This window comes from Gossypium hirsutum, chromosome A12 (genome assembly GCF_007990345.1).
Source record: "Gossypium hirsutum isolate 1008001.06 chromosome A12, Gossypium_hirsutum_v2.1, whole genome shotgun sequence".
NCBI lineage: Eukaryota > Viridiplantae > Streptophyta > Magnoliopsida > Malvales > Malvaceae > Gossypium > Gossypium hirsutum.
The window spans coordinates 2,673,966-2,746,054 of record NC_053435.1 but is presented as its reverse complement, the minus strand read 5'-3'; the positions used below and the strand labels follow the sequence as shown (position 1 = coordinate 2,746,054).

Sequence of the window (72,089 nt, the reverse complement as noted above, 5' to 3'; positions counted from 1 at the left end):
CCTTGCCCTAGTAATAGAAAGATAACAGTAGCCGATGTTTCTGTGATCACAGTGGCTGGTCAGGGTGATATTGTTATAAACAAAACCCTTACTCTTAAAAATGTCCTTCATGTTCCAAAACTATTTACCAATCTTCTATCCATCCAAAGAATTACCAAAGACTCTAACTGTAGTGTGGTTTTCTATCACAATCGATGTCTTTTTCAGGAACAGAATACGAGGAGGATGATTGGACATGCTAAGGAAGTAAATGGCCTATATTATCTTGAGGAATCCAATGGAGAAGTTAGTGCTCTGAATTCCTCACCATTATCTTTCATATCTGAATCTATTAAAACCAATAAAAACCAAATTTGGCTCCATCACCTCGGCCTTGGTCATCCATCGTTTAGAGTCCTTAAAATTATGTTTCCTTCATTGTTCAAAGGATTAACTGTTGAAAAATTCCATTGTGATGTCTGTGAACTTGCAAAACATAAACGTACCTCTTTTCCGATAAGCAATAAAAGAACATCCGCTCATTTTACTCTTATTTATAGTGATGTTTGGGGACCATCTACTATTTCAAATATTTCTGGGACTCGGTGGTTTGTATCCTTTATTGATGATTGTACCCGTGTGTCTTGGATATTTCTTTTAAAACAGAAATCTGATGTAAGGTCTGTCTTTCCAATCTTTTACAACATGATCAAAACACAATTTGGAGGTGAAATAAAAAGGTTTAGGTCAGACAATGCCAAGGACTATTTCAATCAGTTTCTCTCACCATATTTCCAAGAAAGAGGCATTATACATGAGTCATCTTGTGTTAGCACACCTCAACAAAATGGTGTTGCCGAAAGAAAAAATGGTCACATTTTAGCTATTACAAGAGCCCTCTTGTTCCAAAAAATGTCCCTAAACAATACTGGGGGGAGGCTGTTTTAACTGCTACTCATATGATAAATAGATTACCTACAAAAGTCCTTTAATCTCAAAGTCCTATGCAAGTTCTAGCAAAATTCTTTCCTGATTTTAGTACTTCAAGTAACCTTCCTCCCAAAATATTTGGTTGTGTTGCCTTTGTACATGTACATTCTCAAAATAGAGGAAAATTTGATCCACGAGCTGTCAAGTGTGTCTTTCTCAGTTATTCTTCCACTCAAAAGGGGTACAAATGCTATCATCCAGCCACAAAAATTTTTTTATGTATCAGCGGATGTTACTTTTGCAGAACAAGAGAACTTCTTTACTCGTCCTTATCTTCAGGGGGAGATCTTATTCACAGAAGATAAGGACAGAGAATTCTTTCTTCTTGACATTCCAGCTACTGTCCAGCAACCAAACACTCACATTCCAGCTCCTATCCAGCAACCAAACACTCACATTCCAGCTCCCGTCTAGCAACCAAACACTCGTTTGTAATATGTTATTGTAATATGTAAAAATCGGTTAGGCTTAGAATAAGGATTAAATTGCACGAGTTTCATTTTTTGAGCCTAGGGACAAAATTAAAATTAATTAAAAGTATATGAGCAAAATGGTAATTTTACTTAAGATGTAAATTGTATTAAATTGATGTTAAATTCATTCGTATAGATCTGGATGAATCCAATACGAAGTTAAATCGAGGAAAGAGAAAGTAGCGGATTAGTAACTTTTGTGTGCAAGAACATTGTCGAGATATGTTCGTGTAACTAAATTGAGAATTTATATGTGTTAATTGAATTGTATGTATGTGTTTGTATAATTGCCATGTATAAGAAATTTATCACATATCTGACAATGCAGAAAAATAAAGAGAAATCTTGATAATTCCACTTTAGTCTTAGCTTTATTAAGTAAATTTTGCAATTTTCCAATTTTGCCCTTAATTCTCCTTATTTTCTTGCTGATTTCATGCCATTGCCGTCCAGCCCAAAGAAACCTTGGGTCTATTTTCCTTTTAAACCCTCTTTCTTTTATCATTTAAGCTATTTAATCATTTCCCACAATTTTACATTTAATACAATTTAGTCCTTTTTGTTCAATTAACTATTAGAACTTTAAAATTTCTTGATGAAACTTTAATACTAACTTATTAACACTCCATAAATATTTATAAAAATATTTATGGCTCGATTTAAAATTCTCGAGGTCTCGATACCTCGTTTTCGATTCTAATTATTTTAATATTTATTTTTAGTACACTATTCAGTACTTCAAAATTTTTCCTAACTTCACATTTAACTTATACTCACTAAATTAATAATATTTCCTATTTATTTGTCTGATTTAGTGATCTCGAATCACTGTTCCGACACCACTGAAAATTAGGCTGTTACATATTACAAATAAAAAAGTGATTTTACGCCATTGATTGTTGGCTAAGTTATGTATATGAGTTGAATATAAGGTATAAGTTGGTTTGAAGTGAAAATGAGAACATTTTAGGTTATAAATGTGATTGAGCTCGAAATCTTGTAAGCTGATGTTGTTATTGGAATTTTATAGGTATATTTAAATTAAATAATAGATGTTTATGATAAGAGTATATGATTCAAATTGAGTGGTGCATGTGAGCAAGGTGATAAATTGGAAGATGAATTCATGATATATATATATATTGGGTTGAGTTTGGAAATTTACCATTTGAAGCGATATATATATGTGTGTGGATTTGGCTTAAAGCTTTTTGTATTTGATGTTGTTTTGAATACCATGATAGGTGAGATTGTTTCACATTGAATAATGTTTTTCGTAAGTGATTAAGTTAAATGTTTACATTGTATGAGTTTACTAAGTTTTTTATAATACTTACTGTGTTACTACTTTTATGTAGATTTTAGACGTCTGGAACGTGTCGATCGAATCAGCGATAAGCACACACCTACCATCTCCCGATTCGGTAGACTTTTGATGTTTTGAAATTAGTTCCTTGTAGCATGTACATAGGTTGAATGAACTTATGCTAGTTAAAATGTGTTTTGGTATAATAGCCTTGTATATATTTATTCTTATACTTGTGAAATTGTTAAATGGTGTTAGTTTATGACAAAGTGTAGCTATGAAAGTTATGAAATTGGCAAGTTTGGATGAGATTATTCATATGTAATAATAGTGATATGCAATGGTTATAATATAATTTACATTTGGTTTGAGATTAGTGAATTGTTGGTGCCAACAAGGGCTTATTGGTTGCTTGTTTGAATGATTAGGTAAATTGATGTTTTTGTCTTGAAATGTGCATATTTTGGAGTAGGTTTGAATGGTGTTAAATGACATTATAATTCATTTGGCATAAATGGTTAGATCAAATATCCTCGAATTAAATTAGTTAGATCAAATATCGGCTTAAAAAAATAATTTTAAAATAAGAAAATTAAAAATTTGTACAGATTAATTAAATTGATTTAAAAATTAATTGAATTATTTGTGGTATTTTTTAAAGTATATATTTATATAAATTTTAATTAATAATTTTTAAAAAGTAAAAGTACTATAAAAGTCCTTGTAATATGTGTTAGATTTCATTCTGCTCTATTTACTTAAAAAAATTAATAGATTAATTCTTGTACGTTAGATAAAAAAAATAATCATTTTATTAAAAAATTATTTTTTTTACTATTAAAAATTAATTCTTACACTTTAGTAACCATAACATTTTATTTTTATTTTTAAAATTTCAAAATAATTTTGAAGCAAAGACTTGTGTATAAGTACAAAAAGGTTGGAATTGTGAGAGGTTATTAGTAAAAGAATGGTGTTGACTAATAACATGTTTGCTTTAAAATCTTATGGTGTGTATTTTAATTCTAAGTTTGTACTTTATATTTGTTGAGTCCAAATTCAATGTCCTTGTGGTTTGGGTAGCTACCTAGTTCATCACATGACTATTTTTTTATTTATTAATTAAATCAATAATTTGAATGGCAAAACCAAAAAGTTTCAAATCTAGAAGCATGTCGTTGTCAATATATATAGATTTTTTTTTTTAAATATTTATTTCACAACGGACTATTTTTTAAATATAATATTTTATAAGTAAAAGTTATAAATATATTTATTTGTGTTCCCAACTTTTTTGAATTTGTGTTATTTTACTCTTATAATTCACTTAAATGCTCTAAATATATTATATTAAATAGGTGAAAAAGGTTGTATATCGTATTTTATAAAAAAAATTGTTGAAAATAAATAAGATTTTTGGTTGAAGTTAAAATGTTTAAAGTTTAAATTTCAATTTATTTTTAATAAATTTTATATTATAAAAATATTATCATAATAAAAAGAGGTTTTTAGTCTTTTGAAATTGTCAAAAATGGCATAGAGGCTTTTTTACCCAAATATTATAAAATAAAATAAAAAATATAAAGATAGTATCCCATCCCGATTAATTATGGAAATGGGTTGTTTAGGTGGCTGGAGAGTGATGCGGAGGCGATAGAGGCTTTGGTGCCGCCTATCACAGCAACTCTCGGGTTGTGTTGAGTTATAGAGGTTATTTTGGTGCTGTCTACTAGCTACCTTCTATCAATATAATAATAATAATAATATTTTTTTGGTTAAATGATTTTTGTCACTATCAAACAAAAAATAGTGCTATTTCTGCGTCACCTTCCACCCCTAAACAATTCATTCCCGTAATTAATTGAAGTGGAATACCATTTTCGAATTTTTTTGTTTTATTTTATAATATTTGGATAATAAAGCCAGGTGTATATATCATCCATATTGTTTGATCATCTTCGGAATTAGTGATTGCTGTTTCTAAAAATGTTACCTGAGTTGTTTCTTAGAAATGCAGTGAAAATAGTCTAAATTAATATAATAAAAAAGATTTAAGATACGAAAATTTATGAAGATATATTTAAAAAAAATAAACTGATAATAATGAATAAATTAAAAGAAAAAGAAGAAACATTATTGAAAAAAGGGAAATAGGGAATGGAGGGATGTGAGAGGTCACATTCTTTTTTCTTTTTCATCGGTTACATTCTTTCCATTCTCCCTATAGGCGTAGGTTGGTTTGTAAATATTGCAAGTTTATAAACAATGGGAAAGGAAACCCCCCTTCAACTCTAAAAGCTCCTATACTTCTCACTCTCTGGCCCTCCATGAATGAACTTCACCACTCTTTTTCTCTTTTGTAATCACTTTTTCCCCCCTCATTCCCTTTGTTTCTTCCTCTCCGAATCAACGAAACAAACTCTCTTTTCCGTGAAAACTCTGATAAAAAATGGAGAAAAAGCAAGGTTTCTTCTCTGGTCTTAAACAAGAAGTAGTTAGGGGGCTTTCCCCTTCGCGCTCGAGGTCCAGCAGCCCTGCGAGAGCTCGTTCACCCTTTGCCACCCTGCTGCGGAGGAAGAAAAACAACCACAACAACTACGATGGCGCTTACGTGGCGCAACCGGAGTCCTTAATCTTGAGATCCGGGAGTCTAAGGCCTGTTGGGGAAGCGTTAGCGCCGCTCATGGAAGGTCCGGATCCGGATGGAGGCGAAGTCGGGGATTCGAAGCGGGTTGGGTCGGGGCTAGGACAATGGGTTAAAGGTCAGTTGTCGAGGACCCCATCGGTTGCCTCGATGAGTTATAGAAGGTCTGATCTGAGGCTTTTGCTTGGTGTCATGGGTGCTCCTTTGGCTCCCGTTCATGTTAGCTCCACTGACCCTCTGCCGCTTTTGAGCATCAAAGACACTCCCATTGTTAGTCCCCTTTTCCCTCTCTCTCTGGCATTGCTTCATTTCCTCATAAAAAGAAAAAAAGAAAATAAAAGAATTTATGGCTCTTCTTTTTTGGTGATGGTTTGACTGAGACTGGTTTGCAGAAAGGGGAAGTTAGGTTGGAATTTAAATTACCGACAATAGTATACTCCGGGTTGGTGTTGTTGGAGTGTTTAAGAAGTTCTTTAGGGTGCTCGTTAATTTAGATTTTGGACTAACTCTAATTTGCGTAGATACGTTAATTGGTATTAATCAATATAGAATTTGTTTGTATCGTTAATGCTTACTCATGTTCTAATATTTCCTTTAAGCTTCTTCTACGGGTGATAGACCACGTAAACTAATCTCGATCTGGTGATTCAAACTGTTCTTTTTAGCAAGAATCTGAAGGATAAAATCCATGTAGAAATATAGTATAATTTTCTTGGCTCCGACTAGATGCTTTTAAGCCATAAAAGTAGAAACAGTGTGTTTAATGGCTGTTGGGATTTTGGCAGTGTTTTGTTTGTGCAAATACAGGGACTGAAAGCTACATGTGGGTGAAGTTTCTCATTTAATCAGATGTTAAGCTTTCTAGTGCTACGATTCTGAGGCTTTAGTAATGTTTCGTGTTAAATTTGGTATGGTGCAGGAAACTTCCTCTGCTCAGTACATATTGCAGCAGTACACAGCTGCTTCCGGTGGGCAGAAGCTGCAAAACTCCATTCGGAATGCGTACGCAATGGGAAAGTTAAAAATGGTAGCTTGTGAATATGAAACCCCCACGACTACTGTTAAGAACCGAAATGTCTCTAAATGTGCAGAGTCTGGTGGGTTTGTACTCTGGCAAATGAATCCAGACATGTGGTATGTTGAACTTGCGGTCGGGGGTAGCAAGGTTCATGCTGGCTGTAACGGGAAGCTTGTTTGGAGGCACACACCTTGGCTTGGAGCACACACAGCCAAGGGGCCTGTTAGACCCTTGCGTCGTGCACTTCAGGTGAGTTTTTATCTGCTTATTTAACTGCATAATATTGGCTGTTGAGTTATAGTTTTAGCATTGTTCTTTTTCTGATTTTCTCTTTGGGATTATTACTCCTGCTTCAGGGTCTTGATCCTAGAACTACAGCTAGTATGTTTGCTGATGCAAGATGCATAGGAGAGAAAAAGATAAATGGTGAGGATTGCTTCATTCTCAAGCTTTGTACTGATCCTCAGACACTGAAGGCAAGAAGTGAGGGCCCTGCAGAGATTATCAGGCATGTTCTATTTGGTTACTTTAGTCAAAAGACTGGGCTTCTTGTTCAAATGGAAGATTCACATCTGACTCGCATCCAATCTAATGGTGGTGACGCTGTTTATTGGGAAACGACAATCAATTCGTTTCTTGAAGATTACCGGTCTGTTGAAGGTATAATGATAGCACACTCTGGGCGTTCTGTTGTTACACTTTTCAGGTTTGGAGAAGTTGCAATGAGCCACACGAAAACAAAGATGGAAGAAGCATGGACGATTGAAGAGGTTGCATTTAACGTACCAGGCCTTTCTGTTGATTGTTTTATCCCCCCAGGTGATTTGAGATCCGGATCCATCAGTGAAACCAGTGAACTCTCTCAGGATGAAAGAGGAAAAAGTGCGATTGCATTAGCAGCACACCGTGCCAAAGTTGCTGCCCTACAAAAGGCACAAGATGGCAATGCAGACAGCATGATTTGGAGGATGGAAGCCTGATGGAGTGCATGGCAATTGTTCATATTGGTAGCTAGTGCAGACTGGTTGACTAACCCATTAGATGTTACAAGGTAGAAGTCATTTTTTTGGACTTTGGTTTATATGCCTCTATTAATCAGTAAATAGAGTATAATCATTCTCGGGTTCGAACTTCCAATGGACCTGCATGAATCTTTATATACTCTTAAAGCAGAATCCAACTATGGAGTTGGAGCTTGGTTTTCCAGTTAGGGATAGAGCTAATGGAGGTTTGATTTTTAGTTACCTTCCTCGCTTCATGGTAGATGGTAAAGCACTCCCATTAACCTTTCTATAGTTTTACTAACTCTAATGATTGATGAATATAATGTGGCGCAGCATAAAGGATACTGCTGTCGATTAGCATGAGTTTGAGAGCAAATGTCCAGTTTTTACTTTTTAATGTTACTGTTTCTTGATCTGTGATTCCTTTTTGCGATGGGTTTGACCTAAAGGCTATTCTGGGGGTTTAGGAATGGAAAGAGATTTTGATGTTGATGTGGGTGATAAAAAGGTATGGTAAATGAGATATTAGCTGGAACTAACTATTTTTCTTACCATATGTAATCAATGATCTGAGTTGGGGTTGGATGTGTGATTTCATTTGTCCATCGCTGCTGAATGCTAAATGTATAGGCAGAAAGATCATGTTCTTCTGAATAATGTTATACCATCATCATCTTTGAATGAAGCGTTGACTGTTGCTTTATTTGAATTTTGAATGGTCTAAGATTATTATATTAAACTAATATTGTCTTAACGTCTCCTTTTCACCCATGTTATGCATATTTAATGTTTTAAACCTTGAGATGAGCACCACCTAGGCTAGTTTTATATATTGTTTAAAGTGAGTGGGTCTTAGCCATTAGCCAGCTCTAATGCACCCATCCCTATGTGTGTGAACTTCCTTTTAAGTCCATGGTGCCTGACAGCAAGCATCCGGGGTCGTCTTTTGAAAGTTCACCACCATTGTGTGCCTCTTTTTTTCCCCTTGACCATCATGTTTACTGGTGGGGCCACCATTACTTTAAAATAATCCATTTCATTCCGACAAGTAAAAATATACATTATGTTATAAGGTAAAGTGATCATCGGAGCCCAAGTCATGAATCAGCAGAGGCCAATGGTGGGGTTAGCTTGTGTATGAAAATATCTATCATTAAAACTTGGCACGAGGTGAAAAAGCTCAACTAGTTTCCCGCCCCAAACCCCATGTGATTTCCTTTCCTCCATCTTTTCCTTTTTTTCATTTCACAAGTAGCATCTTTTTCTTTTACATGCTTTTGCAGATTTTGTCTTTCGGCCTTTCAACATCTTTAATTTTAATTTTGTTGCTGTTTTTTCTTGTAATCTCATTTTAATCTTAAATTCTCTCACTTGGGAAAGGAATGTTCCACCTCATCATGATGTTTCACAAACCTCAAATGCTCATTCACTAAAGTGGAAAGTGCATAAACAAAGGGAACACCCTAAACAAAACCCTAAGAGAGATTTCATAAATCAAATCAAAATCCAATTTACATTAATCAAGCAATTGCATATATATATGCTAAAATCACGTGATAGTGCAATCCCAACAACCCTAACCTCCTCCTTTTCAATGCAATAACTCTTGATTCCATCAATTCTCATCAACATACCAGTTTTCCATTTAAAATAACGACCACATATATATGTATTTAGACAAACCCACTATTTTGTATAAAGTGTGATATATTAAAATTTAAGCATTAATATTGTATACTATGAATATTTAGTTTCACATCTCTTCTTTTGAAAATCATCTTCTTATTGAGACTTATAAGGAGATTGTAACTTAAAGATAATTAAAAAACTAATTTTATTAAAGGCAATTAACATCAATCATCCAAATTCAAAGCACATGCATATGAAAAATTAGTTAAAGAAAAGCACAGCTTATAATGTAAAAACCCCTCTAATCTAATCGCTTTCCATTAACTAGTGTTCCAAAGGAGAAATGCTGCAACAAACAGGCCATCAATGGCGCTCAATTATTAAAATAAACAACCATAATTACCTCATTGATGTAGACAATTCAACCAGTAATTAGTTACAACAGCCAGCAAATAAATCATCACTAATTGGGTTGGAATACCGTAATTAATTAATTAATTAGCTTGCATATTGAATGTTAATAGCAACAATTTCTATAGGAGAAGGAAAAAGTGAAATTTTAACAAATATTTCTCATTATAACATTTATCAGAGATGATTTATTACCATACCCAATCAAATTAAAGTTGGATATGTAACTTGTATAGTGTTAACTAGACAACATCATTTTAGTAAGGAATATATTCACCTGCTGAGTTTGTATTTTCTATATTTATTGCCTTCATATAATTGTTAAGAGTGAGATCTAAAGTAGGGGAGAGTTTTATTTTATTTTTAATGGGGTTAGGCAAACTTAACTTATTTTTGAGTTATATTATTTATAAGGGTGTTTTTATTTATTTTTTTAAATACTCAATAAATAATATATTAATCATAGAATCCTGTTGAAAACTTTGGAACCCTAAAAAAAATGAAAAGCATGGAATCCCGTGATTAACGTGGATCTAAAACAAATAATTATGAAAATACGTAGAAGAAAGTGAAGGGAAGAAGCAGGAATTTGTGTAATAAATAGGGCGAGCACTTCAAAAACACACGTATGCGATCATAACTTTGACGAAATTATAAATGGAGGAGAAAGTGTCGGCAACGCACATATATTTACGAGAGGGACATTAATGGGAATGGTGGTGGAGCAATGGTGCAGTACAGTGCCCTCCATACTTTGTTTTAGCATTAATGTTTCTCCATGCCCACACCAAGTATCTCACTGCTCTTAACTGGATACCTGTGTACGTGTGTCTGATTTCTTTCTTTTTTGGTTCAAAGTGTTATTATTATTATTTATATTTTAAGATATTTTGTAGAGCTTCATCACATACAATACAATTATAATTATTTATGAGTTTTGTGTGCAATAGTAAAATACATCATATTCTCAAAAAAGATATAAATTTAAATATAAAGACGACATTATTAAAAAAAATATACACAAATTCACAAAAAGATCGATCTTTATAGACTCTAAAACAAAGGAAAAAAAATAATGGTTAGAGAACTTGCTCTTAGTCTAGGAGTCTAATTTAAATAAACACAACTTCATAGGAGCTCCAAATATCTCATAGAAAGGAAAAAAAAAAAAAGAAGTAAAAAGACGTCTCTAGTCTTTCTTAAAATTTAATTGAACAAATTGATTCCTAAGATCTCTCGAATTTCTCTCAATCTTGAAATTAAGCAAATTGGTCTCTCTAAAAAAAATCGAAGCAATTTAACTTCTATCAATTTCAAAAGTTAGCAACTAAAGATAATTCATCATGGTGTTAATATATTTTTTCAATTGTACATAGTTTGTATTGGTATAACAACAAATTTAGCCCTTGATGTTTAAATGTTTTTGTCAATTTGACATTGATTACAAAATCTTCAACAAATCTAGCTTCAACATTTACACAAATATTGCATCCTAAATTTGTTAAATTATGACCATATTGATAGAATATCTAAACTTTGAAAACTAAATTTATTATTATACCAATCAAAATTACTTACAATTAACGAAAAATATTAACATTTAAATTAAATGTCTTTAATTACTAAATTTCGAAATTCATATAAATTAAATTAAATTAATTTTGTTAATTGCTTTTAATATGAAAAAATATTTTTTCTACAAAATTATAAAATGATTTATAAAAAAAATTATATTCAAAACTACATTAATCTTCGATTTAACACCTGTTTTATTAATTAAAAAAAACCCTTTTTATATTTAAATATAAATTTGTTGACTACTTGCATCAATTTCATATGTATATTAGTAGCTCTACACATGCCTTTCTGCAAGGAAACAAACTTGGTATTGTGTAAACTGCTGAAACAAGAAATAGATGCAATTCATTTTAAGGGAATCACTTAAATGGAAATATTCTAAAATTTGCCCAAATTGTTAACCTACTAACATTGCCCGTCAAAAACTAACTTGATTGATGCTGTTAATAGCAACCACATAAATTTTAGGGTAAATATATTATCTTGTTTTTATATTTGATTTCTATGCTCAATATTTTGTTTGGTATCTTAGTTTTTTTTTTTAAATCGTGTTTATTTTTGATTTTAATGTTTAATTTTGATACCTAAACTAAACAATATCACATGGTCCAATAAACATTTGAAATGTGTTCTCTAGTAAAAAAGGAAAAAAAAAATATAAGTAGTTAATCGGGACAAAAGAAAAACTCGAGTACGAGATTGAATATTAAAATCAAACTCAAATACTTGCATGACAAGAAAAACCCAAGTATTAGTTTAAAAAATTTAGAGTATCAAATTGAATACTAAAGTCAAACTTAAGTACCAAATTAAACATTCAAATCAAATATAAGTACCAAACAGTATATTAAACTCAAAACTTATTAAAGTATTACTTTTCAATTTTTTAATATCTAACTTTTTTGAATAATTTTAATTTGAAATTATTCAATATGAAAATTTTAAACTCTATTTAATATATATTAAAAAATAAAAATTATATATAATAATATTTAATTAATAATTTATCAAATATTAATTATAAAAATAAACCGTAAAATAAATATGAAAAATATAATCAGTGATGTATAAAATTTGCATGTTACGAAGTTGAGAACAATTTCTTAATTGGATCCGTAAATAACAAATAAGCTCCAATTCAGCCCGGCCTAAAAGACCCAAAGCCATTGCGGCAGCGGGCTTAGTCGAGCCGCACGATCATTTCACATAACTAACAGCAGCCAATTTCAAGCCTTTACTCTAACAAATGGTTGAATTTTATTTATAAAAATAATATGAAAATAGTTGGGTTATAGTGTAAATTTACCATCATATTATAAATGAATATTAAAAATTATTATTATATTTTATTTTCGTTATATATTGAAAAATATGAGTAAATTTGTCATTCAATTATTATGTGATTGAATTTTATTAAAATTTTCCATTGTTGTTTTTTAATCGAATTTTTACCTCTCAATATTAATTTTGATTATTTAAAAATATAATCTGATAAGAAAAATTATTTTTAAATATTTTATTTTAATAATTAACAACAAAGTTTAAAACATAAATAAATTCAATTTCAAATTCAAATTCAAAAATAAAAATATAAAAAAATAAAAAAATAAATTTATTTTTATAAAATAACTATTTTTATTTAAATTTAATAGTATATTCATTAACTTATCATTGTTAAATATTAAAATAAAATGTAATAAATATTTTTATTAAATTTTATCTTTTCAAATTATTTTAAATTAAATTTGAATAGTTAAGTTCAATAAAAATTTGCCATAATTTGCATCCGGTAACATACCAGCAAGAGTCTCTCATTGTTCTCATATATTGACAATTTTGACATGATCCAAGCAAATTTTAGTTTTGTCTCCTAAATTTTCAAACCTCTTGGGAATCTGTCTTGTATTGATTGTAGTACTATTCATCTTTGTTTAAATAGGATTAGATTGAGAATCAATCAAGAGGTTTGATTTGAAAAATGACCTTGAATCGATTAAATTGAAAATCAACACAAGCTAATTGAATTGAAATTCTGACTAATTCAACTATCAATTCAATTTAGAAAACATTATATTGTATGTGGCTTGTAGGTGATCCCTCAATTGCTTGTAAACCTTCTTTCTATGAGTGAAAGTTCCATTTTGACAAAAAAAAATGCGAGTAGTAGCCTTGGGATCCTTGTTTCTAGCTTATCATGTGTGATTCTTTTCAAATTTATTTTGATTTAAGCACTCATTCTATATGAATTGAGTTGGAATTTATTCTTATTTAGGTATGTATGTAATGGTTAATTCAAATTGTAGTTACATAAATCTATTAATTGTAATTATAATTGTAATTGTAATAGTAAATTTTAAAATAAGTTAATATTTAGCACGTTGATATTGTATATTTTTTATTAAAAATTTATCATGTGTCTCTTTTTTTTATATATTTATTTTTCTCAATGCTTTATTATACCATTATGGGGCACTTGTCATCGCCCTAGCCCTACTTGTGGAGTCTAAAAACTCAAGTGGCAATGTACCGGCTAAATTAGCCATATATGTCAATTTTTTTTAATTGGCCTTTCAGACTTTAGTTTTTTTTAAATTAGGGAAATAGGTCGTTTTTTGAGAGAGTGCGTGAAAGCGTGTCTAGTTGGGATACTTCTTTTTTTTTTTGTATTTCATTTGTATTTGCCACCGTCTACTAACATTCATATATTGGAAAAATTGCTACTTTAAGCACTACTTCAAGTACCAGTTACAATTTCTCTGGCGGTTGAACTTTTACCATTTTTACAATTTAGTCCATGTGCCTTAATTATTCACTAGTTTGATAAGTGTACTTATCCAATGTTACATATTTCATATAAAATTTTATATATAGAAAATTACGTATAATTTACATTAGAATTTTAAAAAAAGACAAATATGAGTTACAACAAAAATATAAAAAAATTGATCATTTTTTTATTTATGTCATTTATATTTACATCACAATAAGTAAATGAAAAATACATCATCGGTGTCGTCGGGCCGAATGTGTGCCACAGGACGGTGGTTGATTGGGGCGTGTAGGATTTCTACCTATAACTAGTGGTGTCAGCTCCTCCTTTTGATCATGATCATTGTAGTCATCTTCATCTCTACCATCGTCTTTATTTTTGTCTCCACCATCGACTTCATCTTCGTCTCCGTTGCACTCCTTCGTGCTTGAATGCGATGCCGTCCCAGCCTCCCATCGTCTGTCTTCCACTCAATGGAAAGGTGGTTGCACTGATGACCCACCTCGATAAAATAATGACGCATGGGTGTTTGTGACACTATCGGTGAATAACCATACGATGTCGCAAAACCTGGATACGTCAATATTGATGTGGGTATTGATATTGGCATTGATGTCAACATCGGTGTCGGTACATGTGTCGGCATCTATGCTAGTAATTGCGTCGGCATCGAGGTGTAGTATACTAGGGACGAAGGTGTAGATGCAAGGTGCTACAATGGTGCATAGTGTGGTGCAAAATGCGGTGCTTGTGAATAAAACATGGGGTTAGCGAAATGAATAGGAACAAATTGAGATGTGGTGCAGACATTGGTGGCATTTGTTGGGATAGAATCGTGGACGAAACCATCGCGCCACCTCCTCTAGACCTACACTACTAGGGTGATCGTCGTGGCCTCTTTTAACGAAGTTGCCTACTTTTCACCTCCACTGATAGTAGATATGGATTGTCAGTAACTCTGAACCAAAGCATGTACTCCAAACAGGCTGTTGTGTCCGATGAGAAAAAAGGGTTCACGAATGGGTAAGAATTTCATTATACAATCCCAAATGTTGATGAACTCCTTTTGGTAATCTCGCCAATTTTCGTCGGTGTTCCCCCACAAATCAAGGTTGTGCAGTATTTCCATGTCTCGCAGTGGCAGTAAAAGTTTTTGCCTCCACTAGAACTGCCGCATCACTCAATCCGATTTGTGCATTTCCATCACACATACACTATCAATGAAACCTTCGCGTCCCACATACTCCAAATAGCAAAAAATTTGGGCGGGACACATTCAATGATATCCGGATTGATGTATGGCATCCATTCATTCAAATTGCAGCACACAATTATAAATTCAGTTATGTATGAAATTTTAAATTTCAAACCATTGCATAATTATTATAGCTTTGAAAAAAAATCAATAACTAACCTTGGCTTCCGAGCGTTGATGTAACAACTCATTTTCAATGGTGTCGAAAATAATGGTTTTGATACCACAAATCAAACTAATGAGTCTGTAATTATTATTGTTAAATTCATACAAGTCAAATATAGTTTTATATTGAATTTTGAATTTTATAATTTAATAATTTTAGCTCTTTGAACAAATGTTTAAAAACAAATTGTTTGTTCCGAAAGTTAAGTGGTTTCAGAAAATGAGGTTCGAGACCTCATTTTTGTATATCGAGTCTGTAAGTATTTACAGAGTTATTATATTGGTATGTGAAAGTTCAGTTCAGGAATTTTAATTTTTGGTTAGTTAATTAAGTAAAAAGGGTTAAATCGTAAAAGATGTAAAACTCGATCACTATTTAATTTTATTAGTTAAATAACTCAATCAATAAATGTGCAGGGGTTTATGATGTAATTTGACCATAATTAAGTATATTAGATGGTTGGTGGAGATTTTTAGTTGAAATTAAATTAGTAAAATGTAAATTAAGTAAAGTAATTAAGAATATAAAAATGAAAATTATTATCTTCCACTTAGCATTTTTTCCACCAAAATAAGAGAAACAAAAGCTTGATAAGCCATTTTTGATAGCTTAAGGTTCGTCCAACATTAGATTCATGCATGTAAGTGTATTTTTATCCCTTTTTTTTTATAATTTTTATGTTTTTGTGATCATTACAATTAGGTTCAATTCATCGGTACCTTCTTTTTTGAAACTGTTAAAGATTTTAAAACTTACCATTGATGAATATTTTATGCTATTGATAGAAAGTGGTAAATTTGGAAGCTATAAAATATTTAAGGATTATTTTATAAAGTGATTTTTATTAATTTTGATCATAATAACTAAATTGTTAATATCATGAAATTAATATGTAATTTTCATGATTTTTTATAATAGGTGGCTGTAATTGAATGTATTTGAAATTGGTTTAAAGTTTAAATTCCAAATTTGAAAGTTATGATAAGTTTGATTCTAAGGACTAAATTGAATAAAATGTAAAAGTTTAAGGAAATTGTGTAAAATGAAATTAAAATATTATAAACATGAATTTGAGTATTATTATGAGATTGGTATTGATATTTTGAATCTTAACTATTATATAGATTAAGTTGTTGACTTAGACAAAAAATAGAAAATTGTCGAATAGTCCCTCATATCTAAAGTGTTACCATTTTGTTAGGTAAGTTCATATGACTTACGTGATTTCAAATTGTTGTTAAATTATGTTAATTATTTATATATATAAGCTATTGTAAGTTGGAATCGAACTATTTGGTAATGAATTGGATTGAATTGATTTGTGATACAATTCTGATGGACATAGTAAAAGTCTCATATACAAGATTTCAGATTGGTTTCCGACTGAACCGAGATCCAACATTTGTTGCGAACTTAGATATACATTAAACAGATTTAGCCTAGACTAGTAATCTGTTGTTGTTTTAAAGGTTTAATCTAGATTGATAACCTTACATGTATTTATGGCCCTAATCAATTTATTTTCTATGTTGTCAAAGGTTTAGCCCGGATGGGTAACTTGACACATATATTTTTATATGCGATTAGCTCGGATGATCATAAGATATTATTTGCACTCGTATATTGAGTTTCTTTTATAAAGTTCTATTCAAAGATAAATAGTGTGCATTTGTGATGTTAATGTGGATGAAATATGAACTTTGGATATCTGTATGTACATTACTTATTGACCCGGAATTGTTGAACTAACATTACTTATTGACCCGGAATTGTTGAACTATGTCATGATAAAGAAAATATTTTGAATAGGTATATGCATTTAACTATTAAATGAGTAAGTTATTAAATTGAATTGTATGAACTTATTAAGTATTTTACATACTTACTTTTGTTATTATGTTAAGTAGATTTTAGACATTCTGAACGTGTCGGTCGAATCAACAAGAGCTCACACCTATTATATCTGACTCGGTAGATTTTTAATGTTTGAACATCTGGTTACTTGTGGCATGTATATAGGATGCCTACTTTGCAAATTAATGATCATGCTTTAGTACTTTGGTTATGAATAAGATTATAAGTAACATTGATATATTAAATGCTTGGTACGTAGTTGACATTTAGTAAGTTGATGATGTTAGCCAATATTTGAATGACATTAGGTGTAAGTTTAGGTAATAACATGACTTGATATTGAATGTTGGTAATTGTTGATTTTTGCAGTGAATGACTTGAATGGTATAAAATGGTTAAAGACATGGTTTAGGAAGGTATGCTTAAATTATGAAAATAAATTATTATGTTTTAGATCACTGGTTGAACTTGACTTAATGATATCTTAGTTAAAGTAATGATGATTGTATAAGTATGTTTAGGCATGAGAAATCTTGGCATGAATGGTAATGAATGATTGTTGTTTCATTATTGAATTGTGGTGCCGAATGAGGCATATTGGTTAGGCTTAGATTAAATGTTAAATTAGCATGTTTTAACATGTTATAATGAGGTTTGAATTGGTATAAATAGATGTAAATGGTACATGTCGATTTCTAAGAAAGAATGGACGGCATTGCTTGAGTTTGAAGGTGTTTTAAGTACACACGGCCTGTCACACAACTGTGTATGACACGGCCATATGTTCTATTTAATTTTGGTGATTTTAGGTCCACATGACACCAATTAGTTACACAGTCTAGAGACACGACTGTGTGTCCCCTCCTATACGGTTTAGCCATACGACCATGTCCATACACTACACGGTTTCTGCCCTGTCACACGGCCTAGACACAAGGTTGTCTGACCCATGTTTTCACTTTTTACCTATATTTTTGTAAAAGTTTCAATTTAATCTAGAATTGTTCCTGGTTTGTTTTAAATGTTTCGTAAGCTCAAATTAGGTCTTAATATAATTGAATAGTATGAAAATGATTGTAATTTATTATGAAATGATCTTTTTGTCTATGTTTGATTGATTGATGAATAGTGTTAACATTTTATAGTGGTAATATCTTATAACTCGGGTCGAATGACCGGACCAGGTATAGGATGTTACATGTTGTAAGTTTGATTAATACTCGATTTTGATTGTAATACATGTTTAATATGGAATTAACTTGAATATATTTTTTATTAAACATCATTGAATAAATTGTATATGAATGTTCTAGTTTACTGTTGTAGCATCCTGTAACTCGGATTCAACAACTGGACCAGGTATGGGGTGTTACAATTGATCTAACAGTAGCTAGATATCTTTGAGCTGCTTCAGTAGTCCTACATAACTCGACCCATGGTTTCACCTATTCAAGCGATATGTTAATTCAAACATATAATAAATAAAAAAACATTTAATATTAACTACATATTATTATCAAATGATTTTTACCTTGTTACACCCCATTACCCGAGACCGTCGCCGGAGTCGAGTACGAGGCGTTAACAGACTTAAATTATCACTTAAACAATTTCAAACAATTTACTTTACCTTTCGTAATAAACTGCCCATCTGCGTCACAGTCGCTAAAAAATTCATATCTTGAGTTACAAAACTCAAAATTAAAATATGTAAATTTTTCCTAAAACTAGACTCACATATATATTTAATAATTTTTTTCCAGAATTTTTGGTTCGGCCAATTAGTACAGTTTATTAGTTAAAGTTTCCCCTGTTTTAGTGTTCGACTGCTCTAACCTCTTTTCACTTCTAATCACTTTTATCTCTGTAAAGAATTCAGATGACTATTTTGTTTGTTTCTTTTAAAAGTAGACTTAATAAGGAATCTATGCATATAAAGTATGACTCCTAATTATTTTTGTATAATTTTTAGTGAATTTCTAAAGTCAAAATAGGGGATTCAGAAATGGCTCTGACCCTATTCCACCAAAACTCAAATTTATCATAAAATACAACTCATTTACCATATGAAAATATACTCAATAAGCTTCAATTTTATATTTTATTCACCATCTAATTCTGTCTCTACTATTTTTAGTGATTTTTCAAACTCACGTCTTTACTGCTGTATGATATTGTTTTATAGAAAATTTCACCTTTTTATGAATTTCCATGGATTAGATAGCACAATAAGCATTGTAACACCCCCTAATTCCAAACCGTCGCCAAAATAGGGTTATGAGGCGTTACCAAACATATTGGTAAATTTACAAACAATTCATGAATAAACAACAAATATAATAAAATTAAATCGTTATGTTTCTTTTATGAACCCTCGAGGCCTAAATCACGTATTATAAATGAATAGGGACTTATTCAAGTACTCCGGAAATTTTTTTCGTAATATAATTATTATTGTTTTAAAAAAAATTAAATATAACCCGTCTAGAAACATCTAACCTTCCCTGCAATTTCAAATTTGCAACCAACTCAACACAACAACAACTCAACAAATAAAATCTTCATCCAAATCACATTCGTTTCATAACAATATCATTAATTCTTATTTTATCTAACATTATATCCATTCATACTTTCAAGTAGTATTTAAACATCTTAGTTAATTTCCATTCATATCATATATCAACTTATATTAACTTAACTAATATGTTAATGAGTTGATACAAAACATAGTCATATAAGCTCCTATACATGGCATATAAACCATTTAAAGTATTTATAACAAAATCTACCGAAAAATCGAGATAGTGTGACTTGAGCATGATGATCCGATCCTTTGACCCTCCCGTTAATCTACAAAGAGCAATAAACATTACAAGTAAGCTGACTATAGCTTAGTAAGTTCGTCGGCTTTAGCTATAAATCTTACCAAATATTAGTTTTCCAAAATTCAAATCATATGGACATTTCTAGTAAGTTACTTTCATCCTGTAAGTCATAATCTCATTTTAAAAATAATTTACTTAATTAAGCTCAATAATAATAATGATAACATTACATACATTTCTTTTTCCATACGTTACAATTACGACTTACGAACTTGTCCATTTAAGGAACGACTTACGGATTTGAGTACATCGTGATCTGAAGCCAGAAGGCTAACTGAAGCACATAAGTGCTAAACAGAAGCCCGAAGGCTAACTGAAGCTCATTAGAGCTAAACTGAAACCCTAAAAGGGTTAACTGAAACTCATATGAGTTAACGGAAGCTCGTAAGAGCTAAACAGAAAGTAAATACGAGAATTCACAACAAATGCTGAATCTCGGTTTACTTGGGTAATTTACCGTCAATTCATCTTTTTCACTGAACGATCGTACTCATTTCCTGCGTTCCGTTCCTTCGAAATACTCAATTCAATTTCGTAACTTTTGTACATGATTTAATTATTTTCAACAATTAACATACATAAATATTAATCACCATTCATAAAATAACATTGAAATTTAATAATTTAACCATACAAACTTACCCGGAACAAATTGCAGTAGTTGTAGAGATTTCTGGAACTATTCCGGAATTTTATCTTTTCCTTATTTATCCTCGATTTCTTGATCTATAATATAAAAATTTTCACCTATCAGTATTGACTTCACATTCATTCTATTTCACATCCTTAATGTTTATAACCTGCTTATAAGTAACATTATCTGCAATTTCACTATTTACCATTTATATTCAATGCTGTCCATCCGTGTCATAGTCACTAAATTATTTTTATCTTGAGCTACAGAACTCCAAATTAGGATCCACTAATTTTCCCTGAAACTATACTCACATATCTTCTTATCATAAAATTTTCAGAATTTTTGGTTTATTCAATAAGTACAGTTTATTCTTTAAAGTCACATTTGTTCTGCTGTCTGACAGTTCCAACCCTTCTTCACTAAAAATTAATTATCTCGTACAGAATTCAGATGATGTTATCATTTATTTCTCTTGAAAATAGACTTATTCACGATTCTATACATATAAATTTAAGCCCCTAATTATTTTTATTCAATTTTTTATGATTTTTCAAAGTCAGAACAGGGGAACCCGAATTCATTCTGACCTTATCTTACAAAATTCATTATATCTCATGATTTACAAATCTTTTGCTTACACCGTTTCTTCTATAAGAAACTAGACTCAATAAGCTTTAAATTCATATTTTGTTCATCTTCTAATTCGATTTATACAATTTATGGTTATTTTTCAAAGTTAGTCTATTGCTGCTGTCCAAAATTGTTTTAGTGCAAGCTGTTTGTTACCATTTTTCCCCTAAGCTTTTAATAAATAATGATTTCGTCCCTACTCAATTAGCCTCTCAATTGAGCTGATTTTTCTCAATTAATACTTTACCTAGACAATATAAGTTATTTCACAACTATTAAAATTTAGAATTTCCACATAAAACCTTAACTTCAAATCTTTTACAATTAGGTCCCAAACATTCACTTTCCATTCAATTCTTTCAATAAAATCAGCATATAAACAATTTAAAGCTCTAATTCCATGCTAAATCATCATATACTTCCAGCACATATTCATAGAAACTTCCAATTTCTTTCATAGAATCAAAAACTAATGAATTCAACAAGTGGACCTAGTTGTAAAAGTCATAAAAACACAAAAATTTCAAGAAATAATCAAGAATTGAACTTACTTGCAGTAAAAATATGAAAAACAAGCTTACGAAAACCCTTCTATGGTGTTTTTGCTGATGAGAATGCAGAAAAATAAACAGAAATCTAGATAATTCCACTTTAGTCCTAGCTTTATTAAGTAAATTTTGCAATATTCCAAATTTGCCGTTAATTCATCAATTTTCCTATTGATTTCATGCCCCTTGCCGTCCAGCCCAAATAGACCTTGAGTCTATTTTCCTTTTAAACCCTCTTTCTTTTATCATTTAAACTATTTAATCATTTCCCATAATTTTACATTTGTTACAATTTAGTCCTTTTAATTTAATTAACTATCGAAACTTTAAAATTTCTTGAAGAAACTTTAATATTAACTTATTAACACTCCATAAATATTTATAAAAATATTTATGGCTCGTTTTAAAATTTTCAAACTCTCGATACTTCGTTTTCGATTCTAATTTTTTAAATGTTTATTTCTAGTACACTATTCGCTCTTTCAAAAATTTTCCTAACTTCACATTTAACTTATATTCACTAAATTAATAATATTTTCCACTCATTTGTCGGATTTAGTGATCTCAAATCACTGTTCCGACACCACTGAAGCTATTACAAGCATATATAACACTAAATATGATTTTTGATTAGTCATTCCAATGGCTAATCATTACCAAGCATTTCCTTACCACTCAATAGCCATATCATAAGATTATATACACAAATGATTATAATGCTATACATGCCATACTCAAAATATACAAGCCACTATACCAAAATGGTCCACAGATAGTGTGAGCGAACCTTCGACCGTTCCCGATTTCCGAGCTGGCTTGTCAAAACTACAAAGAATGGAAATGAGGGAGTAAGCATAAATGCTTAGTAAGTTCAGATGTAAATAGCTAGTAACATAATCATGCAATCCAACATAAAACATCATTTGTATAAATATCTCCAAGACATTCATGTTACATTTGCATTTACTATCTTACCACGATTTCATCATACCAAGTTCTCAACTCGAGTGTTTAAGCGCATACCTGTCCAATTTTCTCATTCACCACACTTACGAACATGTCACCTTCGTCTTAAGTATTCTTCTTATCCACTTAAGATTCACCCATTGAACACATCGGAATATAATTTGGATACACGAATGGCATGCACATAAGTGCCATACCCGCAGCTAGACAAGCTCAATAGCCTGCGGAAATTATGTAGCCAAGCTACCATGTAACCCGTCCATAAGCGAACTCGGACTCAACTCAACGAGCTCGGACGTTCGCATCCATAAGTGAACTCGGACTCGACTCAACGAGTTCGGATGCCTAGTTACATCTCACGAACTCGGACTCAACTTAACGAGCTCGGAACTTAAATATGCTAGTGACATGTCACTTATATCCTAATCTATTCCCAAGGTTCAAACGGGATTTTTCTCAATCACACATCTTTGCTGTCTTCCACGGAATGTCGGAACCGATACTTGGTAGCATTTCATATTTATCAAGTAACTCACATAATTTGCATATTACTAAACAATAATCCACAAAGCATAATATTTCATGATAATAATCATCATATCATATAAATAACATTAAATTACTTAAAATGACAATTATGTTACTACATTTACACATGAACTTACCTCGGTACAAAATGTTAGAAATCGAGCCTATTCCTCGTAAACTTTTTTTCCCTCCATCACAACTCGAATCTTGTTTCTCTTGATCTAGAATGCCAAATTAATTTATTCAATATACACATTCATCAAAACAACGGGCTCGGATAAAATTACCATTTTACCCCTAGCTTTTCAATTATTTACAATTGAGTCTTTAAGTTTGTACAATGAGTTACATGCATTTCCCATGACATCTAGGCATAGCCGAATTTCCTAGTGTCTATAACAGCCCAAATTTCACAGTAAAAATTAGATTTTTACCATCAATTTTACCCTTTTACAATTAAGTCCCTTTTTAGGTGTTTTCACATAAAACTACTAGGTAAAAGTTGTTAAACACACATCAAACCATCATATTCCTTCATTATTCATCAAAATACAATTATGTCACACATGGGTAAATTTTCATACATGCATCCTAGCTCAAAATATTGCTAGAAAATGATAGAGCATGCTTTCTAGATTTTAAAATTGAAAAGAGCATTAAAAATGGGCATGGAAATCACTTACAATCAAGGCTTAAAAATGTTGAAACCTTAGCTATGGTGACAAGCAAAATTTGGCAGCCCTTATGGAGAAGATGATTCCATTTTTGTGTTATTTTTCCCTTTTTAATGACTATATTTACCAAATGACAAAAATGCCCTTAATGCCTTTCTTTGTAATTTTTCATGTACAAGCCCATTTTTGTCCAAAATTTTAGAACTTGGTTAAATTGCTATTTAATACCTCCTAATTAATATTCCAAAGCAATTTTAGACTAAAAACGTCTAGATGCAAGTTTTCCAACTTATTTAATTTAGTCCCTAATTTCAAATTAAGCACTTTATGCATAGAATTTATTCACGAAATTTTCACAAAATCATGCAATCATATCATAGATCTAAAAATAATTATGAAATAATTATTTCTATCTCGGATTTGTGGTCTCGAAACCACTATTTTGATTAGGCCCTAATTCGAGATATTACATACCTTGTCACCAGTTGGAACGTATAAGGGTCATTCACTCGGGGACATAGAAATGGTAGATTTCCATGACTGCAATAGGAGCAGACAACCACTGATTGACATCTTAACCAGTTCCGTCACCCGAAACAACTTCTGGTACAAAGTGGCCAACACGGTTGATCCCTAACTTAGTCGTCTACATTCTTTGAAGTTAACTAGGTGTAGTATCCACCTTATGTGTGCCAAATTTTGAGATTTATCAGGCATTAGAATGCCTTTAATTAACCTCAAGATGAATGTTTGGGCGTATTGTTCTTTGACGATGTCGGACGCATCCTTAGAAAGTTCTTTGAAATTATTCTCCAGCCACTTCATATCTATCCAACCACCTTGAAACTTGTTTGGCACCTTCCCCAAAAATGCCTTGCAAAGGTCCTATTTACTAGAAACCATCACTGACCCCGTAACGATTGGTCCATCCACCGGTAAACCGAGTTATAAAGCTACGTCCTTGAGTGTGATTGTACACTCTCTGCATGGAAGATGGAAATTGTGTATCTCGGGCCTCCATCTTTCCACCAACATGCTGATGAGTGTAGGATTGAGTTTGCAGCTCTCGAGCATATGAAACACATGCAAGAATCTTGCATCTTGTAAGTAACCACGAATTTTGGTGTTTAGGCTCTTTGACAAATTATGTATGGACCACTCAAAAGTACGATCATCCGCTTATTTATATCGACAAAATAAAATATTTTAAAATTTTAAATTTAACTTAATTGAAAATAACAAAATTTATACTTTCTCCTCACCATTATTGCTTGAGCTGTAAAAATGTGCTTGTTGTCGAAACAAATTAGAGAGCTTGCCATTCATGAAAATTTAATCGAAATTAATATACGAAATAATTAAATAAAACTATAATATTTTTAAACAAGTGTATAGGTAATTTTCGAATGAAAATTGAGAGAATTGAGAGTTTAGAGAGAATAGAGAGAGTTGAATTTGAGTGAAAAGTATGAAAAATTACCTGATATTTATAGGAAAAAAAATTACTGTTGGTCTTTTAAGAAATTTTATCGCTGTCAACGTTTAAAAGGCTGTTGGGAAAATGACTGTTGGAGTAAAGCGCACCCAGCTAGACATGCTTTTACAATCTCTCTAAAAAAATGACCTATTTCCCTCATTTTCAAAAAAAAAAAATCTAAAAGGCCATTTAAAAAAAAAAAGGCATATATAGCTAATTTAGCCCAATGTACCAAATATTTTCCCTTTTAAAAACAACCTTTCATATAACACTTTCTGAAATAATTATATTTAAAAAAAAGGTGGATATCAAGGTGAATCTAAAAAAAAATTAGGGCTTGAAATATAATTATAAAAATTTGAGAGGTCAAAACATAATTCTATCGTTTATTAATTTATAATTTTGTCATTTTAAAGGGATTTTTTTTTTCATTTGTAGGAGACCAAAATACAATTTATTATATATTAACTTATAATTTTATTATTTTAAAAAAAAATAAATAGGAAAATTTAATTTTTCGGAGCTATTATCCTTATCTACCCTTAAATTCGCTTGAGATATTATAAACATTTTTTAAAATGATAGTGTGAATAATATATTGATTTTTATGTAATCTTTAGAAAAATAATTTTTGTATAAGTGATAGAATTATTTCTATATTTAAAAAATTTAACATCTTTGATTTTTATATTTTTATAATTAAAATTAATGTCATTTAATTTGTGATATCACATCAATAAGGATGTATTTATGTAATTGGAGTTAATATTACTAAACAATTAAGTACTAATTAAATTGAAGAATTATCATATCACCAAATTTTTAATACAAGTTTTATATTAAAAAAAATTTATTTAATATAAACCCACTCTTTTAAGAATTTGAATTTAAATTTGAGCACAACATTTAAGTTTTAACCTTACCAATACAATTAAAATTCCATGCCTTGATTCAGTAGTTAGGGTATTCGAGTTGCACTAATCGCATTACTGTTAAGATTTTTTTTTATCTTATAATTCACCAAAAATAAATCTAATTAACGAAATTATTTAAATAATTATTAGATTTAAAAATCATTACTTAAATATATTTTTATGTTATTTCTATATTTTCACCCATATGGTTAGGGGTGAGTATTTGATCGAATTAAGTCAAAAATTTTGAGTTAGTCGAGTTGACGAATCCTATTTTAACAACCGAACTCAATTTAAATTTTTTTTGAATCGGATCGAATAGAGTTAAGTCGAGTTAACAAATCTTATTATTTACACTCAATGTTGCGTTTACATAAACCGATTATTTAACTAGTAAATGAAGTGCAAAATTATTTAACTACATAAATAATATAATGATTTTGCATTTTAACTTAATCAGTAAATATTTATTAAAATAACGTAATTTTACCTTTTAACTTAATAGTTTTGACTTTTAACTTAAAAAAGTAAACATTTATAAAAATGCGTAGTTTTACTTTTTTTATACTTATTTTTTTATTTGAATTAATCCAAATAACTTGATTAACTCAAATAATTTAAATTATTTAATTTAAAATTTAAAAAATTTATCAAATTTTTTAAATCGAATCGGATTTTAGTGAGCAACATATATGGTATATCCTTCCATGGATATATATTCTTGTAGAAAAACCCAAAATTCAAAATAAACAAGAGGATAACGCAAAACCCTCCTTCCAGACATCTTCTGCTTCTTCCTCCAAACAATCTCCAAGGAAACGAAAATGGCTGCCTCTTCTGCTTTTCTTTCTACTTTTATTTCTCCCCAAACGGTCTCCTTCTCACCCAAATCCTTCTCTTCTCTTAGCCTCCTTCCTCCAACTAACGTGCGCACGGTACGCACTGTGACCCTAGCCACCGGTTCACAGCCCGCCACCGGCCCCCGGACGCCACGCGGCATCATGAAGCCACGTCGTGTAACGCCTGAGATGCAGGATGTCGTAGGAGTCCCTGAAATTCCCCGAACTCAAGCCCTTAAGCAGATTTGGGCTTACATTAAAGAGCACAATCTTCAGGTCTGTTGTCTCTGTTTTTTTTTCCTCTTTAAAGTATTTATATTATATCCTAAAACGGGTTTCCGTGTTCGGTTGTCGTGAGGTGTGAATATCTAAGGGTTTTGGATGGGTTTTACATGTTTATCTCTATACCTTGTGGTTGTGAATGTATAAATTCTTTTATGGTGAATGTATAATTTCCCACTGGTAAATATATGTCCACATTCTTTTGGATAAAATTTTATGATTTCTGTTTCATATATGTATAGTAGTTTGAATTCAGGGTGGCTCTATAGGGTTCTTGCTCTCATTTGGATAATGTATCTGCCTTGAACATTTAGGATTTTGAAACTGTGGGGTTTCTAAATGAGTTTCTATATGTGAAGTTAACGAACATAACTCAGCAATTTCATTGTTATGATTTAACTTGACTAGGTTCTTTTGTTTAAGGGTAACATTACGGTCGATGCCGGTGCATGTTCGGGATATTTATTTTGTTGGCAAAAGGCGTCCAGTTAGTCCTCTAGGATCAAAGGGAAGCTTTGAAGCCTAGGAATTAATGCCTCGACCGAGTTAATATTGTTGGCTGCCTTTGGGGCATTCATCATAATGACATGTTAAAAGTTATGCAATGTCTTTTATGTGCTTCTGAAATTCTGATTACTGCCAAGAATCGTTTGTGAGAAGCTGATTGCTCAAAAACCATTTTTTCTGCTTGATAAAATGTTTTGGGTAGGTACATTTGCGAGACATTTGAATTTGTTATCGAGCTTATGTCTTACTAGACAGCTATGTGAATGATGCATGAAACTTGGGTTTCCAACGAAATGAACTAGTCTTTCTGAAATTTAGTTACCTTCATTTTGCTTTGCCCTCTGTGTTTGCTCTGAATAATACCAACATGGTAACCTCTAACCATTTGTATAGGACCCTGAAAACAAGAAGATTATAAACTGTGATGAGAAGCTGAAGAAGATATTTGGTGGGAAAGATCGCATTGGATTTCTTGAAATTGCTGGGTTGATTAGTCCTCACTTTCTTTGATGAATCCTAGCGAGAGAGAGTGTTGGTTTGGAGAATAGGTAGGTAAAAACTTCAGTTGGATGATCCTCTCTTTGAAGAAAATAATGCTTTTTTGTTTTCAATTTTAGCAGTGCTACTTGGTTACACAAGTACCTTTTTAAGGGTTTTGTTTTATTTCCACATTCCCTAATATGTAGACTGTTTTTATGAAAATATTATTAGTGCCTTCAATGTTTAGTATGCATTATGATCATTCCTCTTATCACTTGATTGATTTACATAATGGCTGTTGTGGAAAAAATGCTTACATGGCTTAGATGGAATGTTGTTGAGGTGATGGAAGAATTTATATAATAATTTCTCCATGTTACTAGTATTTACAAAATTTTAATTTTATCACTTCTACTAAAAATTTATTTTAATAATTTTTTATATACATTAAATTTATTAAATAATTTTTTTCACTTTTATCATTTTTATATTTATATTTTTGTTCGTTGACTTAGAATAATAAGTTAACTACTCAATATTTATGAGAATTTTTTGAAGTAAGTTGTCACTCTATCTATAATTCAATTGTTAAATAAGTATTTTATAAATTTATTTTTAATGTTGAATTTTTCTTTCACCGATATGATAATATTTTGATATTTTGATCAAGCGTCAAATAATGTTACCTAATATGATGCTATTTTAACGAGCTATAGAAAAATGACAATATAAACTAGAAAGCAATTGAAGTGTATTTAATATTTTAATCACATTTATTTACCTATTTAATTTTATTTTTATTCACAATTTAAACTAATTTAAATTTATTTTTACTCACAATTTAAACTAATTTATATATATATTTTTTAAGAAAAGACGCATTACAACAAACTAAATTAAGCCAAAAGCATTGCTATCTATATCAAACTCTAGTAGATGTAAGAGCTCCTCAAGAACCTCCTCAAAAACTGAACATTATGGTCCTTGTCAGACACCATTTTAATTAGCAAATCCACAACTCTATTATCTTCCCTTGAAACATGTCTAATTTTCCATTATCCAATTGAATGAAGCAATTGAAGAATCTTCTTAACTAAGGTTGAAGACGAATATATCAGATGGTTGTCTTGAATGATTTTGACCACTTCTAAGTTATCAGTTTGGATCAATATTCTATTCAGACCTTATTTTTGTACAATATTTAAGTCATCTATATCTCCCAGAGCTCTGCTTCAAACATTGAACAAACCCCCAAATAATGATTATAATCAAATATCCACTCTTCATTCAGTTTCTACAATTCACCTCTGGCAGAAGCTATGTTACAAATCAAGTTTATCGCCCCATCAGTATTCAAAAGGCAACAATTACTTGACAATGAAATATGTGAATCAATTCCCTGCTGACTAATTGAAGTTTTCTTATGCGCCAAGGTATACTGTTTTGCCTAAGTAATTGATGATTTAACTATTTCAAAGGTGTTCCAAGACTCTAAATTTCTATTTTTTCTAATTCGCCAAACAAGCAGCCCAAAAAGAGTGGCCCAACTAACTTCCACATTAGACATCCATAGGTTACCACTTAAATTATATTCCATTCAGTTAAGTTTTTGGAGAAAAACTTGTATTGTTGGCTAAAAGACACAACCTGAAGCCAAACCTCTTTTGTAGCTGGACAATCTCTGAACACTTGTAAAATATCTTCCTTTTCATACTGACATAACAAGCAAGAGCGATTATGACCAATTCTCCTCCTTAATCTTTCCTTGTTAGTTGTAAATCATGTGTTCCATTTTTTATTGGATGTTATTTGTACATATTAGAGCTTTAAATATATGGTGTCCACACATATACATGTGCGCTAAAATTTCTAAGTTCTATTATTTTCTTATTTTGTTTATGTTGTATTGTGTTTATCATATGTTTTAATTATTTTTTTTGACATTTTATTTGTTAGAACTTATTGTGGTAACAACATAATAATGTTGTCCTTTTTTAGTGCAGCTGAAAAATCAACACACTCTCCCTCAATATTGAAGAAAGGTGTATTGTCCCTTTTGGTTATTGTTAAAGAACTGGCACCTCCTTAAGATTTTATCCTCGACTCTAAAAAAGACAAAAGACATCTCTTAAGTCTTAAGTTGCTAAAAAGCAAAGTCGTGGCTTCGATCCACGAGACCTATATATCATGGAGGTTATGGGTTTAATTCATGTCTTGCGCTATTCAGTGCCATAGATTCCCACCATACATCAAATCTTCAATAGTGTGCTTTCTAATTTACAAAGGCCTTGCTCTTGAATGACCTAAGAATTATCCTTAAAAAAAGTTAGGGGTAAAAAAACTCAAAAAGGATGTGTAAGTTCTTTAACATCACAAAAAGAATATATAATATCGAAAATTTAAATGATAACCTGAAAATTTCTAAGTAAAGAAGAAATAAAAACTGAAAATTGATACCTTTGACAATTTGATGAAATATTGATCGATGAAAGCGAGATACATTGAAGAGTTTGTGGAGTTTTCTCTGGAGTTAAGTGCAGGAATAAGGAAATGCTATATTATTTTCAATTTTTTTTATTTTTAATAGTTTTCATAACTTCTGAAATTTATAATTTTTATTTATTATTTTAAATATTTTTTATAATTTTTAAATTATTTGTTGATATGACTTATTGACAAAATAATGTCATGTGAGCAATAAATGGTTGAAGATTAATTTGCTCTAAATAAAAGAGTAAAAGTCAAATTGAATAAAAATGTAGAGGTCAAAGACTAAAATGTTACGAAAATTCTTTGGATATTGGAGTAACTATGTCATTGGAATCTCCAACATATTGTAAGAGAAAGAGAATGGAATTGCAAACAAGATAATCAAGCTTAAAAAGGATAGGGAACTTGAGTTGCGGTTAATTGATAAGGGTTATGTTTTGAATTTTCTCAATGTTTGATTTTTAAGTTGTAATTTTCTTTTTTCACACACAAAAAAAATTAAAATGTTACTATGTCTTTTATATATAAAACAATAAAATAAACATTTAACAAGGCGGCTATTAGTTTGTTTTTTTTATTAGAGGAGGGATTACATATTTTTATTTTAAATTAACTTTTTATATTCTGAATTTAGTTTTTAATTTATACAAAATTTTAAATCTTTAATCGAGTTAGTTTCACTCTTACTATTTTTTAAATGAATTTAATTGAAAAATTACCAAAAACTCCATTCCTTGAAAGTGTTTTTATATTTTTATATAAAACTTATAAAAAATACAGAATTTAAACCTAACACACTTTAATTTTTAAATATTTCAACTAAAGACTATTTGTTTTAATAAATTTTAATAAATATTTTTCTCTAAAATGTAAAACGCTACTCATAATAAATAACAAAAGTTTCCTCATAATTGGTTAAGATTAGACACTTCACATTTCTCAGTTCTGACGGTATCATTGTTAACACAAAGTATACAGAGGAAAAGGAAACCCGAAAAAAAAAATGAAGTACTCAATTGGTAAGTAGGAAGGAACTACAATTTATAGTATGGTTCGTCTACAGTAAGGGGAGTCTCCACAACTTCTAACCCAAGGATGTAAGCAAGTCAAGTGAAACCTATGTCCACACACCAGCCTTGTAAGCACATTTTCGTCCCTGAACCTCTCCAGACATATACTGCAATCCCTTGATTCCCTTCCCCCATCCACCTCTTCGCCCCTGAATACCTCCAGCGGTAAACTGTCCACGGCCTCCTGCGTAAGACCAGGAGGCTTTTTGTTCTTTTCTTCTGTTTGAGAGGTTTGGTCGGTGAAAGAGGAACTCCTACCTGACAACCCTGTAGAAATTTCACTTCCCGAGTCCCCTGCATCAACCTCCGTGAAATATTCACACAGTAAGTACTCCCTTATGTCGTAAGGGTTAGGTGGACCTCTGCCGTCCCTCCTAAACAAAGCCAAACAACAAACCAAAAATAATTTTCCTTTTTTTAGAAAAAAGAAAAGCTATAATATTAAGGAACAAACCATGATGAATAAAACAGAAGTTCATAGTTAAATGCAAGACAGAACATAAGAATGTCCATTACTGAATGCCATACACGATATGAAACAAAATAAAGGTTAAATTGGTCCGCATGATTCACTCAAGCAATCAATTCAATTGTAGTTAGGAAACGAGAAATACTAGTTCACTGTTCATGGGAATTGGAAACAAAAATGGGCTGCATGGTCATAGACACAGTGGTTAATGATGTTAGTAGTAGTACCGGTAATATATTACTGTGGCACTACAGCATGGGAAACTCCAGTGCTGGGACTCTGACAGTATTTGTAAGGCGAAGTGGACAGCACCACCAACAACAGTGGGCCATGAAATTATGGCACTACTGATAAATGGGGAGTGACAAAAGCAATATCTGCTTTTAATGTATTAGCAGAAGTGGGACTCAATGTAATGACGTATTTTTCGAGCATAAAAACACGGATTTAATCCATTCAAATAAATAAATAAATAAAATGCTAGTGACTGAATTCAGCATAATGCTTGTAAGAAGAAAAATTCTTGAGAAACATGATGATTAAGACAATTCCACTAAAGCATCTAGACTCTGGATGTCAATAGCAGAGACAGCTGTTGAAAGTTGATTTCACCAATAAAAACCTACCTCACTGACTGAATTATAACATCATAGGGCATGGAAAAATAAAAAACAGTATGCACATCTATCAAACTAAAATCTCTTCACTAACTGGCTATCATATGATGCATAACCTCTTTTCTTCTAATGCCTAACAAAGACAGCAACATCGTTATTTGGATTCGCCAAAATGTGCATCACAATCAGCCATATGAAACTGAAGCTTTCTAGAGATTAAGATACAGATCGATAGTAGAATCTGCTTCTTTTGATTATTTCGCAACACTCAACAGATCCATAAAATCAAAGTACAAAAGCAAAACCTTTAATTGAATTCAGATAAAGTTCCATGAATATCCACATAATCCATTTATATTATCTTAAAACTCAACAAGTTAATAGATATGACATGCTGTCCTTCAAAAATTGACATAGAATTATAGGAAATCGTCGTTAGACTAAGAATGGCTGGTATAGGCCTGGTCCAATTAGCATAGGATGATACGAAACCATAACATTGGTGGGTTCACCATCATGAATTACAGTGGTTTCCATTTGAGGTCACACATCATGCAAAATTATAATATTCAAGATAAATATGACATGATTCAGTAGCTATACTTGATCATTCACTTTGATAAGAAAGTACAAGGAAAATAATCCCAGGATAACCAATTCAAACATTAGGAGTAGCAAAGTTGCAGAGAGCTATGATGACCAACCTGTTTGCAGAAACAGACACGCCTCTTAGTCTCTCAAGAAGCCTTGCTCTAGCAAGCAGCACAGCTTCAGGAAGCCTCTCATTCGAATGCAAACTTTGCCTATTTGAACTACTTACACTCTCTGCATTTACACCATTTATTGATACAAACCGGCTAGAACCTTGATCAGACTGCATCGATGCACGCTCCTAAAAAGCCAAATCGAGTACAGAAATAGATACTCAAAATATTCAACATCGTTAAAGAAGGTAAGCTAAAACCAAACATAAGAAATCCAGATACTAAAACTCAATTGTAAGAGAGTTTTTTTTTTAGCTTAGGCTCAGATAAATTATCAAAGCATACTTTACATTATATGATTATACTTTTCAGTAACTCCATTGATAAATTTGGCTAACTTATTTTCAAATCCGAATTCAACACTGAAACATAAAACAGGCATAGAATAAAAAAAAAATCATTTCTATTTTCTCAGCAATCAAATTAAAAACAACTACTAAGTACTAACAAACAAGAAATGGAAATGGAGAAATTGAGCATACAGAGAGGGAGTAGGAACGTGAGGTGGAGTGGCGCACGTGTGGGGAGAGACGGAGATGTTGACAGCCGTCCAGGTCATGCCTGTGATTGTGATATCGGCGATTGTAATTCCGATCAATTGAAGAGTCGATCCCTGGATCGGGATCGGGTCGAGCTACTCTCGACCTTCGAGTGTAGAACAACTCCGAAGCACTCGTCATTCACCTAAAACCTCAAATGACTTTTTGCTCCGAATTTACCAATCAAATTTCCCTTTTAACAGAGAATAATTAAATAGATATACATCCGGCGATAATCTTGGATTAAGAAAAAGGAAGAGAAGTGGACTGGCACGAAGGGAAACGGATAACCTTAGCTTCAGCCTTCCCTTCCAGCACGCAGACTATACATAATAAAGTGAAAAAAGTAAATATAATTTTTTCAGATCAGTTGTTTTTGGAGTAAATAAATGAAGGATGAGTTTTTATTTATTTATGATATAATTAGTGTAGGTGGGATGGAGAAGTCGGTTTAATACCACCGGTTTTGTATGAAATGAATGCGTAGTTACGATAGGAAATTGGATTTATATAAGCGGGGCGGGGGGCGTCTTCCGTGAGCAAACGAACAGTTATAATACGGTTTTAGTGAATGAAGAAGCTGTGAACTAACTTCGTCACCGCAGCCGGTGCTGTCAAAATCTTCACGTTATTTTGGGTTGACTGTTGACTATTGACTATTTATTACAAACTCTTTTCTTTTTGGACTTTTTTTCCTGGTAAAACTATAAAACAATTTCATACCTAAAATAAAAAGTTTATAATTTAAATATCCGCATTCAATCATTTTTGTCACTCACGTTAAAATCATAAATAATAAGTTGACGTATTTTTCTTTTAAATTTTGATTTTTCACATAATTAAAGTAAAATCCATGTCATTTTTATTCACTAAAAAATTATCGTTTTAAACCCTAAGCCTTAAAAGAATTATGTAATAAATTGTCATTTTAGTCCAAAATAAAAGGAATTTGTCTCATGGCTCTTCATTTCTCACTTTTTGTGCTTGCTTTGCTACCATCTCCATCAATTCCTTCAATTTGTTGCAAACACCCATCAAATTCAATGGCAAAACGTTGAAAGCGATGGCGACAATCCTAATAAGCACTCGGTATTGAGTAGTCACCATCTTCGACTTCATTAAAGTCCATACCCTTACTCATTCTCGCGAGCAATCCTCCAATAAGAAGCAAATTTTCTGGTAAGTAAGATGAAGTGCAATACTCCTAAAATTATTGTACTATAAAAGCGATAATAAATTGAGATTATGAATAATTGATTTTTCAATAAAGTAAAATAAGGAAATGAAAGTGATAAAAGAGAAGGTTGAGGAGTATCAAATAAAGTTAAATTGAAAAGTATGTTGTGGTATACTAAATAAGGATTAAATCATAAAGATGTAGAAAGTTTTGAGGTTCAAGAATAATTATTCAAAATTAAGAGGTTAAGGTATAAAAATGAGAAATTTGAAGGCCTAAAATTGAAAATAACTCAATTTCTTATGGCATGAAATTGATGTGCAAGGACCAAATTGAATAACTGAAGAAGTATGAGGGACTAAATTTCAATTTTACCAAAAGCGAGTAGTGATTAAAGGATGAAATTTTAAATAAATATGAAGGATAAAATGGTCATTTCTTAAATTAGATAATTATGATAAAATATCATGGTTGTTGGAAAATGTGGACCATTGAATAAAATTGAAAATTAAGAAATCTTGGCCATTAGAATGAAATTATGACATAAAGATATTTTATATTATAATATTATAATATATTTACATGGAAATATGAATAAAAGTCTTCATGCTTCCGACGCCTCTTATATATACATACAAAGGGATTTTCATTTCATTACAATTTGGTCCTTTACCATGAAATCCTATTTTTTTCCCAAATTCCTTGAAAATTTCCATAGCCACCCAAAAGGAGAAGTGAAGTAGAGACAATATAGAGAGAATATCATCGTGGACGAAAGAAATTGGAAGTGCAAGTGGAGAAAGTTCTGGAAAATGTGAAGAGATTATAAAGAATAGGTAAGTACTTCAAGAATTTTACTTTATTTAATTTTAATCTATGTGTAGAGAATGTTAAATAGTTGAATTAATTATGAATATGTAAATATTATGTATGAAATTAAATTAGTACATTGAAGTAGAAGAAAAAGGACTAAGTTGTAAAATAAACAAAATAAAATATGTGGAATGGAATGTTGAAAGGAGAATATAAATGAAGTGTGATGATATAGTGATTTCATAAAAAGTGAATATGTGATGAAATTTCCAAATTACATTGAATTTATGATAATAGAACTAAATTATAAAGAGTGTAAAAGTTTGTATTTTAAATAAAGTAGGAGGATAAAAGGTTAAAATGAAGTGTTAAATGTTATTGAATTGATGTTAGGGTAAAATTATAGTAAATAATGAATTTTCATGATTTTAGGGATTAAATTGTAAACTTATGAAATTTATAATTGAAATAAGAGAAGTTATGATAAAACTATATGTTGATGATAAGTGAATTTCAAGGATTAAATTGAACAATAATTAAAATTTTAATGATTATGCATATCTAAATGAAAGTTAATACAAAGAACCATGAAAGAGTAAAAATTAGCATTAAAATAGTTTCTAGACATCAACAGTGGTTCAACTTTGAAAATTCACCAAAAATTGTGAAAATTGGATTAGAGGTTGAATCAAATATAAAATTAAAGCTTATTAGGCTAGTTTTTCATAGAAGAAACGATGTAAGTAATAAAATTGTAGATTATGAGATATAATAAATTTTGTAAGATAATGTCAAAATGTTTTCAAATTCCCCTATTCTAACTTTAAAAAATTATTATAAATTGTAAAAAAAAAATTTAGAAGATGAAATTTATATTCCTAAAATATTAATGAGCCTATTTTCAAAGTAAACAAACGAAAACATAATATGAGACTTGTACTAAAAGATATTTAATTTTTAGTGAAGAAGGGTCAAAGCTATCTAGCAGCACAACAAGGAAATATTTGAAGAAAAATTGTATTAATTAGCTTATGTATAAATTCTAAAATTTTTATGATATAAATCTCATCGAGTCTAGTTTCAAACACAATAATTGGATCTTAATTTCGAATTCTACAGACCGAGATATAAGTAAATTAGTGATTATCACTCAAATGGATAACCTTGATCAAAATATGTGTGTAACTAGAGAAACCTTAATTAATGTTACAAGGTTACATATAAGCATGATATGTTAAGAGCCAAAGATTCATATATAGAGAGAGAGAGAGAGAGAAAAATATAAACATTAAGGAAGTGGAATAAAGAGGAGGATGGGGGAAAAATGAGAGAAGACTGATATTGTTAAGAAGTTACAAATAATGAATTTGCTAATACATAAGAGAAGTTCAAATACATTGTTAAGTTACTAAGTGATTTATGTTTGTAAAATAAATTAAGGTAGTCCTAACTGATAAATTGAGTGGTATCTGTTGACAATAATTATGGTATGTAAAAAGAGTAAACTATATTTGTAAGTGTAAGTCCTCTAATGGACTTATTTGTAAAACTTCAATAATTGTGTTAATTTTAATAACTTTGCTATCTTTAATTAAATATCATATTCTATTATGTGGACTTGAGATTATAAATGGGTAAAATGTGAATGATTGTGAAATGAGTTGAATTAATTGAATATCATATTTTATTATGTGGACTTGGAAAAAGGATGTTAAAAACTTGAAATATCGTAAAACATGGAAAATAGGATTCTAGTCGTGATGATGGAGGAACCACATCGCAACGATATAAGTCAATTTGTGACATCGTGATGAGGAACCTCTGGCGTCACCTTGAAATTTTGAGAACCTTTCACTTTAGTCTTTGTTCCTCTTTATACTATTTTAAAAGCGACAATAAGACTCATAAATGATACTAAGGCATATCAAAAGCTTAAATCGATCAAATTAATGAAGTAACTATTTAGAACAAAATGAATTTGATGGTCGTTGCTTCGATAACAAATATAGCATTCTGATGCCTTGACCCAATGATCGAGTTAGGTATAGGAGTGTTACATGAAGCTTGAAGAAGCAAAGAACGACCAACTCAGGAAGAACTAAAAACCTAGATCGCGAGCAATCCTCACCCCACACACATCAACAACCATCAAACCACAAATAAAAAAAAAAGCAAATAAAAAAAAACCTCAAACCTAAACCTGCAATAAAAGGAAGAATGAAAAATAATCAAGCAAAAGACAGAGAGCAAGAAGTAGAGAAAAAATCAAAGAATAAAAAAGGAAAAAAAAGAATAGAGAGGAGAACTCATCTTTTAGGGCTTCTCGATTATTTAGGAATAAAAGCTTCGTTCAACAATCCGAACAGTGAAGCTAGAGAAGTGGTTGGGAAGAATAACATATCTTGAGCTTGTGGCAATCCAATGGTAGACGCCGACAGATTGGAGTTTTTAACTTCGAACCTTTGCTTGGGGTTTTGTAGGTTTTGGTCACTTTTTGAGAAAATCTAAGTCGAATGATGGATAGAGGGTGTGGAGACTTGTTGTTTGGCAGTGGTTTTGTGCCCATTGGAGCATCGGCGGTGGAGCTCTTAGACCTGTGATAGCTAGGGTTAGAAGAAGGAAAAGAAAACAGAAATAGAGAGAAATGAAAAGAAAAAAGAAGAGGAAAATGAAAATAAATAAATAAAAAAGAAATAAAAGAATAAAAGAAACCATGTTAGATTTTTGTTTGATATTTTAAGAGGAGTGACCAAAATGATCTATCTAACCTAGGTGTTTAAATTGTAAACTTTTTTATTTTGAGTGAAAAAATTGATCTTTTTTATAATTGGGGTGACTATTTATATAATTTATCTTTTTTTTTTCTGAATTAATAAAATCCAAAAGGATTTAGTATGCCACAATAGAAAATTAACCAAATTATAAGACAATGGCATAGCTGCGTGCTTCAACCCTAAAAAATAATTAGATGAAAGCATATTACAAAGAATATTAAGTTAAACGTATTTAGTTGATAGATATTAATTACATCGTAATTTTTTATGTTATGTTTGATAGAATGAAAACTTATCGCTTGTTAATAAAATTTTTAAACAATTTAAATGAGATTAATAAAATAACATATAATTTTATTTTTAAAAAAGATATTCTAAAGTTAAAATACTATATTATGGTGAAAGTAACTAGCATGTCCCTCTATTATAGAGATCGAATTACATTAGTCTCTCTACTATTAAATAAGCTAATTTAGTCTTTGTACTATAAAAAAGAATTAAATAAGGTCAAAGTTTATTAGAGTTAACCTTTATCATTTAAAAAATATCATTTATAATTTAACAAAGATAATTTTTTTAAACTTAAATCACGTATTTTGACAAAAAAAAACTTTAAATCTTCGTGTTTGAAAAATCATAGGATAATTGAATTTAAACATGATTATTTATAATTACTTAAAAAATTACCTAAATTCTCAATGTAAGTAAGATTCACTAATTATAATAATCAACAAAACATATTAAACATATACAAATGATTTTCCAAATTCAATCATTTAATTGGTTTTCCAAATTCAGTTACACCCTAAGATAAAGGTTGGATGATTAGTAAAAAAAATTTAAATTAATAGAACACTATTAATTTAAAAAATCAACAAAATGACAGTAAAATTATCATGGAAACTTTTATACTAGAAGTTAGATTATATTTTATCTTTTTTACTATAAAAAAGTGGGCAAATTAATCCATGTAGTTAAATCAAATAGTAAGTTAGTCTTTTATATTAACAATAAGAGAAATAAATAAAATTTTTAACATAAAATAATTTGTTATTTGATCTAACGTAGATGAATTAATTTATTTATTTTCTTAATAAAAAAGCTAAAATATAATTCGATTCCTAATATAGAGTCTCTATGATATTTTTAATGTATAATAATTTTCTTAACTGAAAAAATTAAAATAAATTTAAATTGATTATCAATTTTATGAAATGATAATAGATAGTAGTAATTGAATAAATCGATTTTAAAATTTGTTCTTTTTAAACACAAACTAGATTCACATGTAATAGACTGCACATGACTGTAGAAAATAAAATCTCTCCCGGGTATGACCGTTGATCTGTAACGGCTAGTTTTTTTTTTTTTTTTTTTTTTGCATTAAGCAATCTTACTATTATTTTTGACAATTAACACTAAAAACAATAATCAGAAAACACTCATCCCAATTCATTTTCTCAAACTCCAAACACTTGATTGAAATCACAGTTCTTTCTCGTTTCTTCTTCAATATTCTAGCAACCTTCATTAAAATCTTTGCAATTTCTTGGTCGCCGATTCACTAGAAAAAAGAAAATGAATCTTGGTTGCTTAGAGGATTGCATGTTTGTGTCAGACAAGAAAAGCCCGAAGATTGTTGTTGATTCTCAGATCAAAGAAGTGGAGGCTACCAATGAGCCTTTGGCGTCATCTTCTTCCAGAATCGGGAAGGTGAAGAGAACAAAAAAATCTGTTTCAGTTTCAAAATTTATGGTTGTTGTTACATAGAATTTGCCTTATTTCTCTGGAATTTCAGTTGCGTATATTGTTTAGTGTTAAACTTTAAAAAATAGGGTTTTCTGCGACTGATGAAATTAAAACCCTCAAACCCCTAGTTGGTGGTTATCTTTGGTAACGGATTTGTAAAGCTTAATTCAATTGCTGAATTTCAATTTATGATGCTAATATCTAGTAGAATTTATTCTGAACGGCATTTTTGGGGGATTTTGGGCAAAGGGAGGGGGGTTGAGAATGCGAATCATGCTGAAATGAAATGAATTATTATTTAATAACTGATCTGTAGTTTGCAGTTAATTGGTCTCTACAATGAATTTATTGAGTTTAAAACAGAGGAAAAAGACAATATTAATATGTCTTTTAGCTGCTCTGACATGGGATTTTTCTTAATTGAGATTTTTCTGGTAGACCAATTGAAGAATGTGTTCTAAGCCTTAATATGCTATACCTGAATGATTTATACTTGAAAAATGCTTTGATGTTTGTCAACTTACCTTTCTTAAAATGTTGAAAATAGAGGAGTGCCCATACTAGATGTATCTATCTGCAACTTAGCATTGTTTTCATTTCGTTTTATAAGCCTGCTTTTGTGAATGGTGCAGAATAAATCATCCAAAGATACCAGCCCTTCAGCATTGAATGCTCTAAACAAATTTACATCTCAAATAAAGAAGCCTCCACACCGGAAGAATTCTCCTTTGAATTGGTTCCCCCGGAAAAAAATTGATTCTTATTTGAAAAGGAAAATAAAGATGCTGCAGGTTGTATACTCTCTCTATTTAAGTGTGTGTTGTATTAATCTATTGATTGTATCTTTTCTTTTCGTTTTTGAACAAATGCTAATATAGGAGCTGTATTTCAGGAAGTAGATGGCATGAATTTAACTCTCGATGAGACCCTGGAAGATTCAAATCCTCATTACTGTAGAGTTTTGAGAGAGAAAATGGCAGCAAGAGAGGCTGCACACAGGGCAATTGAGGCTCGTAAAGCAGCACTGGTGGAAGCATCTTGGTGTAGAATACTCCAAGCAGCTAGGTAGGCTTTTGCTTGCATATAGTACATGATATGTGGAATGTGTTCTTTCCAGTCAACTTATTTGTGAAACCTTGTAGGATCCGTAGCAAAGAAGCAGATGAACTGCTGCTGAAAGCTGAGAAAACTGCAGCAGAGGCTTTTGAATCAGCAACAGCTTTGGGAGTGATAATGTATGACATTCCTAACTGCCCCAAGAGTACTTGTCAGATTGAAGCATCTACAATAAATAAAGCAGGTTCTACGACTCATACTATTAGAGCATCTTTTGAAACGGCATTCGAGGTAGATAAACAAGTGGCTGCGGCCGTAAAGACTGCATTCCTGAGGCTCGCATCTTGTCCCTCTTTTGATAAAGATGAATTTAAAGACCTTCTAAGGAAAATCAATGAGAATCCAGATACAGGTGATAACAATCTAGAGTCAACGGAGTTCTCTTCAGATTGTCAATCATCAGAGCCAGCATCAGAACTTGAGACATTGACTCAAAAAGATGATTTTAAGTCTGAAGATGGAAACTGCAAGATGTCAGCTTCGGAGACTAGACAGAAGAAAATTAAGAGGAGGCAATCTCTTGAAAAGTTTAACCCGGAAAAGCTTGTTGAAATTATGCTTGAGAGGCTTAAATGTTTACAAGAGGATGAACTCTCATCACTTGCTACAATAGTTGCAACCTGTGGTTTAAATGCTGCATTGGAAGAAGTAGAATACACTAAGCTTCATAATCCATCCTCCGTTGATGATCATTCCTCTGCTTCAGCTCTTAATTTTGCTCGAAGAGCATCTTCATTTGGAGCAGGAACAGTAAGAAAAACTAACCAAACTGGACAAGTTGACTCGGAACTACCCAGTCTGGACAAGTTTTTGGTTACGCACATGACCAAGCTTGAACGAGAGGTACAAGAAGCCAGGAGCAGAAGAGAAGGGTCTAAAGATGAAAGTGGGCATACAATTCTGAAGCAGTCTTCAAATTCTGAGGAAGAGATTCAGGAGAAGGAAAAACAATTCGAAGAGAATTCTGGAATGGACCATAAAAAGTCAGATGCAGATACTTCTGTTGAGGCCATCCATGACTTGGGAAGTATATTGGTTAAGCACTCGTCAAAACTTGAAAAGGAAATTCAAGAGGCAAAAAGGAATTGTGGTAACAAATATGAGCTAAATGGCAAGAAAAGGGGAGGAATGTCAAATGGGGTGCCTAGTCATAAGAATGGTGATATTCTGGAAGTACCTAGTCTGGATAAGTTTCTGGTGAAGCATGTCTCAAGACTAGAAAGAGAAGTTGAGGAAGCAAAGAGCAGAAGAAAAAATGATATGGTTGAGAAAGGCAAGGTGGCTAACGGAGAAGTGTTTGAAAAAGAAAATATCAACTTGAATAAGGAAGTAAATAGAACTGAAAGTGAAGATAGCCTGGATAAAATCCTGGTGAAACCAGTTTCTAGGCTGGAGAGGGAAAAGATGCAAGCCTTGTCATCTGGAAGCAATTATGGAAACCCTAGCAGCCATAAAAAACAAGGAGGTATCACAGATTGTGAGAGCTTGGACAAAGTTTTAGTGAAGCATGTTTCTAGACTAGAGAAAGAGAAATTGAGGTTCAATGCAAATAAAGAAATGGTGAAGGTAAAGAGGGGGGGAGGTGTAAACACGCCACAAGTGGATGATCAGGGTAGTCTGGATCAAATTTTGGTTAAACACAAATCAAAATTAGAGAAAGAGAAGATGACAAGTTCTGAGCAAGCAAGCGAGCAAATTAGATTATCTGTATCTCGTAGAGAAGCAAGGGAGAGAGAGTTGCAAGAAGCATGGGGCGGCTTAAGCTTAGAAAACTCCATTAAGCAACAGGTGGCGGATGATCAGGGTAGTCTGGACCAAATTTTAGTTAAACACAAATCAAAATTAGAAAAAGAGAAGATGGCTACTTCTGAGCAACCAAGTGAGCAGATTAGATTCTCTGTATCTCGTAGACAAGCAAGGGAGAGAGAGTTGCAAGAAGCATGGGGCGGCTTAAGCTTAGAAAACTCCATTAAGCAACAGGTGGCGGATGATCAGGGTAGTCTGGACCAAATTTTAGTTAAACACAAATCAAAATTAGAAAAAGAGAAGATGGCTACTTCTGAGCAACCAAGTGAGCAGATTAGATTCTCTGTATCTCGTAGACAAGCAAGGGAGAGAGAGTTGCAAGAAGCATGGGGCGGTTTAAGCTTAGGAAACTCCATTAAGCAACAGGTGGCGGATGATCGGGGTAGTCTGGACCAAATTTTGGTTAAACACAAATCAAAATTAGAGAAAGAGAAGATGGCTACTTCTGAGCAACCAAGTGAGCAGATTAGATTCTCTCTATCTCGTAGAGAAGCAAGGGAGAGAGAGTTGCAAGAAGCATGGGGAGGCCTAGGCTTAGGAAACTCCATTAAGCCACATTTATCCAGACTCGAACGAGACAAGGCAAGCTCTCTCTCAACGACTTAGATCAATACTTTTTGTCTAGTTTTCCTGAAGTTTTTGACGTTTTAATTGATCTGTTTGGCTCTTTCTTATTCAGGCTGCTTGGAGAAAAGCTGAAGAGGAGGAAAGGATGCTAGCCATGGAGTAGTAGTAGAGCCTGGCCATATCTAATTTTTTTCTGGTTTCTGCGTAAATTTGTACAAGAAAAACATTGAGTTGAAATGTTTATCCTTAATTTATTTGTATAAATTTTCTTTAATTCTTTTTATTGCCTATCTCTCATGGGAATGCAATACAAATCTAACTTTCCTATGATACTATCTCTTTTTTCCCATTTTCCTTCTTTCCAAGCAGGTGCTTAACAATTTCTAGCCTCCTATCTTCTGGCCTCAGTTACATTACTTTATTCACATCTAAAGGCCAGGACCATCCAGGTAGTATCTTTGCATGCTCTGGTTTCAATTTACTTGTTTTGTGTGATCTGTTTGTTTTGTTGAATGACTTATGATTATTTTGTTTCATCATATATTTAGACCAGAACTGGGGACTGTGTATGCAGCTTTCTTGGCTTTTTTTTATAAAAATATACTTAAAATTTTGATTAACTATAAAAATATCTATTTTTCTGATTAAATACGTAAATAATCAAAGAGAATAGTGCCACCAACATGCCACGTCAGCCACTTGAATAAAAAATCTATATAAACACAAGGTAAATATTGCTATTTCTCAATAATTGGGGCTTTAAAAAATAATCTTTTTTCGGTGAAGCCATTGAGAATAGCGTTATCATTTTTTTCACATGTCACACTTTTTTTTTAATTTAAAAAATATGTTATTTTATTGGGTGGCCCCATTTAAAATGGAGCCACTATACCATTTTTTAATTTTTTTAAATTTAAATATAAAAATAATATTTTATTTTATGGAACCATTTTTTGTTGGCGTGACCAGATTGTTATATATAATCCTCAATGACAGATCAATATGAGGTGAAGGAATTTTTTTTTTACTTATATTTTGTTAGAGGATAAATGGGAAAGAGATGGGGAGCTTTTTTTGTATCTATTTGTATTTTTGTTTATTTAGTAAAATTTTTAATTTGAAGGTATATTTCATTTAACGATAATTCGGTGGAGCTCCGACACCGGTAAATTTAATGGTTATTTTTGGATGCCAGTTATTTATTCAGTAACGGGTTCAAATTGGTTATATAAGTGTTTCCATTGATTGTGGTAGGACGATAACGATTTCAAATTGGTTATGCAGCCAACAAGTGGATTATTTGGGATTCCTTGAGTCAATCTGATGTTTGAAGGTTTTAAGGAATCCCAAATTGAATCGCACGAGTGAGATCATCAATATTGGCAACATTCGAGTTACAATTTAATAGCAGTGAGAAACTTGTTCGGTCGACTTGCTCGTGTTGCAGTTAAACATAGTATTTTTCAATTTTTAAGACACAATGTTGTCGGTCTTGAATAAAATCGTTTAATTATGTTTTATTAGTACTGAGAAAGTTGCTCGTATTATAAAATTATATATTGTAAGTTTAGTGAAATTATTTTAGAATGTTGCAAATGCAAAATTATATTTTGTAAAATATAATTTGCGAATTATGTAAATTATGTAAACTGGTTATTTGAAATATTGGTAAAATATAATTTTACATTGTAGTACATTTATTTCAAGCTTTTTTATATAAATAATCCTAAAATATTAATTAATTATGAAAATGACTAGACCTGATCATGGGTTAGGTTACTCGGCCCGATCCAAAGGCCTTCCGAAAAATTGGAGGGTTTGAGCAAAAATATAAGTTCGAAAAATGGGATTGGAAAAAAATGAAGTTCGTTTTCTAAACAGGTCGGGCTTCGGGTAAGATTTTTATTTTTAGCTTTAGTTTTAGCTTTTCCAACCATTTACCTCCTTTGTCCCTTCCCCTTTATTCCCAATTCCAAAACCAAAATCCCTAAGTTTTTGCCGCTCACCACCTCTATCTGTCTAGCGCCGTTGTCCATCGACAATCGTCTCCTCTCCAATAGCCACTGTGTAACACCCCAAACCCGACCTAAAAGTTATGAATGGATATTGAGGAATTACATCAACTTGTTCAAAGTTTTTGTTTTAATAAAACTCAGTGCATGTTTCAAAACATAAAATTTTGGCAAAAACTTCCACAGATGATTTGAAAAACCAAAGCTTGAAAAATTTATTTAAAACCCAAAATTCAAATTCAAAGTTGCATGTTTTGAAAGTACTAATGTTGGCAAATCATTTTCAGTATTAAGACAATCATTCATTAAAAAAACCATACATTTTATTTATAGAAAATACTTAAGGGATTACTTAATCTTGCAGCGGAAAAATTATTATAGTTTTAGTTTTGAAAACCGACATCCATTTTTGTTAACTTATATGATTTTTGTAGTTTTATATTAGAAAATATCAAATACCGAAAAATAAAACAAAAACCAAAGCCAAGCCTAAAACAAAATCAAAACCGAAAACTTAGTCTAAAAATCAAAAGTCTGAAAAAAAACTTAATTAACTAAAAATAATCAAACCAACTTAAGCGTGAAACCAATCTGAGCTCCCACACGCCGTCTGGTCCTAAGTCGAAAGTTAACCTAAAAAGTATTAAACAAACGAATGAGCTAGAGGCCCAATGCACATGCAGGATCATAATATCATATGTTCATATTACATAATTGAATCAAATAGCTTATCAAAACAGATAACAGAATAAGTATAACACACATGATTTACAAAATAGTCATGCTTAACTCACCCCAATGCACATGGACATGTAGAATCATAATATCATAGGTTCATATTACATAATTGAATCAAATAGCTTATCAAAACAGATAACAGAATAAGTATAACGCACATGATTTACAAAACAATCATGCTTAACTCACCTCAATGCACATGGACATGCAAAATCATAATATCATATGTTCATATTACATAACTGAATCAAATAGCTTATCAAATCAGATAATAGAATAAGTATAACACACATGATTTAAAAAAATAGCCATGATTAACTTATGTACCTACTTATAGCAAAACATAACGCATTATTATACTTACCGAAACTTATTTAACGTACCTCCTACACTTACCCATGTTTGTTTACTAAAACTTATGCTTTTTTAGGCTTACTTAATACCCATGGACCCAATTTCTGAGTCATTTAATCGACTCCTAATCGGGCCTAAAAAATGGCCTAAAAGGCCCACAGGGCCCAAAAACTTAGCCCGTGTGGTACACACGGTCTACCACACAGGCTACTTAATTACACACGGCTAACACCATATTTCTCTTTACCAAAATCTGCTAAACACTAACCTGCCAAGAGAATTGGCACAACAAAATGGCAGCAGTCACTACAGGAGAAAAGAAAACCAAACAAAAATTGAACCAGAAGTGAAACATAATTTGAGAAAATAGAAAAAAATGAATAACAGATTGAGGCAAAAAAAAAGTGACGTGATGGAAAGAGGGGAGTGAAACATGAGAGAGAGGAAGAGTGGCGGGTTAAATCAAAACTACCCACATCCCACTAAATCCATTAACTAATTCCCTTAGAGTTCAAAACAAAAAAAAATAATTTTAACTTTGCACACAGACACCTTACCATTAAACCAACAAACTCATTTTGGTCATTAGTTGAGCGAAAATAAATTATAAATCAGATGTTCAAACATAGGGGTTTAGGCAAAATAACAAAAATTCAAGGGAAATGATTCAAACCTAGAACCTCACACACACTACTCACATCTCTTAATCACTGAATCAAAATAAATTACTTGACATAGTTTTCACAACATTAATCCAAAACAGAGTGTGACCTCTCTTGGTTTCACTAACCCAACTTCTTCTAACCCGATTTTCGGGATATGATACACTACGTCTCTTACTTCCTCTGTCGCTTTCGCCCACTTGATTTCCTCAGCCAACTCAAGTAAGAAATCTCCTTTTCACATTCTTCCTTTTGTTTGGTCACTAAGAAAATTAAGGAAATTTTTTTAAAAAATTGGAGGTTGTTGTTAATGAATCATCTCCTTTTCACTTTCTTCTTTTCCCTGCTGTCTCCTCTCCCACTGAATCCAACCACATCAATTAATCTAATAGTAATTAATGACCTAGTTGTTCTGACTAGAATCATGAGTAAACTTCAGAAAATAAGTTCACAAACACATATGCAATCTATTGTCTCTAACGAAAATTTCTTTCATGGATGATTTTGTGTTATTTTATAAAATAAAAAAAAAACCCAATCCAAAATTAGCAAAGTTATGGATGTTGAGATTCAAATATTCAAACTAAAGAAGTTAACGCCATGAATCAAGTGTACTAAACCATGATCGAAGTTCATGATTTATTTAATTTATATCATTTTTCATTTAAAAAAAAACTCTCTCATGAAATCATTGTAAAGAGCTAGAAAGCTATTCTACCTACTTCTTTTCGTACTGTTTGTATATTAAATATTAAATACTTTAAATGCAGATAATAGCATACTTTTTTGCAATAACTATTTAGTTGGATTTAAGTTAACGATTAAAGGGTTATTTAGGTACCAGTTAAAGTTTAAGGATTTATTTGGGTAGGCATAATATCAGAAATAGCCCTTAACATTTTTTTTGTCAAATTGGCATATTTTTAACGGAGATGCTGACATGGTTGTTAGGTGACTAACGATGCTGATTTGGAAAAAAAATTACTCCACTTAGGCGCCAAATGTATGTAAATGTTGACGTGGCATTATTTTGTCTTATATGCCATCTCAATAAATGAATTTAAAATAAATAATAAATAAAAAAACCCTTACGAGGTTGAGAAAATAGTTGAAATTGACAGATGACGTGTATGCTTGAAGACGGAGTTAACCGTCTCTACGAGATTGGTGGTTATATAACCATATCTAGACCTATCATTGAAACTTTGAGCACATTGCAATGGCTCCATGCTACCAAATCGCTTCTCTAATGTATGATTCGTTTGACTGTTCATATCAACCTAAAGACTCGCTAGCCTTTGTCTGAAATGGTGTTGTTCTAGTTCGTACCCTGTATATGTGTTCCGATATGAAATGTTTACCTTTCGTTTTAGTTTCTAAAAGTATTAAAAATATTAAAAAATGAAACCAATAATTGCTTATTTTCACGACTTGTTTATGCCAATATGCATTCTTAAAGTCCTTGTGAAAGTTAACTGCAATGTGGCAGATATAGTAGACAAATCTCCATAGAACATCGGAATGCCTAATCGTGACAATTAACACTTTCCATTTATCAGAAATGATGCTAATGTTGTCTTGTTTAACAACATTTTTTCAAGAAAAATTATCATGACTCCATATTCTCAGACTTCATAATGGCAAAGGTAATTGGTAGTACGTTCATGTTACCATCTTGTGCGACAACAATTAGGAAGATCTACGTATATTTATCGTATAACTAAGTCCAATTAACCTATACAAGTGGCTTGCAGTGGGGAAAAGCCTGAATGCATTAATTGAACGTCCAAAATAAACGGTGGAAAATTCTTCTTCTTAATTGTAGTTTGTCATCCAGGCCATAAGAAGGCAGTATTTGTAAGTCATTATACAACACATCCCAAGAATGGTTGGCATGTCTTTTTAGCCCACCGTGTTTTCCTGTACGACACTTTGTACTGAAATCGGCCTTGCATGTTGGCAATGAGGACCGGTACAATAATAGTTGACATGTCTTTCACCATCGACATGATGTAGTAACAAATTGTTTTCACATCAAGTTTACGATGGTCTTGCTTCATACGTGCAACGGTGCATGGAATTTTTAAACTTCCTATAGTTGCCACCTCTGGATAAATGTAGCTTGCACCTGTTAGTTACACCCTTCTGTAGACCTCCAGCACTCCCCAACATATAATGTCGGTGTAAATTTAATGACTTTGTAGTCCACCAACACCTTCATGTTATACTGCTTGATGAAAAATTCACATTCCTCCTTATTCGTGAATTGTTGGCCTACGTACAAGTATTTTACTTTGGAATTTGTCGTCAACCAGTAAGAATGTATTATATTTTGATACTCAGGGAACTCGGATGCATGAGTTGCATCAGGATCTACACTCAACATGTAGGCTCTAAGGTCATTGCGTATGGCAATGCCACTACCTGGATTCCCGACCGAAGGGACGTGTACATTTTTACCCTCATCCACACCTTCATCGTTAATATTATTTGGGACCTCATCCAAATTAGGGTCATTGAAATCTGCACCATTATTATCAAAATGACCATCATTATCAGGTCATTATTTACCATCTGCATCGGTACCAATTACCACTGAATGTATTTGTAAACAGGGATCCGGATTAGGGTTGTTATTAGTAGTTAGACCATGTTATGGATTTTTGGCCCATGTCGATGTCCCTCCATAATCGCACTATTCCACCTATCCAACATTTAGATCAATGTCAAACTTGTGCAAAAACGATTGTCTGTCAATAGACACTTTTGAAACCTCCGTACACGGGTCTTTAACTCTATATTATTTGACTTAATAGAGTGACATTTAGAATGGGTTCACATCTGTTAACTCAGCAAACAACTAAATTGGTTCAGTATTTACGTTCCCAATCAAGCAATCAAGTGTGATCATTATCTCTACGTCTTAATTATCTACAAGTTCCATCTTAGTAAATTTGATAGGATTTGATGAAATTAAAAATTTGTAGAATAGTCTGAACATCCTCCTCCCACAACGTCGAGCCTATTTTTGCACTAATATTTTGTTTCATATATTTGAGTTTTACATTCTTATTAAGCCCCATTCTTATTTGCTGATGATATTCAAATACACAACCAATTGTTGTTTATAAAATTACCTTCTCGAAATGAACATATATGAAAAATTGGCTATTCATCTTCGATACAATATATGTAAAATAAATTAAAATTTAAAAAATAGCTTTTATTTAAACTATTAGTAGCTCCTACTAAAAAATATAATTACACATAAATAATTACAAACTAATCTTATAAACTCAAACTTAATTTTAAAAAAACCTGCACAGATCTTTTTTCTTCTTTTTTTTTTCTCCCCTCCTACTAAATACAAATCTTCCTCCTCCTTTTTCCTTTCTCTCTTAAACAAACACCAAAAACTTCAACAAAAACCCAAACATTTAATAGATACAATTTTTTGGTTGAAGTGAAAATATATATTTTGGGTGGTGAGGCCTAACAACGTGGCGGGACCACACGGTACCAATAATAATTTTTTTAGTCTCATTTTCTTTTCATAATTGTTTTTTTGAAAAAAAAAAACTAATGCTATCTAACACACCAGTGAAATCCACTAATTTTTTTTTTTGATAATCTACAATACGTATTGCCTGACAGTGTGGCTACACTAATTAAAAAATATATACTTTTGTAAAATCACCAGGGCCGCTTAACATATAGGCGACATCCATTAAATTTTTTTCTTTTTTTCACTAACAAATTTAAAAAAAAATTAAGCTGATATTGCCTGACAGACTAACGATACCCATTAAAAATATATATTTTCCTTTTTTTTTTTCTATTGTGTATACTCATATTTTTTATTAATATTATAATAAGTACATATGAGATGACAATATAAAAAAAATTAAAAAAAACGAGAATTAAGTGATGATTAGGGCAAAATGGGTGGTGCCACCAGTTAATGGATGACACTGACTTTCACTATAATAAACTTTCATAATTAATTAATATTTGAGTGTTATTTCTGAGAATAATCTGTAAACTCCACAGCCTGATTTTATGAGTTGTTCAATCACATCTGTCCACTTGGATTTGTAGCTTGTCTCACTTGCCTTGGTATATGGATATAATTTAATGTGGTAAAAGCCTGCATAACTGTCATGCAGTCTGGACACATTGGTTGCTTAACTTCATCATCAATTGTAATAAATACGAAAATGAAGTCAGAATTGTTGGTTAATTACGTTTTTCTTAGTCTGTAGCAAATAGCAATGACAAAGCTTCACAGTTACCATCTTTGGCCATTAATTATGGCCGGAAATGAGAACCCACTGCACTGCCTGTTTCTTTGCTATTATTTCCTTAACACGCAAGAATCCACATCAATAATTAGCTTTCACTCACTCTATTCAAACTCAAACTTAAACTTAAACTCAAGTTTTAAATTTATTAAAGTTAATTAATTAGATAAATTTATATTTTATCTTTAATTTCAAACTTCATTCATTATACTTCAAATAATAATGTTTTGACTACTAATTTAAAATGTTAAATTTTATACTTACAAGTGGTATTATAATAATGTAATACTTGAATTTTGCTTGACCAAAAATAAAAAAATTTAGTCAAATAATATCTTAAAAATTTAATTTCAATTGGAATTTAATTATTCATTATATACGAAGATTTTTCACTAAACATTCATAATTAAATGGTGGTTAAAATGTTTAACTCAAGTTGATATATTTGTAAGTTTAAATCTTATTAGATACACGTTCTATATAAATGGAATTTCATCATCTACTTGTATATATACGATAAGAATTACCATTCTTATTGAAACTCTAGCATCCTTATTGAAATCGAGATCATGAAGAAAAAAATAGGTTTATGTAGTAATTACAGGAAAAAGTATTGGAATAAGTAAAGGTGGAAGAGAAGAGGGAGGAAGCTTCCAAGTTTCATCACTGTTAAGTAGAGTCCAAGAAAGAAGAAAGTCAGAGAGAGTAGGCTTGAGAACTCAACTGAACTGAGGCGAAGCAGCCTCCAAAGTGGGGACCAAATCCACGCGGCACACACGCCCATTGTGTGACCTTTTCCACCACTCCCCACTTTCCCATTTCTCTTTCTTTCTTTCTTTCTGCTCCAAACCAACTTCAATTTTTAAAAAGAAAACTCTATTTCTTCATGCATTTCCACCACATTTGACTCGCTTTTTTACTTCCTTCATTTCTATCTGCTATCTCTCTCCTTCCCTATTAACCCTTTTTTTCTTCTCTGAGTTCGGTTCTTTCTTCTTCATCCTTTCTCTCCATCTGCAAATGGCTCCTCTCGCTGTGATTTCCTTGTCCCTTTGTTTTCTCCTTCCACTTCTTTCCCCTGCCATTTCAACCAACTCTGAAGGTACTTTCTATCTACATTTTACTCTTTTAAGGTTTCAAATTTCCATCTTTTTTTCTCTTGTCTGCAAAAGGATGAGATGGGGTTTTTATTTTAGTTTTTTAACATGCCTTATAACTATTTTTGTTAGATGGATAAAAAATGGAATTTTCTTTTGTCTTTTGGTTTTGTTCTTTTTTTTCATTTAAATTTCAAAGTTACCTTTTTTATCTTGGGAACCTAAGCTACTTGATGATTAAAAAAAAAGTGTGGGGGTTCTTTAAAAATTTACCATTTCGTTGGTTTTATGTTTCAGGAAATGCTCTGCATGCTTTAAGGAGGAGGCTTTCTGACCCTACCAATGTGTTGCAGAGTTGGGACCCTACGCTTGTCAATCCCTGTACTTGGTTTCATGTCACCTGTGATTCCCACAATCATGTGATTCGCTTGTATGATTCCCTCTTCATTTTTCTTTATAACCCCATAATTTCTGTTTGTTTTTTGGTCTTACAATATAATGCATAAACTTGATTGATGCTAACTGCTAACTCCATTATTTTCTTTCAATTACAGGGACTTGGGGAACTCTAATATCTCTGGAACTTTGGGGCCTGAGCTAGCTCAACTCCAACATCTCCAGTACTTGTAATAGCCCCATAACTTTTATTAATCCTTTGTTTGGTTGAACAGAAAATGAGAAAATTAATTGAACCCTATGGAATTTTGATTTTAACTTTTCCCATTATTGTTGGTTTGAATGTTTGAACATATGCAATTTCACGGTTTCACCCAATGTCATTGTATCGCCAGTTGAATTCAATCATACTTGTTTAGTTTCTAGTCCCCAAAAACTTCTACTGTGTTTGCCTTTGTACATCATTTAAGCTATACTTTTAATATTATTGCAGGGAGCTGTACAAAAATGACATAAGTGGGGAAATTCCAAAGGAGTTGGGGAATCTGAAGAACCTTGTTGGCTTGGATTTGTATGGTAACCGGTTCGAAGGAGAAATTCCCAAGTCTTTTTCCGGACTGAAGTCACTGAGATTCCTGTATGTAGCTTAAAATTTATTGATCAAATAGTTTACTTTAACCATTCGCTTAAACTAATCTTTTGTTCTTGAATCTAATTGTACAGTCGTCTGAACAACAATAACTTGACAGGATCCATTCCAAGGGAGCTTACTTCCCTCTCTAACCTTAAAGTATTGTAAGTTTCAGATGATAAGAAAGACAACAAAACTCAGAATTCCTTTATCTCGTTTGTTTCGTCTTATGTGGTTTCTATTTTAACAAAAAAATGTTTATGATTTACTCAGCGATGTTTCTAACAATGATCTCTGTGGGACTATCCCGGTTGATGGCCCTTTCGGGATGTTCTCAATGCCAAGGTACCATTTTTATTGCTCTCTTTGTTGATCATCACAGTTGATTTACAAGCTTTTAAGCCCTTTTTTAAATATAAAAATTGTAAGAAGTCGATGTGGTTGTATGTGTTCATTGCTTGAAGAAGAAGCATGAGAATGAGATGGAAGTAACTGAGCCCTCTAATCTATTTGCATGAATGCTAGGTGTATCCATTAGGACATGTACTAGTGATGCCTGCATAGATGTAACTGCTGCTTGCATCGGACATTAGTGCACTATGAGAATTGCTTTCGAATGATTGCCTTGGGAGTGAAAGGAATTAGCTGCAAAAGTAGAAGCCTAATACTATTTTTATTATATTAAGTTCAAGTAATGGGAATATGCTTGACACCTGACTTCACCTAAAACACAGGCTATCTGCATGTGTGTAATAATGTTCATGATATGGTGTCCAAGTAGTTGTAACAGAATTTAAGGCCGTGGCACCGCCTTTATCACGAAATCAAAAAATTTAAGCTAATACGTTATGGTGAAAGAAAAAATGTTAATAGGCAAAAGTGCAGTTGCTTGTTATGTTTTGATGCCATGATTTTCGATTGCTCCCTGTCTGTGTTCCAGCTATGCAAACAACATGCGCTTGAATGGGCCAGAGCTGAAAGGACTTGTGCCGTATAACTTTGGCTGCTGAAGAAACCAATCTTTGTCGAACTCATGAGCGCAAAAGCTCTGGTGACATCCCCATGCTGATTTTATGTAGGAGTGGATAGTGAGATGCTCTACTCTGTATCTATATAATCTAAAAAATAACATGATGCTAGGTTTTAAGCCTTTTGATTTTTTTACATGTAAAGCATGAAATATCTTTGTTAGAGTTGGTCATGCTATCAATATATACATATATTGATATCTTTACCTTGAAACTCATGTCTTATTGAATGGACATCGAAGTAGGGACTTAAGGCCTTAGGGAAGACTGTTCAAAGAGGGGCGAAACTGCAAATTCTATAAAGATGGGTTGGGGTATATGTAGTAAAGATAAAAGGGTTAAAATGTAAATTTATCACCATAATATTGCTATATTTTGTTTTGATTAATATTTGCCATTATTCTTTAAGGATATGGTTAAATTTAGGTTAAAATATCTTAATAGTCCCTGTTCTTTTCAAAAATTAGGAATTTAACTTTTTATACTTTTTAGATTTTTTGTCCAACTGTTAATTTTGTTAAATTTAGGTTAATTACATTTTTCTACATGGTGTTACCAAATTAATTTTTGAAAAGTACAGGGATTATAAGCATATTTTAACTTTAAATTTCTCACATGATTGAATTTTACCACTAAAATTTGAAAATTATTAAATTTTATTATTGATTTTGATTTTAAATTAATTTATCACTTAATAGTGATTCGTTCTGATGATTTAAAACCGAAATTTAACAACTTTCAAAAAAACTAACACTAAAATATTATTTCAAATATTTTATTTTAATAGTTAATTTATAAAATATTAAAAATTAATAATTGAACATAGAATTTTTATTTAATAAAATAAAGGCTTGGAAAATAAAAAAATAAGTTTACTTTTTCATAAATAAATTTTATTAATTGTGATATTATTTTAGTAATTATTAAATTAAACTTAAATAATATATTTAAATTTTAAAAAAAATCAAATTTTAGTGAAAATATTCAATAAAATAAAAGTAAAATATAATGATAAATACAATTTAACTCTAAGTAGAATAAAAAATAACAAAACAAAATAAAGTAGTGAGACAATATTTTACTTTCACCTTATATATAAAAACAAATTTGCACATTATCCAAAATAAAGGTGTTTTAAAGATTTTTGCATGAGCTACATTTTGGATCTCTGCTACAAACATGACTAGAACTTTTCGTTGACAATCAATCACTCATCACTTTTGAATAGTGAATAGTGATAACTCTTGATTAATAATCAAGTGTTTTATCACTTTTGGTTATTTATAATTTTTTATTTGTAATTATTAAAATATTATGCATATTTTGAAAATGTTTGAATCATTTTTCTCATTTTTAAAACTTTTTAGATTTTGATAATCTTGAAAATTAATTGCATCAATAAAAGTATGTTATGATTGAACTTTCACTTAGTGAAAACATGTTAAAGTTAATCAAAATTACAGAATAAATCAGTTATGAACCAATTATTATACTTCATTAATCGAACACATCTCACACAACAAGTTCAACACTAGCCAATGCATAGTATTTGGAGACGTGTGTCTGTAACCTTTTTCCATGAATATTGTTAAGAGTCAAGCCTTTAAACTCTTAAAAACGCTTAGACTTAAAACTCACATAGGTATATCCCATCAAAAGTATTCTTATAATTATAATACTTTAATATATTTATGATACTCTATTAAGAGTATAATACCCACCTTTCCCCTTATTATTATGAGTATTTAAAATTTTTTATCCAACAATAATATATTTTATAGTGGTAACAGTCATATACAGATGATATACGGTTTATTGAACTCAAGACTTGACGTTACATTAAATATTGGATTGAGTTTCATTATGGATATCTTAAATATTATTATCTTGTACTTTATCCTTAAATTTCAAATTTCCAATGTAGCATTTCATTTTGGTTTGGGAAGGATTCTTTTAAAGGCCTTACATGGATATGACTAGCTCCTTGGCTAAGGTTTCATCTATAGAAGAAATGTTGAGGGAAAGGGAGCAAATGAGAAGATTATGGGTTGACCAGCTTAAAGAGGTTCAGGACAGAATGAAATACTACGCAGATAGGCACAGGCAGGAGAGGCAGATACGGTTTATCTAAAAGTTCAGCCTTACCGGTGAAGGTGATTGGGCTTGAGGAAGAATTTGATTACCTACCTCATCTAACCTACACCTAGTTTCTCATATGAAGAGAAAAGTTGGTCCTAAAACACTGTTCAATATAGCTACACCACAACTCAACAATTAAGCTTAGCATTGAGTTTACCTTTGCAGATACGCATCCTCACCGTCTAGTTGGATGATAGCGTCGGATATGTCATGATTTACATTGACATGTCAATCATTTATCTTGTACATGTATGCAGCATGCAAGGAAACAAATTTAAAAGTTGAACATGTGTGTGTGTTTAGCAAATTGGATATTGTCAAATCAGGTGGGTGTTAAGGAATCGGGGTGGATTATAGCACAGAAAATTTATACAATATTAAAGTATACGTTCTTTTAAGGGGGAGAGATGACATCGTACTTAGGGGCCTAAGATGATATTAATCCGTTATGATCATGCTTATTGGGCCTAAGTTTTTCTCCCCTGCCCAACAAATTGGAAACTAGGGTTTTGGATACTTTATATATATCGTCGTTTCGTCTAGTAGAGGTTTTGTGATTAGCTGCGGAGCCTGCCTACTCTTACCTTTTTTCAGAGCTTTGATCGAGGAGTAGCAGCTCACCTAATCCATCATGGGTCACTCTAATGTCTGGAACTCTCACCCCAAAACCTACGGCCCTGGCTCTCGCTCCTGGTATTTTCTTTTCTCTCTCTCCCCTCCTTTTGATTGCTAAAGAAGAAGACTATTTAGATATTAGTTGTTGTTTTAGCTTTTGAATGCATGATTGCCTTCCCCAACGATTCGTATTTTGATGCCGCGAGGTTTGCATGGATTGACATTGTTATGTTGATTAGCATGTAAAAATATGAATATAACATAAATGATAGCATATCAGAGCTTATAAAAATATAGAAATTCCTAAAATGCGATTATGGTATGTCAAAATTACACAAACAAATTATATATAAACTATGGAGTTTAATTTGGTCTTGTCTTGATCAAATGATTTAGTGATGTTTGATGTTTGTTTTTAATATGATAGCCGTGTGTGCGGGAACCCCCACGCCATCATCAGGAAATATGGACTCATGTGTTGCAGGCAGTGCTTCCGTAGCAATGCCAAGGAAATTGGATTCATTAAGGTAACCCTAAACCTCTCTTCATTAAATCTTTTTTTATTTTTTTTAGATTAGCAGTTTGTATCCTCTGGGTGTTTCTTGTCTTACTTTTTTGCAGTACCGCTGAAGAATTTATGTTGGGAAGAACTTTGTCAGAGTATGAGCCTTTGGTAATGTGATTATTGAATTAGAAGGATAATTTTTATTGTTTTCAGTCTGGACATCTAAAGTGGTGTTGAACTAAGGATGCTTTGTTGTTTCTCAATCAAGTAATCATAGTGTTTTATTTTTTTTTAAATATTTCGTAATTTCTTTATGATCAAGAAAAGATGCAACAGAAGTGCAACATTGAGTAAACAATTAGGCAGCTTAGCGCTTATTAAGTATACTTAAAAGTTGGCATCCTTGGCATGTTAATCTTCAGGTTTTAGCATTGATTGAGACCCGAAGCTATTTTCGTTTTAATTCTTGAAGGCACTTGTCGAGGATGATACTTTAAAACGTGGTTTCATTTTGTCGGTAACTAAAAAACAATTGCAAGGTGTAATTGAGCTAAGTGGAGTTCGAATTTCGGAGCTTGATACTTTGCTCGAGCTTGATCAAATATCTATCTTTGAGCTTTAGCTTAGCTCAAGATATAATTGAGCTACTTGAGCTTGATTAAGATCGGTTACCAAGTTTTTGTACTCGAGTTTGAATTTGAGTTTGAGTTCCGCCTAATAATTAAGCTTAAGGTTAATAATATAAAATAATTTACTAATATAAAAATATCAAAAAGTTCGATAAGGCTTGCAAGCTATTCGAGTTAAGAGTTACTAAGCTTGAATTTGGTTTGATCAATAGTTTGAGGTCTGCTTGATAATTACATAATTGAGTTTGATTTTTATTAGTCAAACTCGAATACTTTATGAGCACCAATGTTCCATTTACATCCTTATCAATAACAATTCTAACTAAAATTGTAAGTTTTATAAGAAATTTTTTTTCACAAATCTTGTAAAAAATCGGTTGAGTAGATGGTTGAATTGAATATTATGAAATTTTAATGATATTTTTATAGAATTTTAATTATTTTGATTGGGAATCAATGGTGAAATGGATTGAAAACATGCAAGTATTGGCATGCAAGGAACCTAAAGACTGCTCAGCAAATAGATTCCTATAGTCGTTCATGTCCAACTTTCCCACATAATTGACACTGATCTATTATTGGGAAAACAACCTCTGCTCTGCTCTTCCTCTCATAAAAGAAGTTGCTCGAACAAATGAAGGACCCCTTGGTCTAAACTGTGTACCAGATTATAGCCAAGACTGATTTTGACCATTCACACGGTGAACAGATTCCCTATGTGGGATTTGTTGAGACTTGAGACTGATGCTTTGCAGTATTAGCACTCACCCAACCAAAAGAGGTAGCACACTCTTTTGTCTATCCTCCATATCAACAAGAAATGATGATACAGCCTCTACATCGTAAGGTTACTTGCTGGTACTGGTAGTGCTGTCACAGACTCATAATCCGGTGTAAGACCATGCAAGATAGCTGATATATGCTCAGTATCTGATGTCTTTTCACCACACGTAACGAGATTATCACAAATCATCTTAATCTATCTCAAGTACGCACACATGCTATGCTCTCTTTTTTTTTCGAGTATGTAGTGAGCATCTTAGATTCATTAGAATAAAGTCTACGTACAGCAGTTCATATAGAAGAAGCAGATCCACATTTTGCTAAATCAGGCAAGATTTCAACACTCATCAGCCACGATGCCAATGCACTCTCTCGTTGATCATAAGTCATACGCTCAGGATTCTTCACTTCCTATACAAAACTAACCATCTATTAACTGCTCACTTAATAGCTTAAACCACACGTGACGATAATGCTGAGTCAACATGGTCAAACATAGTCGTACTCTCATACAATACATCATTAGGAAGTTCAGTGCAGGAAAAGAGAGTTACTTAGAATTGGGTTTTTTTTATTTTGTAGGAATGGAAGAAGTCAAGGGTTTGATAGAGAAGCAAACCAAAGTAGTCATGCTTTGGCTAAGTTAGGTTTAATGTGAATATCAACGGTTGAGAGAGCTGAAATCGCAAAATCAATTGATGGGCTTCTGATGAGTGGGCATACAATGGAAAAAGTGGAAAACTTGGAGTTAAATTTAGAGAAGGTACTCAACTGTATAGGGATTGGGTGTGGGCATTTACGCAACAGGAAAAGCTAGTTAATTTGGTTAGTCAGACAAAACCCGATTAACGTTTGATTGAAATGTTTCAGTGTTGGCATGTCGTGTAATAAAGTTGTGTTTTCTCTTTGAACCCCGCATTGGGTGGGAATCAATAACCAAAATGCGTTGGTGGATTGGGTTGGCACTAACTAATCAATCCACGCCGTAACTCTATCAACCTAATTTCACTACCATCACACGACTCTCTTCCAACTTTATTTATATTACATATTAAAACTTAAAATTTCTGATTATTAAATTATTTTCCAAAGGTGAAATCAATGTTCAATTCATTTCTTGGACACACAAATGTACATTCAAAGCATTAAGCTACATGGGATCCTCGATTGGAATTACCATTTATACTAAGGAATTTCTTTGGGTTTTAATTGAATGATCAAAAGAAAAAAAAATTTAATTCAGCTCAAACAAATAAATCAATGAATTGCCAACAGCTGACTGCAATAGGGAGAGTTCACAAACAATGAACGCATTCACTGTACACAACAATTCATCAAAGATATAAATCCCAGAACTAATGAAAAATTATATATATATTGATTGTAAATTCAATTATTCCTTAACCATCAAGACATGGGGTTTCTTGGTCGGCAATGGACTTTCCACCTCTTGTTCGGCATAGATGTGACCAAATCTTCCATCTTCATTTTCCTCACAAGCAGGCATGTTTAGGTCAAAGTCAAAGTTGAGACGGTGGCTTTGGCTCAACGCGCCGCCGTCTGACAACGTCACCCCACTCACGCTACCGCTCTTGTAACTGCTGCTGTTGTTGTTGCCACCTTCGTAGTGGCAGCGTTTGTGGCCTCCCAAGGCTTGTCCCGTAGGGAAAGACTTGTGGCAATGGTACACTTATGGGACCTACCCCTCCCGCTACTGCCGGCGGCGTTGGTTTCAGTGGTTATAGATGGGTTTTGGGCGGTGGAGGGTTTACGGTGGCTGGCTTTGTGCCCACCCAGAGCTTGATAAGAAGGGAAAGCCTTGTCGCAGACGCTGCACTTATATGACAAGTTCAAATGAAGAGGATGAGCAGATGAGGAGGAAGAGTGAGGATGATGATGAGCAGCGCCTTGGGGGGAGCCACGAGCTAGCATGATGAGGCAGAGAGCAAGATACTCTTCTTCGGTGGTGGGGGTAGTAGGGGAGTCGGTCCGTAGTCGCTTTGAACGTTTGCCTTTCTTCCAATTGTCGATGTCGTCGTATTTGTTGGTGAAAGGTGTAGGCATGGTAGGTGAATTCAGAGCTTCAAGTGCCATATTCTTCAAAAAGGTTTACAAGGAAAGATTGATAGAAAAAGTAAACAAGTTTGAAGTTTGATAGAGTGAGTGAAAAACGGTGTAGATGTAAGCAGTATATATATAGATAAATAGATACAAGTGGAGAAGGGGAGCGGGGGGTTGAGCTGCTATTAACCAGCGAAGTCGGTCAACTAAGCTGAAAAAAGTGGGAGGGTCGATTTTTTCTTCTTTTATTCATTTCTGATTAGCAGCTGAATTACGGGTTTAGCAGTAAAACACGTATTTGAACAGGTGTTGATGGGAGTTTCATTCTTAAATAAATAAAATTCTTGTCCTCATTTCGAGAATTTAGAAGGGGTGCAATGAACCCACTTGAGTTGTGGATTTAGTGTGTGTCCACCATCTGATCTGGAAGATGGAAAATTTGTACTTATTCGTGTTTTAGTTAGGCATGGTTTTGTGGATTTTCCATAATGAAGCAATGAAGGGGAAATTCATTTAAGACTTCATACCCATTGCAACCATAAAAAGAAAATAAAGTTAAAAGTACGTATTATCTTTCTAATTAAGATTTTTTTTATAATTTCACTAATTGAATAAATAATTATAATAATATTTAAAATAATAAAAAAGAGAGGGGATAAATGGGTAATCAAAAACAGCAGCAAAAAGAGGGTGAGGGGGTAAAGGGAAACATCTGGGATAAGAAACGCTAAACCGTAAGCTTATAAGTTACAGGTGGCGCAAATGGCATTGGAGTCAACTACTTTGACATACATAACCGACAAGTAAGTATGATATAAATCCAACTCACAGCCGTCTATTTGCTGGGAAGCATCCACTATGAGGCCACGTGGATTTCACATTCCTTCTCTTGCCACGTGGTATCTTTCTACCTTCACCACCCAGTTATTGCCTTCAATTTTTAGTTAATTAAAGTGGAAAAATTGTGGTGGGTGTTAAGTGCGTTAATATGAGTAGGTTTACGTGTGAGTTTGGGTACGTAACACTGGCATCCCACTGATGTTATCATGACCTATAAATTAGTTAGTACAGTAGATGAAATCTCATAATTAAATATTACATAAGCTTATTAAAGAAAAATAAAAACAAGTAGTGGTCCATTTGTCACATGTACGTATTGTAACTCCGGACGCAAATAAAAACAAGTTTTGATTAGGCAGCTCACTCATATCTCTACATTATTATCTTTATCTTATATTATACAATGAAAACTATTTCTTTCTTCTTCCTTTTTTATAATTTTATTTTACGAAAGGAGTTCAAACAATGGCATTAAGCCAAAGAAAATGGTTATCAACATAACCCGCTCAACTCTTTAAAAGCAGAAAAAGAGAAGGAATCATCACTAGTGGCTTAAGCGTTGGCTACCAACGGAGACCATTACTGTGTATAATTTTCATTATCGAACAATTTCTATTTCTACTGAAAACCTTATTTATAAGAAAAAAAGAAAACAATAAAGCATGAGACAGAACCAAACAATCATTAATTGCTAACTAAAAAACACCTCGAAACCACTCTAAAAAGAACGTAAACAACCACCAACCACACCAAGCCCAAAACAATAATTTGAAGTATGGTTATCCCAACTTCATATATATATATATATATGTAATTCTAACTAACAATTTATGAGATTGTCCTCTTTTTTTCCTTTTCTCATACCATAAATATATTAATAAATTTAAAATTATTAATATTAGTATGGTTCTCCACTTACGCTTCATATTAAGTTGATTATTTATTTGTGTGAAATTATAGATTAAAAATTTGAATCTTAAAATATATTTTAAGTCCCTATACAGTTCAACATTTAGGATTTAATCTCTTTATTCTTATTTTCAGGAATATAATTCTCAACTTTTTGGATTTAAAAATTAATGTCTTAATTGTTACCACTGCTATAATTCTTCTATTAAATTCTCTACCATGACATTTTGAAATTAAAAAAAAAACACTTGATAATTATGTAACTATAAAAAATATTAAAAAATTTAATTAGGATTTTTTTATAAACAAAATCATGTCGCAATCATCATGATGAAATTTTTTTTATTGGAAAGTGTTCTTAACAAAACTAGTTGTCAATATTTTTATTGAAATAGTTAATAATATTAACTACTTAGACTAACTAACGACACTATAACAAGTAAATAGGCTAAATTATGTAAAAAAAAATTAAATTATATAGATTAATGCTCAAGTTTCAACATATTCTAATAGGCAAAATTATGTAAAAAAAGCAATGGGATCCACACATGGCAAAGCTAGAAAATATTTTTTTGGGGGGGGCGAAATTAAGTTGTATATTTTTACAACAGTAAAAATGTAATTTTATCATTTTAGTGCCTGGTATTTTTACAATTTTTAAAATATTAAATCAAATTTTTATCATTTTTTGAGGGACAATGTGTAATTTTACAATTACTAATTTAAAATTTTATAAATTATAAATAGAATTAAAGGTAAATTTTCCATTTTAAAGGGTGCAGGCCCTATTAAGCCCTAGCTCCACCCCTAAAGTCACATGTTAGTCTCTAAGAGATAGAGTATTCAAATTATATATAACCATGTAATATTTTAATTAGAAAATTAACTATATTAACTATTTAAACTAATTAATAACAAATTATGTTAGAACTTAAATTATATATATTAAATATCAAAGTTAGACATAACAAACCAAAACTAAAATTGTAACCTTTTTGTAAAATAAAGAAAATTGGTGAGTGTACCACTTGTCAACACATTCCTTTTATAAGTAGTTATATTAAAATATAAGGAATATAAGCATGCAATTTATGGTAAAATCCTATAAACTCAATTAATTAATTAATTAATTAATTATATAATTTGATTACAATGATATATTTTATTCAATAATATTAACATTAATAAAATTTTTGTACACACTAATTACCTACCCAAAATTTTTACACATTAATACTTTATTTCCATAAACTATGTATAAATTAATATCTTTGACTAAATTTAATAAAATATTTTATAAAAAAATCCCATAAAATATTGAAAAATCAATAGATTTAAATAATTTTAAATAAAATATTAATTATTTTTAAACATATAATTTCCCAAAAATTCATAGAATATATTAATTATTTTTGTATTATAAGCATTAATTACGTTTTAATATATAAACTATTAATTTTTACTTAAAAATGAATATGAAATAATCCATGACTATTCTTTTTATTCCTTTCATTAATTACATAAATCGTATTTATACAATTTAATGATTAACTAAAATATAATCTATAGAAATTAATATGAATTAAAAATTATATACGTAATGGTTGTTTAAATATGTCTTTTTATTAATTTTTAAAATAATAAATTTAATTGATTTAACTTAACTTTAATATGGATTAAATTTATTAAAATAAATATATTAAATTTATTAATTAAAAACATAATTATTAGTTAAATAAATTATATATTTGATAATTAACGGGTTTGAATATACGCAAGGTATATTACCTATTTTATACTGACTACACTTTCGTTGTACTTTGTAATTTACAGATTCAGCTAACCTTCAGTTCTCCAATCCCTTGGAACTCTGTATCTCTGTCCAAAAGTTGAAAAAGAGTTTTGATCGTGGGGATGCCTTAATTTTAAAGAAGAATAAATTAATTAATTTATGTAATTTTTTAACAATTTGATTCTGATCATATTTGTTCTTTTTTTTTAATATAATACTTAGAACTAATCATAACTCTTCTCTAATCTATAAATAGGAGGATAATGCGTTTTAGTACACTCGAACCAACGTCCTTCTGCATTGACAACAATATCCATGCCAATCGAGTTAAGACTCAATCGATAATTTATGTAATTTTTTAAAATCATTTACAAAGTTAAGAAAAACTTCAACAGTAATATAATTAATAATAATTCAAATAAAAATAATAGAAAAAAAATACAAATAGGGGCATAGCTAAGGGCAAGCAGCTCCTTAGTTTTGGTTCCTTTTAAATTTAATAATTCAATTTAGTTACTTTAGCTCTTATATTAAATGAAAAGTTACATTTTTGGATTTTTTAAAATTTTAATAATTCAATTTAAATTATTTTATCATCTCAAAATAAAATTTTTAGGTGTTCTGTGAGTATAAGTAAAATCACTCACACAATCACTTTTCAATAAGAAAACAATGCATTGGAGGAGTACAAGAATCCATCTCTAGTTTTTTCTTACTTTTAATTTTTGGGTTTCCCTAATGGGAAGTGCTAAAGTTTGAAGATAAAAAAGGTCAAGTTATTGGGGTTTCTTTGCTTTGGTATTTTGGTGGGTAAGAGATGGGACCTTTTAGTTAACATAACAATTAGTTTGTTAATTTAGGTTTAAAGTGAGTTTTAAGTTCACTCTAAAAGATTAGAGTAGTCCTATATGTATCTTTTTGATTTATTTGATTGAATATAAAGAACCAATCTATTTGTAGAATTCCATCTACTTCCACCAAATTAAACAACTCGTACATGTGGTCACATAGTCTTCATTCCTTATTATCAACTATAAACAATTTTTTAGCATTCCTGGCAAAAAGTTGATTATTGGTTGTCGCCTCTTCAATAGTATTTTTTTTAATTTTTATTTTAAATTTTGTTGATTTTGTTTTCTCTAAAAATTGTGGTGACTTTTATTTCAATTTACTTTTTCTCTAAAAGTAATAGTTATTTTTTATTTTTGTCCTCGCTACTTTCATTAAAAGTTGTGGCGGTTTTTGTTCATTTTACTTTCTCTTAAAGTAGTGATGATTTTAATTTTAGTGTTTAACTTTTAGTCCTATTCTGGCGAATATATGAGATTTGCTAATATATGGGTGCTGACAGATCTAATGGCTTTGTCACGGTAGAGTACTGTAATGGTGATCACAAAATTAGAGTCTGAGACAATGAGGAGGAAGATATGCCATTTGAGACTTAGTCTTTTGTGCATTACTAATGCAATAGATCTCTTAGCAATGCTTTCTTGGTTGACTAAATATCGTCATCAGTTTGGTCTTGTAACACCCCTGACCCCAAGCCGTCACTGGAATAGGCCTACGAGGCATTATCGAACTTATACACTAACATTTATACAAAACCGAGTCATAAACTTTACATTTCAGATCAATTCTTATCAAATTTCATCTTAAAGTCCTTAATATGGGCCTACGGGGCCCTATATATGATTTAGAAGTGATTCGGAACTAAATTGACAACTTTAGAAATTTTTCCTTGAAGATAGGGGCACATGCCTGTGTGGTGTGGAACATGCCCGTGTGGCCTGCCCATATGCAGATTCTGACTTTTCCACACGGCCTGGGCACATGCCCATGTGACTTGGCCCTATGAAAACCTCATTTTTTTTACTATTTTTAAGCTATTTCACCTATTAAACACACTTAATTTATATCCAAAACATTGATTTATAAATCTTGATCAAATAACATTCTTTTATCCATTTTCTCGTACCTAAACACAACTATACACTAATAGAATCCATCTAATCATTAGTTTCAAACCAAAACATGTATAATTCATTTTCAAACATAAAACATCACATTCAACATGCTTTGCATATTTAATCATTCACACAATTACATTATAAAATCAACTCCTATACATGCCATATAAACCAAAAAGTTGTTTAACAAAATCTACCGGAGTAAATCTGGATAGTGTAATCCTTGTTGTAGATCTGATCCTCCGTACGTATATAAGTCAATCTACAAAACAAATAACATACACAAGTAAGCTTATAGAAGATTAGTAAGCTCATAGGCATAATTACACAAATCTTACCAAATATTGTACACAATCATAAATCTATTAGCTTATCTAATTCATCCTGCAAATCACAATTTCATTAATAAACTCATTTGAATAATTTCCAGGTTGCTATTCACAAATTTAACTCCCTTGGGCCCATTTCTCACTTACTTCCGTTGTCAAATTAAGGAACAATAAAGGAATTGAGTGCTTCATTATCACATTGTCATAGTAAACTATGGACTTTCACATTGTCACATATCACACACTGAAGCCATAGCCCTGCCATGGTCTTACACGGATCACATAACATACCGATGCCATATCCCAGATATGGTCTTATACGAAATCATATTATCACATTCACACCGATGCCATAGCCCAGCTATGGTCTTATACGGAAATACATATCACATCTTTTCCGCCAATTCATTATGGTCACAGAATAGAAGCACTCAAATCCATTGTTCCAAATATTATGTATTTTTACTTAAATACTATTTCATACTTTTTACAATTTAATAGTATTCATCTATAATAATATACTTAAAAACCATAATATTTTCATAACAAAACATTAAATTTTCCATATGAACTTACCTGGGCTAATTTGCAAAAGTCGTAGAAAGTTTGGGACTGTTATTGAATTTTCTCCTTTTCACGATTCACTTCGTTTTCTTGATCTATAATTATAAAATCATTCCTTCATTAGCATCTATTTCAATTCCATTCTATTTCACAATTTATGCCCTTAATTTTAAAAATTACACAATTACCCCAAACTTTTCAATTTTTACAATTTAGTCCCTACTCAATTCATTCATAAATTAAACTAATTCCTTTCAAATATCATTTTATCTAAATCATACAAACTATTTCACAGCCTTTGACATTCCAAGATTCAACACAAAACCCTAATTCCAACAATTTTCGCAATTAGGTCCTAAAATAAATTTCTATGCAAATCTCTTCATAAAATCATCATATAATGAAATTAAAACCTTAATTCCATGATAAATCATCATAAAATTTCATAAATTATTCATGGAAACTTTAAAAATTACCCATGAATTCAAAAACTAATGAATTAAACAAGTGGACCTAGTTGTAAATGTCTCGGAAACACAAAATTTACAAGAAATAATCAAGAATTGAGCTTACATATAGTAAAAATATGAGAGAACAGCTTAAAAGAACCCTTAAATGGTGTTTTTGCTGGAGAGGATGAAGAAAAATGAAGAAAACTCTAGATTTTACCTAATATATTATATTTTACAATTTAATTTTTTACCCTTTTGCTAATTTTGCCCCTTGTTCACATTTGATTGTTATTTTTCCTGCAGACTAATACGTCCAGCCCAATAATAGGTGTTTAATTGCCTATTTAGTCCTCCTTTAATTATTATTAGAGCTATTTAATCATATTTCACAATTTTGTACTTAATTCAATTTAGTCCTTTTTATCCAATCGACTACCGAAACCTTAAAATTTCTTAACGAAACTCTAATACTAACTTACTAACACTCCATAAATATTTATAAAAATATTTATGGCTCATTTTATGAATTCGAGGTCTCGATACCTCGTTTTTATCTTATTTAATCTACAAATTTCTTTTAATTCATAATTTCACTAATTCGAAATCATTTCTAAAACCACACTTAACTTTTACTTACTAATATCTAAACTCACATGTCAGATTTAGTGATCTCAAATCACTATTCCGATATCACTAAAATTTGGGCTGTTACAGGTCTAATGATGACGAGAATATGATACAATTTTCAGTGATTTAATTAAGATGATGCATCTTTGATATGTTTCAAAATTTTTCGAGTGATGTAGTTACTATTAATTTATCTTTCTCTTCTATTGAGATTATTTCACAAATGGTGGCATTTGTATAGCATACTTATTTACTTAAAGACCAATCATGAAATATTTGTAATAAGATATTTATTTACCTTGTTTATTAATAAATGCTCTATGATTATTATTTTCATTCTATATTTCTATGTATTGAGTAAACGGATTATTAATAAAATCCTGAGAATAATATGATTATTCTTAAATGTTTTAATTAAGTATTATTATGCACTTAAACGACAATAATACATTGAGACTAATGTGCGGTTGGTTGATGACAATATGTTGTCATGGGTATGGGATATCAAGCAAACACATGACTAGATGTTAGAAGAACATTGTACTAGGCTGACCTAGCATGAAATACTTATTGGATTATTATATGATAGCCACAACAATTCTCATAGTGACAATGGTATATATTGTAACAGCCTGATTTTCAATGGTACTGGAAAAAGCAGTTTTCGAACCTTGTTTCCATAAACCAGGTCCGTGAATATTAAATTTTGGTCCTTCAAAATTTTCTATTAATTGCTTAATCAGGGTATATGGACTAAATTATAAAATCATATCAATATAGGTTTTTAACTTGCCAAAGACCTAGGGACTTAAATTGCAATTAGCCAAAGGTCTAAAATGGCAATTAAACTATTTTGGAATATGTGTTAGTGGATGTTGGTGATTTAAACAATAAAACATGATTATTATGTTAATTAAGAAAGATTAATTAAACTAATCAAATTTTAATTAAGGTATAAAACGTTAAAATAAATGGAGTTGTCACCTTTTTTTCTTTCTTTTTCAACGAACCAACTTAGAAAAAAACCTAAGGGAAGCCATTTTTTAAGCTTTAGCATTTAGTCCTCAATTGGTAAGCTTTTCCAGATCCTTTTCTTGTAACTTTTATGTTTTTGAGGTAATTAGAGCTTGATTTAGCTAGCCTATGTACTAATTTGTAAAACTATTTTTAAAGTTGTCATTGTTGATTTTTGAAGAAATTGGTGTTAAATTGATAGATTTTAAGCTTAGATTTTGAAAAAAAGGACTAAATTGTAATTTTTGGTTTTTAGTTTTTACATAAGGACTAAAGTGAATAAATTATAGAATTGATATGAAATTTTAGTAATAATAGATAGTAGAAAGTCTGTAATGAATTTAACTGAGGCTAGTTTTCAAACCAAACCTCAAAATTTAAAGTTATGGCTATTTCGATTTTAGGGACTAAATTGAATAAAATGTAAAACTTTAGGGGTATTGAAAAAAATGAGATTATATAGGTTTATACATATAATGACATAATATGAAAATTTTTGGAATTGATGAATTGTCTAAAATAATTGAATAGATCAAGAATTGAATCAAATCGGAGATAATAGAGAAAAAACCAAAATTGTCGATTAGTCCCTAAAGGTTCAACTTGTTTATTGTTTTGACAAGGTAAGTTCATATGATATCTATGTGTTTGATTTGTGTATATATGTTTGATTGTGCTCAATTGGTTGTAAATTGTATTGAAAGGTGAGAATTGGACTAAATTGCAAAATGATGGTTATAATTAAAAAAGAGACCCGTGTGAACTTAGTAAAGGTTAGGATACAATTGGCATGCCAATAGAGTTTTGTGCATGCTAGTACGAGATTGATTACAGATGATTACTGAGGTCTAGCATTTGTTGTGAATACTCAAATAAATGTGACACAAGTGTAGCTCGAACGAGTAACCTGATGTCATTTTAAAGGTTTAGCCTAAACATGTAACCTAACATGTATATATATTCATATTGGACAAGCAATCAAATGTGTTATTATAAAGGTTTAGCTCAGACAAATAACCTGACATGAATATACTTAGCTCAGACGAGAAACTGGTGTGACGTAGATACCTGTGTATCTGGGTCTGTATACTAGGATTCATCGAACGATATGGTTCATATGAAATGAGAAATTTAAAAGAGATGTAATGATCTTGATGTTCATTTAGAGCAATATTGAATTGAGCTTGAATAATGTATTGGAGTAATGCCATGAACATGTATGTGATTACACTATCCCTTGATTGAA

The 72,089-nt window shown here is 31.4% G+C and overlaps 6 protein-coding genes and 1 pseudogene across 8 annotated transcripts; 5 read left to right on the top strand and 2 right to left on the bottom strand.

Moving 5' to 3' along the window:
* Window positions 1-4,708: 4,708 nt before the first annotated feature.
* LOC107938378 (uncharacterized) lies at window positions 4,709-8,123 on the top strand. The gene is made up of 3 exons (XM_016871506.2): window positions 4,709-5,662; window positions 6,312-6,659; window positions 6,767-8,123. Exons 1-3 carry the CDS (start codon window positions 5,198-5,200, stop codon window positions 7,388-7,390), a joined length of 1,437 nt encoding a protein of 478 aa, XP_016726995.2. The 5' UTR covers window positions 4,709-5,197; the 3' UTR covers window positions 7,391-8,123.
* An 18,902-nt stretch (window positions 8,124-27,025) lies between these two features.
* LOC107938387 (SWI/SNF complex component SNF12 homolog) lies at window positions 27,026-28,693 on the top strand. Its single transcript, XM_016871517.2, has 2 exons — window positions 27,026-27,454; window positions 28,361-28,693. Exons 1-2 carry the CDS (start codon window positions 27,164-27,166, stop codon window positions 28,475-28,477), a joined length of 408 nt encoding a protein of 135 aa, XP_016727006.1. The 5' UTR covers window positions 27,026-27,163; the 3' UTR covers window positions 28,478-28,693.
* Window positions 28,694-31,828: 3,135 nt separating this feature from the next.
* On the bottom strand, window positions 31,829-34,899 carry LOC107938392 (probable E3 ubiquitin-protein ligase RHY1A). 2 transcript variants are annotated; one of them, XM_041082480.1, is made up of 3 exons: window positions 34,340-34,899; window positions 33,798-33,985; window positions 31,829-32,311 (listed from the first exon to the last, which is right to left on the bottom strand). In XM_041082480.1, the coding sequence occupies exons 1-3, from the start codon at window positions 34,535-34,537 to the stop codon at window positions 32,044-32,046; spliced, it is 654 nt and encodes a 217-aa protein (XP_040938414.1). In that variant the 5' UTR covers window positions 34,538-34,899; the 3' UTR covers window positions 31,829-32,043. The 2 variants fall into 2 exon arrangements, with proteins under 2 accessions (XP_040938414.1, XP_016727020.1); XM_016871531.2 differs by having other exon boundaries at window positions 31,829-32,381; window positions 34,340-34,889.
* A 5,559-nt stretch (window positions 34,900-40,458) lies between these two features.
* LOC107938413 (uncharacterized) lies at window positions 40,459-44,681 on the top strand. Of its 2 annotated transcripts, none has more exons than XM_041082478.1 (5): window positions 40,459-40,873; window positions 41,542-41,700; window positions 41,802-41,974; window positions 42,052-44,413; window positions 44,511-44,681. In XM_041082478.1, exons 1-5 carry the CDS (start codon window positions 40,739-40,741, stop codon window positions 44,559-44,561), a joined length of 2,880 nt encoding a protein of 959 aa, XP_040938412.1. In that variant the 5' UTR covers window positions 40,459-40,738; the 3' UTR covers window positions 44,562-44,681. The 2 variants fall into 2 exon arrangements, with proteins under 2 accessions (XP_040938412.1, XP_040938413.1); XM_041082479.1 differs by having other exon boundaries at window positions 40,568-40,873; window positions 42,061-44,413.
* An 8,326-nt stretch (window positions 44,682-53,007) lies between these two features.
* On the top strand, window positions 53,008-56,005 carry LOC107938421 (leucine-rich repeat protein 2). Its single transcript, XM_016871566.2, has 7 exons — window positions 53,008-53,567; window positions 53,860-53,992; window positions 54,117-54,188; window positions 54,452-54,595; window positions 54,682-54,753; window positions 54,863-54,934; window positions 55,530-56,005. Exons 1-7 carry the CDS (start codon window positions 53,486-53,488, stop codon window positions 55,597-55,599), a joined length of 645 nt encoding a protein of 214 aa, XP_016727055.1. The 5' UTR covers window positions 53,008-53,485; the 3' UTR covers window positions 55,600-56,005.
* Window positions 56,006-58,259: 2,254 nt separating this feature from the next.
* On the top strand, window positions 58,260-59,172 carry LOC107938430 (40S ribosomal protein S29). Its single transcript, XM_016871588.2, has 3 exons — window positions 58,260-58,449; window positions 58,799-58,898; window positions 58,993-59,172. Exons 1-3 carry the CDS (start codon window positions 58,388-58,390, stop codon window positions 58,999-59,001), a joined length of 171 nt encoding a protein of 56 aa, XP_016727077.1. The 5' UTR covers window positions 58,260-58,387; the 3' UTR covers window positions 59,002-59,172.
* A 2,354-nt stretch (window positions 59,173-61,526) lies between these two features.
* On the bottom strand, window positions 61,527-62,657 carry LOC107938423 (zinc finger protein ZAT10-like; annotated as a pseudogene).
* Between the last annotated feature and the right edge of the window lie 9,432 nt (window positions 62,658-72,089).

Coding starts and splice junctions, on each gene's coding strand:
- LOC107938430 (XM_016871588.2), top strand. CDS start 58,388: ATGGGTCACTCTAATGTCTGGAACTCTCACCCCAAAACCTACGGCCCT. Junction 58,450..58,798: donor GGCCCTGGCTCTCGCTCCTG/GTATTTTCTTTT, acceptor TTAATATGATAG/CCGTGTGTGCGGGAACCCCC.
- LOC107938392 (XM_016871531.2), bottom strand. CDS start 34,537: ATGACGAGTGCTTCGGAGTTGTTCTACACTCGAAGGTCGAGAGTAGCT. Junction 33,986..34,339: donor CACGTTCCTACTCCCTCTCT/GTATGCTCAATT, acceptor TTGGCTTTTTAG/GAGCGTGCATCGATGCAGTC. Junction 32,382..33,797: donor GTGTCTGTTTCTGCAAACAG/GTTGGTCATCAT, acceptor GGCTTTGTTTAG/GAGGGACGGCAGAGGTCCAC.
- LOC107938387 (XM_016871517.2), top strand. CDS start 27,164: ATGGCTGCCTCTTCTGCTTTTCTTTCTACTTTTATTTCTCCCCAAACG. Junction 27,455..28,360: donor TTAAAGAGCACAATCTTCAG/GTCTGTTGTCTC, acceptor CCATTTGTATAG/GACCCTGAAAACAAGAAGAT.
- LOC107938413 (XM_041082478.1), top strand. CDS start 40,739: ATGAATCTTGGTTGCTTAGAGGATTGCATGTTTGTGTCAGACAAGAAA. Junction 41,701..41,801: donor GGAAAATAAAGATGCTGCAG/GTTGTATACTCT, acceptor GCTGTATTTCAG/GAAGTAGATGGCATGAATTT. Junction 44,414..44,510: donor CCAGACTCGAACGAGACAAG/GCAAGCTCTCTC, acceptor TTTCTTATTCAG/GCTGCTTGGAGAAAAGCTGA.
- LOC107938378 (XM_016871506.2), top strand. CDS start 5,198: ATGGAGAAAAAGCAAGGTTTCTTCTCTGGTCTTAAACAAGAAGTAGTT. Junction 5,663..6,311: donor GCATCAAAGACACTCCCATT/GTTAGTCCCCTT, acceptor GGTATGGTGCAG/GAAACTTCCTCTGCTCAGTA. Junction 6,660..6,766: donor CCTTGCGTCGTGCACTTCAG/GTGAGTTTTTAT, acceptor CTCCTGCTTCAG/GGTCTTGATCCTAGAACTAC.
- LOC107938421 (XM_016871566.2), top strand. CDS start 53,486: ATGGCTCCTCTCGCTGTGATTTCCTTGTCCCTTTGTTTTCTCCTTCCA. Junction 53,568..53,859: donor CATTTCAACCAACTCTGAAG/GTACTTTCTATC, acceptor TTTATGTTTCAG/GAAATGCTCTGCATGCTTTA. Junction 54,754..54,862: donor CTCTCTAACCTTAAAGTATT/GTAAGTTTCAGA, acceptor TGATTTACTCAG/CGATGTTTCTAACAATGATC.